The following is a 72,089-nucleotide window of genomic DNA, read 5'->3' as shown; positions in this document are numbered from 1 at the left end:
GCAGATCTGCCCTTTGCGTGCGAGAGTGTGTGTGTGTGTGTGTGTGTGTGTGTATGTGTGTGTGTGATTTATTTTTAAATGTAAAATTATACACTGGCATTTTAATATTTCCTCCAACTATTTCTGTAACTTGAGGTCATTCAAAAAACTGAAAATGGATATAATTCAAAACACCTGTTAATGGATTTTATCACTACACTTTCAATTATAAAGAGAACAGTTTTAAAATTGTCCCTTGTTAATAATTGGTTCTTTGAAGTTTTACTGTAAATACGTTCTTTTCCACTGAATGTGATGATCTTTAAATTTAATTTCTACTTCAAAGCCTGTGGATACTTGCTTTGCAATGTCACACCACTGCTCAAAACCAGAGATTCCAAATTCTTGAAGAATTCTAATAACTCCTTGATATGCTTTATTTCAATGTCCATGTGTACACATGTATTTTGTAATATTCATTGAGAGTTTAATTCCTGAATACTAGCAGTTCCTGTCCCAGCACTCCAGCTGGAGAATTAATATTTGCACAGACACTACAGGGACAGGCTCCAAGACAGAGAGACAAACTGGCCTCCCCCTGCGGGGCCTGGTGCTGCCCCCAAGTGGACCCTCTTCTCTCTCCCACAGCATGGTCACTTCCACTGCTGCTGTCAGCAGCATCACCTCCAATCTGGGCCAAGTTCCACCGAGCCTCCCTCTCAGGACCTCAGGACCCAAAGACTTCCCCGAGGAAAAAGTGTGCCATCCAGAACAACTGCTACTTGCACCACCCTCTGTGCCCACAGCTGCTATTGGGCCAGAACAGTGACCTGCTGCCTGGCTATCAACTCTGTTCATGTACCTGCTCATGGTCCCACCAGACTTCACTTACATAACGTAAGTTCAGGGCTTCCCTGGTGGCACAGTGGTTGAGAATCTGCCTGCCAATGCAGGGGACACGGGTTCGAGCCCTGGTCTGGGAAGATCCCACATGCCGCGGAGCAACTAGGCCCATGAGCCACAACTACTGAGCCTGTGCGTCTGGAGCCTGTGCTCCGCAACAAGAGAGGCTGCGACAGTGAGAGGCCCGCGCACCGCGATGAAGAGTGGCCCCCGCTCGCCGCAACTAGAGAAAGCCCTCACACAGAAACGAAGACCCAACACACCAAAAAATAAATTAAAAAAAAACAAAAAACGTAAGTTCAAAATAAAATTAAGAATATCTAGATGAGGAGAGCAGAAAATTACACCAAATATGGGGCCCTTCTCAGCACAGGGCCTTAAGAGACTGCCACAGTCCCAGGAAGCTGGCCCCGGGCACAAGGAAGAGATAGAGTCAGAGATGATTATGAACACTGTGAATATCAATATAAACCAGTCCTTGCAGAATTAGTTTTGAAGGGTTTGTAGTGAAGTCAGTTTTAATAATCAACTGAGAAGGAAGGTAAAACTCAAAACTAACCAAAGTTTAAGCAATAAGCACTTTAGATGGAGATGCATTTGCCAGGAACAATCAACTATGCAAGACACTCTTTCCTCTTTCCCTCTTATTTTTGCCCTCTCTTCCTTGGGCTCTCTTTTCAACTTGACTCTCTCCTCCACTTCTCTTTCATATCCCAGGAATACAGTAATTCCATTTCAAGACATTTTTAAAACATATCTTCAAATTCTTTGACACTCCTCTGAAAAGAATCATGACTGCAACCAATAAAGAATTGTGACACGCAGAAGCCATGTATTTTCCGCCTGCTTCTCTTGGAACACTCATTCTCCGCCTGTCTCCTGGGACACTACACTCACAACACAGTAAAAAGCTTTAAGAAGCCCAAGAGACATGGAGAGTGGGAGTGTAAGTGCTCCAGGCTGTGCCCCAGCTAAGCCCAGAATTTCGGTCATCTCAGCCCAGGTACTATACCTGTGAGTGAAAAGCCACAGTGATTTCAGCCTCTAGCCGTTAGTGAAGTCACCCTCGGCCTTCAAGTATTCCTAGCTAAGACCCTAGACAACCTAGAACAGAGGCAAGTCAGCCCCACTGTGCCTTGTTCGAATTTGGAACCCACACAATCCATAAACGAAATAAAATATCCGTCTTACACCAGTAAGTTTTAAGCTGGTTTGTAACACAGTAATGGTAACTGGAACAACCTTTGTCTTCCACACAAGTTAGGGTGAAAAGAGACAGGTCTGCCTTTGACTTTGAGCTTGACCATGTCACTTGCTTCAGCCTATGGGATGTAACCATATAGGGCTGAATCAGAGGTATAAAATATGCATATGCAGCTGAGCTTGCCATCTCCGTGAGAAGAGCCACCACTGCCCTCTCAGACTGGGCTCCACATGCAGAGTAGACCTAAGCCTTACCTTCAGTGAGGAGCTATAGCCTGAAGCAGATCCACCGAGTCAAAACCACACTGGAGTACAATGGAGAAGAAATAATTGTTGTCAGCTCTTGAGTTAATCCACTATAAATTGGGATTCTGTGTTATGCAGCAAGGATATGGCAATAGCTAATTGATACTACAGCTTCAAAGTGTTGCCTATGTAGCCTTAAAAATGACCTAAACTTTATAATCTTTAATTATTCTTCTGTTCAGAGATGTTAATATTATCTTTTTGTGGGATTTTTGTGAGAATTCATGAGTCAATATTTCTAAAGCACTTAGGATGCTTTATACATGCTGGCACGAAGGAAGCACTACAAAAATGTTACCTCTTATTGTTTTGTTGTTGTTAATAGACCTCAATTCCTATATTTTTATGTGATTCCATCATTTAGTGCCTGTGTCTCTATTCTCTGAAAAATCATTTAGCACAGGAAGTTCGTGTTCCTCCAATTTGGATATTTTCTAGTTAGAGAATAGATCTCTGATTGGGTCCACAAGGGAATAGCCCTCAACTTAACAAACATGTTATTGACATGTGTTTTAGGCATGTATGTAAACAAAATGACTTTCAAACATGTAGCTCCACCAGGGGTAATGTTTGAAAGGAAGGGACAGTAAGTAGTTTAAGATTAGAAGCTTCTGCACAGGGGTGTACACAATGTGAAAGGTTTTTTGGGCCCATCAATTTCTAGGGTTATTTGTAAGATGCCCTTATTACATGAATCAGTAAAAATCATATAGCTGGAAGAACAGAAAAACATAGGGTACAGCAGCTGTGTTGTAATTATATGTGTCAACTTTGATAGCCTATGGTGCTCAGTTGTTTGGTCAAGCATCAGTCTAGATGTTGCTGTGAAGGTAGTTTTAGATATGATTCACATTTAAATCAGTAGACTTTGAGTAAAGTAGATGTCCCTTCATAATGTGGGTGGGCCTTATCCAAATAGTTGAAAGCCTTAAGAGCAAGCCCAAAGGTTTCTCAAAGCACTAGTTAGGCCTCAAAACTGCAACATTAAAACTCTGCCTGAGTTTCCAGCCTGCAGATTTTAGACTCAAGTCTGTAAAAACAACTCTTCCCTGAATTTCCAGCCTACCAGCCTGCTCTATAGATTCTGGACTCACCAGTCCCCAAAACTGAGTGAGCCAATTCCTTAAAATAAATCTCTCTAGCTAGCTAGCTAGCTAGATAGATAGATAGACAGACAGATGCATAGGTAATTAAACAGACAGATGTCCTAGTGGTTCTTTTTCTCTGGAGAAACCTAATAGAGTAGCATACAGAAAAATCACTCTACGGTAAATAGGCAATGAACACTGTGCGGCAAATGGAAAGAAATCTCAATTTTCAGTGTGATAGTGAGCTCTACCATATTATATAATACAGACTGATGAGATACAGTCGTGTATTCCAAGAGTTTATACTCTAAAGACAGAGTCAAAATGCTAATCACCCAAAGGAAAGAAATCAGATGACAGGAATTATTGTAGCACAGAGAAGCATGGTCCAGGATCTGAGAAATGTGTTTCAAAGAGAAGTCAAATTTGAAATGTACCAAAAGTAGGAATTATTAGACAAAGTAATGGAAGTACGACAACAGACAGGGAAGAGATTAATATAACCAAAGCCTTGGAGATAAGAAACTGCATGTTTAGGACTGGATCTGCTGCTGTAGCAAGAGCTGCTATAGCAGTTAACTATAGAAAAAGGAAGGCGGGTGAAGTCTTTAGTTAAAGAGTTATTGTTAACCAATTACAGAATGAAGAGTTTCTGCAGTTAGGACAACATCTGTTCTATTTGGTTTGATTTCTCTTGCATCTTCGTTTTCTTGGAACCTAGTACAGATTCTGTTATCTGGGAATATTCGATAAATCTTTATTTCATATACAAATAAAGAAAATACAGGAAAGAATAAAACGGAGTTTAGTGGAAAGATACTGGAGTAAATCTTCAAGTGACAGAGACCAAGGAAAACATATGTATTGATTTAACAAGCATTTGTTAAGTACTCCAAATGGTCTGGATACTGGATAAAGCATTCTGTGAGTGGCTGGCAGTTTGGTTGTAAGCAAGAGAGCCAGGATCTCTGTTGCAAACGAGCTTAATTTCTAACAACAATGAGGGCAAGAAATGAAAAGTTTCAGAGAAGCATAAGTAGAGCACATTTTTCTTTAACCTCAACTGGGTAAGGATTTCCCAATTCCTTAGGAAAAAGGGGCTGGCGACACACATCAGTTGCACGATGTATTTCGCTATAGATTTTTTTCTGCTTTTTACACGCATGGTAAATTCTATATAGTTCTTTGGACTATGTGGTTACAGCCAAGCCAGCTTACCTTTTTGGTATAATTAGTGCTGGCTGAGTGACATCATTTTTTCTTATTACTGTGGATAGAATTAGGCCAGGTTAACCTTAGTTGGCAATTTCAATGAAAAATCTAACACCCACAGTAGATAGGCTTGACAAAACATACCCCTTACATAACCAAGTCTGATCAAACCTCTTTCGATATGAGTGTGGCCCATATTTCACACACATCAGCATGTTGATTTGCTTTCTATAGTGTTTTAAATGCCTCATAAGCTGAATATCCTCACCTAGACTCATGTTCCCACTCCCACTCTTGAAACTTTATAACTTGTAGGGTCTGCCTAGATTGAAAGATATGTAAGAACCATATGTGCATTCACATTATATTAGTTATTTAATGCTTTAAATATACATATAAATATATTCCTGGAAAAGCTAAACTTACAAATAGTTTTGTATTATTTTATCCACAAACTTATTTTTATATTACACCTTGTATGCAGAGAATGGAATAAACTATTGCAAAAAATACTAATTCTGGAATGTGGTTCTCCCTGTTTCATTCACTTAATGAACATATTTCCATTTTTATTCTCCTTCTAACATGGTTAAATAAACACCTGTGGACTTATCACCTCATTTTATCCCACAAACAGATGGAGAAATCGAGGTGCAGAGTGGCCAAATCACTTTGTAAGGTCAAAGTGGTTGTGTGCCTCAGGAGAAAGAAGCTAAGATCAGCGAAACAAAGGACGCAAACAAACAAACAAATGAACAAAAATATGCCTCATTCTGACACAGTGATTAGAATCCATGATATAAACTAATCTAACTGATGAAATATATCCTGAGCATTGAAATGTAAGAGTGGACAAATTAGAAAAAGATTATATCAGAACACAATAAGGAAAATTCCAAAAAAAAATTTCAGAAATTTTTCTGCATTAGTATAAAGAGCCTCGTGAAAGGTAACATCAATAATTCAGATACTGACTTACAAATAATCTTTTTTAAAGGTTGATGAATCCACAAGAAGAAAAGAGAGTACCCAGGGCTTATTTAATCATATTTATTGAAAAATAGCACCAAAGTCATATAGAAAATTCAATTTCACTTGTATATACTGGCAAAAAAATGGAAAATAATTATTTTATTCTAAAATATCATAAAATATCTGAAGGTCTTGAGGATAGATTTGACAAAATATGTATGAGCATACATTGACAACTATAAGATAGTTCCAAGAGAAATGAAAGACAGTCTAAATAAATAGGGAGATGTACCACGTACTTGAATTAGAAGACTCACTATTGTTAAGATGTTATTTTCTCTCAAAATTTGCTATAGAATTAAGGTAATTCTAAACAAATCTGCAAATCATTTCACAGAATTTGATAAGCTGATGCTAAAATGAATATGGAAGTGCCAGGGATCTGAAATAGCCGAAGTAATTCTAGGGAAAAAAATAAAATTAAAGGATTCTAACTACCAGATTTCAGATTTACCACAGAACTACATTAATTCAGACAACATGACTTGGAGTAAGGATAGACATGCAGATCAATGAAACAGAAAAGAGAGCACAGAAATAAATTCACACAGATATGGAAAATTGATTTTGACAAGGTAACAGGGTATTTCAATGGAGAAATGGGGCTGGAACACCCAGATATACATTTTTAAAAATTAATCATTATTTTTACTTGCAAAAAAAAAATTAACTCAAAATGGATCACAGACAGAAGAAAATGTCTGTGACCTTTCAGTGGCCAAGATTCCATGGTTAGGATTGAAAAAATTCATAAAGAAAAAATTGTAAATTGGACTTCATCAAAATTAAAGCGTTCCATTTTTAAAGAGATTCTCTGAAGAAAATGAATAGCAAACAGAGACTTCAAAAATTATATATATATAGTGTTATATATATTACATACATAAAATATATAGAATATATTATAAAGCAAACTGCTACAACTCAAAAATAAGACAACTTTAAAATGAGTAAATAATTTGAAAACTTTTTAAAAGCAGATATACAAAAGGCCGATAAACACTTAAAATGTACTTATCATCATTAATTACCATGGAAGTGCAAATTAAAACCAAAGTGACATATTATTACATATCCATACAATGACTAAACTTATAAATAATGTCAGGAACAAGTATTGATAAAGAGCAGCTGGACTTATATATATATAAGTCCAATGATGAGAATATAAAATCTATTGTATAACAACTTTGGATGACATATTGACAGATTATTAAAAAGTTCATGTTTACTTATCTAAGACTAGTCAATTTCACTCCTAGGTATTCACACAAGAGAACTTAAGATACGTGTACAGAAAAAGACTTACAGATAAGTGTTCATAACAGCTTTATTTGTAATAGCCCCAAACTGGAAACACTCTAAATCTCCTTATAGGCTGAAAATAAATTGTGGTGTATCCAGACACCATGGAATACTATGCAGGAATAAACTACAGAATCACATAACAGTATGACTGAATCTCAAATTTTTCCCAAGTGGTATTAGAGACTAAAAAGGCAGCATTCTACAGCATTTTAAAAAGTAAATAGATGTTTGGCAGTCAATCACAATAGTAGTTAATCACAATTACTAATTTTAGGAGAATGTTAATCAGTGGCTTTGGTCATCTCTGTAGTCTCAGCTCATGGAAGAAATCAAGTTTTCCTACAGAGTATCACAAAGTGACCATGTTTAATGAAGCCAGGGAAAGCCTTTTACATTTCCATGCAGTAACATAAATGGACTTATTTAATAATTATTAGTTTATTTCCCATCATTATGAGTCTGCAGGTATTTGACATATTCAAAGGGAAGATTTCAACTTTACAGTTCTATGACTAAGCTTTGCACAAATGAGGATATGGATGCCTTGAGGAAAACCAACAAGTGGAAATTTTTTGTTATTCCTACGGAGAAAAAAAATGGCCAGAGACAAGACTGCTGTCAAATGTACAAAGGATTATCACAAAGGATAGTGAAAAGACTATAAAGTCTGAGCAATGAATCAAGAGAAATAATTTAAACGTCAACAGAAGAAATCACTCAATTAAAAAAGAAAAAAATCACAGTAGAAGAGTTTGTGAAAAAAATAGGAAACATTTCAGAATTTGAATAAATCCTGTTCTCTTATCTTCAAGAGCAAGTAAATATTCAAGAAATTAAAATATTATGAATCACAAACTTCAACAGGTCAACCTAATGAGGTGAATAAATCAGTAAAAGACTTTGTGAAAAATAAGAACGAATCTTGGAATTTAGGTAAATTATTTCTGATATCTTCAAGAAAAAAATAGATCCCTAAGAAACTAGAACAGTTTGTCTTCACTTCAGCTTTGAGAAAAAGATATGACTAAAGTCTTTCCAATATATGCTCAAAGAAAATTCAATGTCCCAGATTACTTCTCTAAATAAACCCCTAGAAGAAAATATGGTCACTAAAGAGATGTTAAATATCACTTCATCATGCAAGTAGCTTTTAACAAATCTCCAAAATAAGATGGATCTGTGGTACAGAACCAGAAAAAAGCTTAATACCAGAGAATTTGATAAATTACTAAATCACATCATCTCTCAAAATTGCAGTCAACCGAGAATGTATATAATCAGTATGGCATGTAGGTTTTATTTTTTTTTATTGAGAGGTTTTCATGAATTAAAAGTCGTTAGTAGGGCGGGGTCAGTCACTGATATTTTTACAAGGGGACTCGGCATCACAGTTTGTCTTCTCTTTCATATCAAGCGGCACATACAGCTGCTAATTACTTTGTCACTAGGTGTAACTAATGCTCATCGTGGCTGTTAGATGCTGATTGCCTTCTGAGCCTCCCCTCAATGTCATGTCAAGCAAAATTACAGTGGCAATGTAGCAAAACTAATTAGGCCACACTGACCTTAGCAGTGGGCAGTTCTCATCGATCTCAGCCCAAGCTTGTTAGAATTTTGAAAAATGAAAACAAAATAGAAAAATATTTCTTCTTGCTACTAGCCTTTTCTAATCACCTATTCATTCCAAATGACATGAAATTAATGAGTCCTCTATCAAAGGGGCAACATTCAGAAAAGAAATGAGAGGGAAATCCTTTGAGATACACTTTTAATTACATGTCTGCCTTAGTCAGTTTGGGCTGCTATAACAAAATATCATAGACTAGTTGGCTTAAACAACAAACATTAATTTCTCCAATTTGGGGAGGTTAGGAAGTACAAGATCAAGGTATAATATTTATATTAATACCTTATGCCAACACATTCAATGGTGAGGACCCTTTTCCTGGTTTTGCAGATGGTCACCTTCTTGCTTTATCCCCACATGGCAGAGAGACAGAATATCTCTCTCGTGTCTCTTATAAGGGCACTAATTCCATTCATGAGGGTTCCACTCTCATGACCTAATTACTTCCCACGCTCCACCTCCAAATACCATAACCCTGGAGATGAGGGCTTCAACTTATGAATTATAGGGGGACATAAATATTCAGTTCATAGTGATGTCAATCCCCCATTTAAATGTGTGTGCTGCATTATTTTTAAAATATTTTATTCATTGACATGAAATCATTTTAGATAAATACTCTTTTCAAAGGAGCAATAGAAATGACACAAGGCCATTAAAATGTCAGAGTCACATTAAAATGACAGTCTCAATTCAAAACAGTGAGAAATTACATGCTTATTTTAAGATTCAAGATTCAATATTGAATATTTTCAAGATTCAATATTTCCTAAGGTTGCCTGTTAAGAGAAGAAGAAATACAAGATTTTGCTTCAGAACAAGCTTACCTGATTCATCTATTGATGACAAGGAATTTCATTTATCACATCATGACTTCTGAGAGAAATTCAGGTGGCAGTTCTCAGTCGCATTTGCGCAATGTTAGCACTGGTACTGCTTTATGTTCTAAAATGTACTTTGCTTTACTGTTATATCATCACTAAAACCAGATTCTGGAGTTCCTGTGTTACTTGTTGACTTTTTTATATAAAATCAAATTTCTAATTGATTTACATTTCACTCAAATATACAGAAATTCTAGCAGAAATATAAGAAATAAAATGCTTAAAATGTCAATATATCTATCATCTATAATATGCATATGGATAGAGAAAATGATTGCTTCAAGTGTAATCAAATAATCTCCCACAGTAGTGAAACCTTTCAGAAAATATTTCAATTTTTTGAGCTATATAATATCAAAATAAAGACAGAACACCACAGATTACACTGTAACACAGAACATTTAGCTTGTGAGGGTAGAAGCTTTCTTTTTGGTTGTTTACTAATGGCGTTGGGTTCTGAGAAAAATTCATAAAGTTTTGTACTGCTGAAATCTAACCCCAAATACTAGAAGAGTAAATTCTTCCTATTGAATGTCTAGTGATGCTTAACCAGAGAACATATTTCTAAACATAATTCATTAGTAGCAGCCATGTATTATATGATTTTAGCAATTTTTAAAAGGAATCAATATGGGAGCAGTTAAAGAGACGTGGAGAAAAAACATATGGACACCAAGGGGGAAGGGGGGTGTGGGATGAATTGGGAGATTGGGATTGACATATATACACTATTGATACTATGTATAAAATAGATAACTAATGAGAACCTACTGTATAGCTCAGGAAACTCTACTCAATGCTCTGTGGTGAACGAAATGGGAAGAAAATTCAAAAAAGAGGGGAGATATGTATACGTATAGCTGATTCACTTTGCTGCACAGCAGAAACTAACACAATATTGTAAAGCAATTATACTCCAATAAAATTAATTTAAAAAAACATGTTGCACGTACATGTGTTCCACAGGTATTCAACATATAAAGGGTAATGATGTTTGATACCTAAATGTTCAATGATAGAGAAAGGAAGAATGATAATGTTGGTATGAAGTGTATGAACCCTTACACAGCCTTCAAAAGAGATAATTATGAAGATTATATGAAAACATAATCAAAAAGTAATGCCAAGTGAAACGCAGAATTCAAATGTATAGCTCTACTAATACAAGTTAATAAACTTACATTTATATGTTTCCTACAACTCTAACAATTGGTCACAAAGTCCTGTTGGTTAAGTTTTTAAAATGTCTCTCCCATCTGACATCTGTCTTCTTTCTTCACTAAACAGTGTCACTTCCTTAGTTCAGAACTCTTTTTCTTTTTCTGGGTTATGAAAATATCCTGGTCCTCCTGCCAACAAATCACTCTCCACACCACACTGCAATGTCATTCTGCAGCAACTCTCATCAAGAGGAGGAGTTCCCTGCCCCGACCATTTAATTGGGTCCTGCATGGTGATTTGTTTTAAGCCAATAGAAAATAGAACTGACATCACTTTTGTTTTATAGTCAACTCCCCAGCATTTCAAACTGCTTTAATGCCTAAGTATTAGCTTTTAGTGAGGAACCTGAGGAGGTCACTCTGCTCTCCAGGCTTGCCCCAGCTTTCTGAGCCTTTAGAAAATAGCTATCTTACTGTCTGCAAAGGCCTGGAATGTCACAGAGGACTTCTTACATCTCTCCTGTCATGTCTCATATTTGGAGGGCCCTGCCTTGCTCTCATAGAAGGGCCCATGTACTCAGCAGAAATATCACCCAAATTTCCCTTTCTCCTCCAGATTTTAGCATAATACTGCATTATACTAGATGTCAACTCATGGGAAAGAGTAAACAGGTGGATGCAGACCTATGCTGTGACTGGGCTCTTCAGACTAAGTTTCTTAAAGGTTCAACTAGTTTCTCATTACCCCAGGCTGTGGTATATTTCTCCTCTTCCTACTACTTCGCCAGGTATAAGAAGTAATCAAAGCTCTCTGTGCTCCAAGAAAGGGCTCATTACTTTCTGGAATTCCATTCATCACCTTTTGTTTTCATCATCTTTTCTCAGATGGGTTAAAGCTAAAACTTTTTCATAGAACAACAATAACAACAACTAAAATTTCCATAGTCATCCAGATGGTTTTGTTCAGGCAAGAGTGATATCTCTTGCAACTTTCCACATTCTCATTAGAAGCTAAAGTCTGTCTTCATGGATTTTTGCTCACCATTGACGATACAGATGTTCAGTGAACAGCTCTATGCTTGGGAATGTACATATGTATATCACCCCCTGACAATTTTGTATCTAGCCTGGTCTCTAAATTTAATGTTTTATACAGGTAAACTTAAAAGGATCCTTTCCATAGATTCAGTTCTATTGGGAATGGAAGTATTAGATTTAAATGTCAATATTAAAGATTGGTCAATATTTTTTCTTCCAATAATTCAATAAACTGACAAATCTGTATTAATATGTTAATATATTCATAGTTAAACTGCATAAGTAGAGACTACAGTATAATCAGAGTCAAGCTGGTCTTAGCAGTATGAGAAGACTTTTCAAAGTTATATTAAGAAAAGTAGTATGTGCTTTTAAAACAATCTGTGAGAGAATAAACAAAAACTCTATGTAATATTGCTGAAATTGAGATTGAGTCTCATAAGAAGCTTGAACAACTCCTAGTAGAGGAAACTCATCCATTAAGAACCATCTTGCAGATCTAGCCCTGAAAAATATTGTACAAAGCCTACCACCTGATTATTCCTACTGTTCTTGTCTTCATTCATTTTGTCGCTGCCACAGCAGCATTTTTCCCTATTTCTCAAACAACCTAAGTGTGCTACTGTCTTAGGACATTTTCATGGACTCTTGCTCTGCCAAAAATCTTTTTCCCTTGGTTATGACTACGCCTTCTCAGCCCTTTCCTTCCTTAAGTCTCTGCTCAAATGACACCTTCTTAGCAGAAGCATTCTCTCATGACCATATTTAAAACTGCAATGACATTCCTGTATTTATTATCCTCTCTACTTGCTTAATTTTTCTCCAGAGGAATTATTACAATCTAATATACTATATTGTTTTCTGATTTATTCTCTTTATTACTTGTTCTCTCCCAGCTTCCCAACTACCACCACACACTTGACCATAAGCTGTAAAAAGGCTGAATTGATTTTTTTGTTTTCTCACAGCTTCCCTCTAGTGCCTATAATAATGTCTGGCTTATAGCTAACTGAGTGAGGAAAGAGGGAAGGAAGGAAAGAAGGAAGGAAGGAAGGAAGGGAGGGAGGGAAAGAGGGAGGGAGGGAGGGAGGGAAAGAGGGAGGGAGGGAGGGAGGGAGGAGGGCGGGAGGGAAAGAAAGGAATAAAGAAAAGAAAAACCTTGAAGTATGGGATCTGGAATCAGATTACAAAGTTTAAAAACTTCAGCTGTCTTGCATACTATAAGTTTTCTTGACCCCTATGAATTATGAATATGAATTCCATAGTCTTTATTTGAGAAGTTTTAACATCTACCTCATAAAAGCTTTATAATATTTAAATAAGGTAAAGTCTATATGAGAGTTCCTGGAAAACGAAGAGCTTGAACTCTTGATAAACATTTTTATTACATACATTTTCAAAACTGAGCCAAGACAATATTGAAGGAGAAGAACAAAACTGAAGGACCAATACTACCTGATTTCAAGACTCACTATAAAACTACAGTCATCAAAACAGTGTGGTATTTTTAAAAGACTAGACAAATAGATCAATGGAATAGAACAGAGGGCCCCGAAATAGATACACGTACATGATCTAGTGACAACTAATCTTTGACAAAGGAGTAAAGACAGTGCAATGGAGCACAGAACATCCTTTCAACAAACGGTGCTGGAACAACTGGACATCCATATGCCAATTAAACAAACAACAACAAAAAAAAAACTACATGAATCTAGGCACAGACCTTACACTTTTTACAAAAATTAACTCAAATGAATCAAAGACCTCATTGTAAAACACAAAACTCTAAAACTCCTGAAAAATAACACAGGAGTAAACCTAGATGACCTTGAGTATGGCAATTACTTTTTAGATACAATCCAAAGGCACAGTCTATAAAAGAAATAATAAGCTGGATTTCATTAAAATTTTTGTAAAAATCTGTTCCATGAAAGGCAATGTTAAGAGAATGAGAAGACAAGCCAGAGACTTAGAGAAAATATTTGTAAAAGACATTTGATAAAGGAATATGACCCAAAATATAAAAAGAACTCTTAAAACTCAACAACAAATAAACAAACAACCTGATTTAAAAATGGGCAAAATATCTGAAGAGATAACTCACAAAAAAAAAAAAAAAAGAAATACAGGTGGAAAACTAGCATATGAAAAAAATTTCAGCGTTATATGTCCTCAGGGAATTGCAAATTGAAACAACAAAATACAATTACACACCTATTAGAATGGCCAAAATCTGGAAAACTAACAACACCAAATGCTGGTGATGATGTGGAGCAACGGAAACTCTCATTCACTATTGGTAGGTATGCAAAATGGTATAGTCAGTTTGGAAGATAGTCTGGCAGTTTCTTACAAAGTGAAATACACCCTGGCCATACAACCCAGCAATCATACTCCTTGGTATTTATCCAAATGAGTTAAAAACCTGTATCCATACAAAAACCTGCAAAAAGGATGTTTATAGCAGCTTTATCCATAATAGCTAAAACTTGGAAGCAACCAAGATACCTTTCAGTAGGTAAATGGATAGATAATCTGATATATCCAGACAATGGAATATTTTTCAGTGCTAAAAAAAATTAGCTATCAAATCATGAAAACGCATGAAAGAAAGGTAAGTGCATATTACTAAGTGAAAGAAACTAATCTGAAAAGGTTATGCACTGTATGATTCTAACTATATGACATTCTGGAAAAGGCAAAACTATGGAGACAGTAAAAAGATTAGTGGTCGCCATGGTTGAGGGGAGGGAAGGAGGAATACGTGGAGCAGAGAGGATTCTTAGGGCAGTGAAACCATTTTGTATGACACTATAATGGTGGTATTATGTCATTATGCATTTGTCAAAACCCATAGAATGTACACCACCAAGAGCAAACCCTAATGTAAACTATGGACTTTGGGTGATTATGATACCTCAATGTAGGTTCATTGATTCTAGTGCAGAATTTTGACAGTGTGAGAGGCTGTGCATATATGGGGCAAGCGGTATATGGGAAACCTCTGTACTTTCTGCTCAGTTTTCCTGTGAACCTAAAACTGATCTGAAAAGTAAAGTGTATTTTTTTTTAAATAAAGAAATATGAAAACATTTTTTAAAAACTGGAGACTTCCACTACTGATAACGATAGGCTAGATAATCTGAATTAACTTCCAAACAGAGGTCAACTAAAAAAGCCAAACAAAAAGCATTAAACATTTTTTCTTTCTGTGTTAAAGCTTTGTAGATTTGATACTATAGTCAACAGTTATGAAGTCAAGAGTGCAGAGCAAAAGGAATTAGTGTGAGAAGCAAAACTTTTAGGTCAATTTTCCTCTAAAGACAATTCTAAAGAGAAAATGAGAAGCTGGGCAGCATTGTTGACAGCCCATTATCGGGGAAGCACATTTTGGTTTGAATATGATAAATTACAAGTACACCTTGTAGGAACAAAAGCCCAATTTTGAATCTTAATCTCTAAAATTGGATTGACATATTGCTAATGCCCCTAGCATCCTACCAAAAACAAACATATTCTCTCTATAGGAATATATTATTATCTTAGTTCACAGATTTTTTTTCCATAAATAATGTCTGTCCCTTAACCCCCCAATTGCCAAGCACATGAATAAATAAGACCACATAAATAAAAACTAGGAACAAAAGCAGAGAGTAGAAACAGACCCACTGAGGCTCCTGATAACGGTGTCGTCAGCTACAACCTTTCATATGACTACACTTAGAATCCTCTAGGAGAAAAAAAACTGAGTACCACCAAAAAAAGAGCCACATAAAAGTTCTACAACAAAAAAATATATACAAAATTTTACATTGAAAATTAATAGGTGGTATATGTTCAGACTGGAATAGCTGAATAAAGACTTAGTGAAGTGAAAGCAATATATAAAGAAAATATACACAGTGAAACATGGAGAGATGATGAAATGTAAATTATCAATTGAGAGAGAGAAACAACAGCCTGCAGCAGAAAGTGGAAATTTGGCAAATTATAGCCCACAACCCAAATCTGACCTGCAGCTTGTTTTTGTGACAGACACCATATGTGGCTCATAGGGTCGAAAATATATTCTCCGGCCATTTACAGAAAACATTTACTGACATGTAGAATAGAAAAATAAAGCCAACCAAACTTATGTTTGGACCCAGAGAGAAACAAGTAAGATAATAGGGAAGAAGCAATTTTGAGGAGATAATGACTGAGAATTTTTTGCAACTGTGACTATAAACACCACCACACATGGAAACAATACTTAATAGAGCAGAAAATGAAGGACCAAGCAAATTTTAAAATCAGCTAGAAAAAAGACTGAGTATCTAAGAGGGAGCAAATTTAAACCTATAGCTGATTTTGGAAACATTGGTTGTTAGAAGGAAATGTAATAACCCAGAAAAAAATACAAGAAAAAAATTGAGATTTTGCCTCCAACAGATTTTCACTGAAGGAGATAGCACGGGAATGTTAGTTACTCAGGCAGAAGAGAAAGGATCCCAGAAGCAAGGTCAGAGAATGAGGAAAGAATGAGAGCAATGGAATTGTTTAAAATGTGGCTAAATCTAAATAAATATGGATTGTAAAAAATAAACAATGTTTCCTGTAGGTCTAAAATATTCATAGAATTGAAATAATTGTAAACAATAGCACCTAGATAGAAAGAGGCTAAATGGTGCAAAAGTGTCTAAGACCTTTGCATTTTTGGGAAAAAGATTAAAATATATTATAGAAAGGCTTGAGAAGTCAGGTTTGCAGGTTCTAGTTTCTAGGATAACTGAAAGGATGAGTAAAATAGTCTATAATGCCCAAGCGAATAAATGGATAAAGTGGAATAATAAAATAATCAAAAAGAAGGTAAGAAAGAAGAGAAACACGGATATAGACTAGAAGGAACAAATGGAAAAGTAAGCAATATTATAGTAGATTTAAACTGAAGCATGTCAGTAATTATATTAAATGATATTAGAGTAAGTGTTCTAACTAAAAGACAATAATTATAAGACTGGATAAAACCCAATTACATGCTGCTTGCAAAGACTAATGAAACAGGCATATAGAACACTTGAAAGAAAAACAATGGAAAAACATTTTTCATGAGTGTTCTAACTAAAACAAAGCTTATACAGCTGTATTACTGTGAGACAATAGAACAAAATGTATTGTGATCTGCCCCTAGTTCCTGGCACAGAGCTCCTGAAATCCGTGTAATTTCCTAAATGATAAGAGCATTAGGAGCATCTTTTTTTTCTAATATTTGCTCCTTGACCTTCGTTCCTCATACAGTGCTCCTGAAACACTTATATTTTCCTGCGGAATAGGAGGATTCTTTGTTCTTAATGAGGCAACTCTGGTTGGGCTCCTGGATGAGGCTAGGCATCTGAAAGACCAAGCCATGATTAAAAGCTTGGAGTCTTCAGCCTGCCCCCCATCTCTTGAGAGGAGAGAAAGGTTCAGGGTGGTGTTAATGATCCATCATCATACCTACCTGATGAAACTTCTGGGTTGGTGCTAGGAGAGGGGTGCGCCTGGAGAGGGCATGGAATTTTTGTGTCCCTTCCCACATACTTCTTTTTTTTTTTTTTTTTTAACACATCTCTTGCATCTGGATGTTCATCCATATCCTTTAATAATAAACTGGTAAACAGTATGTAAACTGTTTTCCTGAGTTCTGTGACCTGCTCTAGCAAATTCATTGAATCCAAGGAGGGGGTAATGGGAACTTCAGAATTATAGCCAATTGGTCAGAAGCACAGGTGACAACCTGGACTTGTGATTGGCATCTGAAGTGGGACTTAGCCCACTTCAGCTTCAAGGTGTGACTGAGCCCTTAACACGTGGGACTTGATGTTAGCCCCAGGTGGGTAGTGTCAGAATTGAGTTAAATCGTAGGACACCCAGCTGGTGTCACAGAACTGCTTGGTGGGGGTGGAGGGAACCCTACATACCCGGTGTCCAAAGTAATGTGAGTGTGGCAATAGCGTGAGAGGAAAGTAGACACACAGGAGGAAAGACTCAGACTTTCTAACACAATTACTATCAAACAAAAATGGACTACAGAGAAAAGCATTACTAGAGGTAAAGATTTATTTTACAGTAACATGAAGTCCATCATTAGGATTGACAACATCAGAAAGACATACATTTTTAAATATGTATATACCTAATAACATAGTTCAAAAATGATGAAGCAAAAACTGACTAAAAGTAAAAAAAAGACAAATCATAAAGTTCTCCTAAAACAAAATTTCTCAGTAAATAATAGAACAAAGAGACCAAAAAAATCAGGAAGGACAAAAACTATTTAAACAGTAAGATTAATAGAATTGACCTAATTAAAATATATGAATCAATGCACTAAACAAATTCAGCATACACATTCTTTTCAAATGCACATGGAACATTTACTGCCTTTCAGCTTCTGTGGGCTTTTAAAAAAATCTCCCCAAATTTCAAAAGCTTGAACACATGTTTTCTGACAAAAGTGGAATTAAGATAGATAAAGAGTAAAAGATAGCAAGCAGAAATCCCTGACTTTTGGAAAGTAAACAATAAATATCTAAATATCTCATACATCAAGGAAGAAATCACTAAGGAAATGAGAAAATATTTGAATTGAACATAATAAAAATATGATATATAAAATGTGTAGAATGTAGCTTAAGACATGTGTAAAGGGAAATTTATAGCCTTAAATTCATATCTTAGAACTGAAGAACTGAACATGTTGAAAAGTTATCTAGAAATCATCCCATGAAACTAAAAGAAACATAGCAAATGTAATCCAAATAAAGTATAAGAAAGCACATAAAAAGTGAGCAATTAAATAAATTAAATTAAACAAATAATAAGGGGCTTGACAAAATCAAAAGGTTTCTAAAACATAATAAAATAGATAAATTCTGTCAAGATTGATCTCAAAAAATGAGAGAGAGAAACAAAGAGAGAGAAATCAAAAAAAGGGAGGGGAGAGAGAGGAGAAATCCAAATGGATAATTTTGTGAATATAAAAAAAGGACTTCACTACAAATTCAGTAGACACAATGTGATCACACCATATCATAAGTGACTTTACACCAGTAAATTTGAAAGTGTAAATAAAATATACAAATTCCTAGGAAAGCACACCAAAACTGATATGAGAAAAAACAAAATTCAAAATAATTTATATTTCCTAAATAATTTAAATCTGTAATCAAGAACACTCCCACAAAGAAAATTTCAGCTTTACGGGTTTAATCTTACAAATAGTATTTAAGGAATAAATAATACCAACACTCCAGAAACCCGACTTTTTGCAGAGTAGAGAAAGAAAACACCTCCCAATCACAGTTAATGATGGAATATTAAATGTTTTCCTTCTGATATTGGTTACTAGATAAAGATGCCTGATAACATCACTCCAATGAAATGCTGTATGGGAGCTTCTAGAAAATAAAATAAAGATAGAGAAATAAGATATATGAGGATTGAAAAACAAAGAAAAAATTCTCATTATATTTAGATTACATAATTGACTACAAACATTTGTTAATTTTAGAATCCATAAGTAATTTAAGTAAAGTCACTAGACACTATATAAAAATCAATTTTATTCCTAAATGTCAAGAATAAGAAAATAAGAATTTTAAATGCAATTTAATTAAAAGGTTCAATACTGTAAATATGTAAATTTTCCAAAACTGTGATATAGCTTCAATTAACTCACAATAACATTTTTAAATTACCAAGTTTTTTGTTTTGTTTTGTTTTTTGTGGGATGGGAGTGCAGAAATTGATTATGTGATTCTAAAATTGATATGGCAGTGCAACCAGCTAAAAATAACTAAGACTCACTAAGAACAAAGTAGGAAGTTTGCTCCACAGAATATCAAACTTATATAAAGCTACAGTAACTAATATAGTATAGTACTGGCCCAGAATTGAACTACAAGACCAAAGGACCAAAAATAGATCCACGTAAACATGGAGACTTGCTTTATTATAAATGGGTAAAGGACAGTCGTTAATAATAGATACATTTAAAATAAATTAAAATTGTTAATAACAATAAAAGGTGGGTATTTGGCCAATTCAATATCAATATAGAGAAAGGATACCAATCCTTAGCTTCAGATTTCACACATAAATCAATACCTTTTTAACTCTAGATCTAATTATGAACACTATTTCAACAAAGATTCTAGAAGTCCATACAGAGACTACTTTTGTGACTCTGGGTAAGGAAAAGATTTCTTAACTTAGATACGGAAGCACTGACCATAAGAGCAAGAGTGATAAACTGATCAGAATCACAGCTGTGACACTGAAATGGCAAGCCACCCAGTGGAATAACATATTTGCAATACATGCAACAAAGTGCTCATATGCAGAATAATATAAAAGAACTCTTATGAATTGATAAGAAGAATACTGAAAATTGAATAGAAAAAAGGTACAATAAAATAAATAGAAGAAACTAACCAAATGCCTCATAAAACTTTGAAAAAGGAGCCAAATTCTAGGAATCAATACATGTGAATTCTCCCACCGATATGGCTAAAATTAAAATGACTTAAAATGCCATGTTTTTCAAAGGTTGTGGAGCAACTGGATTTCACAAACACTGCTGCTGGAGTATAGGTTGGTTAAATAATTTTGTAAAATTCTTTGTTATTATCTACTAAGTGGAATTATATGCTGACATTCTGACCTAGCAGTTCTATTCCTAAGTGTTTATACAACAGAAATTCATACACCAAATGACATGTCTGAGAACATTCATGTATATTTTATTCATAATAGCAACAACTCAAATGTTCATCAGCAGAACAACCAATAAATAAGGACATAATTAAGTTAATTTTATTGAATTATAGCTGCATGCAATAGCATGGATGGTCCTCTCAAACCTTTTGTTGATGAAATAAGTCAAACATAAATAAAAGACTACTTTTTTGGTAACATTCAGATTATAAGTCAGTCGATAGTAAAAAACAAGGTTAAAAGTTGGGATGTGACAAATTTTTATTAAGATATAATGAGAATTCTAAAACCACATGTTCAAAAGCATTACTTAAATAGTGGAAAATGATCTTAGGAAAAAGTGAAATGGACAAGGTGGATTACATACCATAACATAATTCACCAAGATGAACTCCACTTAAATTCAAACACCTGTTAGATCTACTTAAAAACATTCTTAAAATATAAGGAATATTTGTTAGCCATGTGGAGGAAAAATAAATTTCTTAACTTCGAAATCACAGAAGAGATCACAAAAAACAACTGAGAAATTTAAACATATAAACTTCAACTGTTTTCTTATGAAAGTAAAAATTGATAATAATTCAGATATAGCAGTTCAAACATTTATCAGGATAAAATGAGGGTTCCAATACAAGTATATGAAAGGTTATGAAGAATTTTTCCAAAAATAAATACAATTACTAGAGTATAACATGCCAATATTCCTTCTTGCAAAGTATAGAAGAATCGCCAATAAAAGGACCTGGAATAAGCAGCAAAATTTTTATAACAGACAAAATACAAATGATCATAGTGAATGGACATAGTCACCATGAAATTGGCTACTTTATTCAGAGCTGATGGCATTGAATTTTATGCATACCTTTTAGAAATTATGATAAGAAGTTATGACAAATGTCTTATAATTATACATTCCTTTTCTAAATCACTCCAATTCTAGGATTTTACCCTAAGGAAATAATTCAATAGGATTCCAAACAGGTATGCATGAAAACACTGGTTGCATCATTATTGGTAATACTAAAAAAATGTACAAACTTTGAGGACACTTAAAGAAAGCCTGGTGTGTCAAAATGGTAAAATTAATCCATACCTGGGCTTCCCTGGTGGCGCAGTGGTTAAGAATCCACCTGCCAATGGGGGGACACGGATTCAATCCCTGGTCCGTGAAGATCCCACAGGCCGCGGAGCAACTAAGCCCATGCGCCACAACTACTGAGCCTGAGCTCTAGAGCCCGCGAGCCACAACTACTGAGCCCACGTGCCACAACTACTGAAGCCTGCGCGCCTAGAGCCCATGCTCCGCAACAAGAGAAGCCACGACAATGACAAGCCCACGCACTGCAACGAAAAGTAGCTCCCGCTCACCTCAACTAGAGAAAGCCCGTGCACAGCAACGAAGACCCAACACAGCCAAAAATAAATAAATAAATAAATTTATTTAAAAAAAAAAAATTAATCCATACCCAGTAGAAGACTAATTAAGACCACCATTCATAATTATTAAGAGTAAAATTTTAAGTACGAAAAGAAATATATAACAGTATCATACTATCATTGTGATTATGTAAAAAAAGTATTTATGCACGTGAAAGAGAATATACACAAATAAAAACAGTGATAGAATTACGGCTGATGTTTTAAAGTTGTTATTCTTTGAGAATTTGTCTTTACTACTAAAATGCCTATTTATAAGAAGAAAATTAATGAACAAGTTTTTACTATTCTATATTACTGCAAACTTACAAAGGACATAATGATGAATAGGATAGAAGCCATTATAATAGAGAACATCATTGACCTTCTGCTTACGGAAGAATAAAATGACCTCCAAGATAAAGGGGGGGAAAAGAAAAGCAAACTGTTATGCATTAACCAAGTAACTTTGCTAATATCTGCCAAAGAAATGAGATGGGAAACCGGCACAGTCTTCGCTGACCTTCCAGGTACTTATGACACAGTATAACTTTGAGGCCTCAAATAAAAACTGCAGTCTATTGTACCTGACAGCAAGCTTTGCACTTTCATTATGCATATAATATCTAATAGATCTTTCGAAATCATTACCTGTCAAGAGGGGAAAAGAAAGGCAGAGGAAAAACCTTGAAGAAGAGAGTTTGTCAAGGGTCAAAGTAAATGGCCATATACTTTAATAAGTAATAAGCTCCACATTATCTCTGGGTGGCCTATACACTCAGTGGACTGTGGTATCATAGATTGAATTGCAGAATAACTTCTTAGTGGCCCAGAATACCCTTCTGGGATATCTTTCTATTCATCAGTTTATATATAGATCAAAAAAAAAAAAGTCGATGCCACTGTTACCCTAAGTAATACATAATTGAGAAGACAGATTTTTGAGCAACCAAAATCTTAAGATGTATTACATATTTATGATTTGTATTATCTTTATATTATCTACATTACTGTTTCCTCATATTAGTAGTAACACTGAGAACTAATCTTGTGTTTATCATCTTTTTAGCACTCAATATCTAAGCAATGCATGCATTCCAATAATAAGACGACAGAATAGGTATAATAAAATGCAAATTTTATTTGCTAACAATGAAGGAAAAATATTTTTCAGGTAAATGGCTCTTACCACTGCATGCCAGCAAAACAAGGGAAACCGCCTTTTCACAAACAATCCTGGATCTAAGAACATGGAATTTAATCATTCCTTGTTCTCCCAAACATCCCACAGATCACAACCCAGTGGCCGAGTGATTGACATAGAAACAGAAATGAGCAGGAGTCAAATTACTCAGATTCTAGTTTGTGCTCTATTGTAGAACACTTGTCATCTCCTATACTTGAATCTCAATTTTCTCATTATATAAAAAGGAGTAAACCTTAATACATAAGATGGTCTCCAAAGTTACCAACAACATTAGGGCCCTAATTCTAATTGGAAGCTAGACAAAATTTTCCCCTCCTTTTCAATCATGCATGTAAGAAGGAAGCAAAATCGCTGCCTTGGTAGCTACTACAATACTTTTAAACAGTATGGTAGGTTGTTGAAGTCATACAGTCAACAAAGTTTTAATGATGTGTACTACAAAAAATAACCCAGACTCCCTCCTCCCCACACTACAGAGTCTAATGTGAAAATTGCCCTTGCTGCCAGCTTGCAATGGGCCTAAGGAAAAAAGTAGGGAATTCACTACCAAAATGTGTCTTTAATCTTAAAGGAGGATAAAGTGACTTTCAGGGTTTCCTGGGGCTTACGCAGTCTAGCAGAACACTGTAAATGTCAGAGCACAGTTTTTGGTGTATAGGTGGTTGCTTACCCTCCTTTTGCTGGACCTTTTATGGCTAAAGGTCATAAAAGGTCAAATAGATATTCAACTGCCAATTCTAAAACAAAATACCTTTAGGACTACCCTTAAATAGGGATACTTGTTAAATACAGTTTAAAGCTGATAATTTGACTTTCAGTGAAAGAGCTATTTGACTGGATTTGGTGAAATATTTCCTTAACTTTCTTTCTGTCATGGAAGTCCTGGCTTTCTACCATCTTTGCCAGGAATTCTCCAAAACATTACCATTTTTATTACTAATTCCCTTACTAATTCAATATTAATTCAGCTCATTTCACTTTATTAATTCAATATTAATTCAACTAATGTTTACTTTCCTACAAATTCAATATCTATACGGCACTTAAACTAGGACTTAGAGAGAAATTCTATCCACCAGGAATATATAGGCTGGTAATTCCCTTTGCAATATTTGTGTAACTGCAACATAAAATGGCAAGATAAATAGGTGAAAATATGTTTTCATCATTTTGCATTATTTAATTGTGGAAATACTACAGGAATCACTTATCAGGATTTTCAACTGCCATCTTACCAATATCCCTTACATTCAAATGGTCTCTGATTTTTTTCCAGGTTTTTTCACTTTGTTTTAGATTGTACACCAGACTAGCACTGTCTGTATCATTAGACATTGACTCATATGTAATGTTATGTCCTGAGCTGACTCCCTGTCTATTCATCGAAGCAAGCGTTAAATAACAGCAAGCAATGCTATCAGGAAATTAGCAGGAATGACAAACACAATACACTAAAAACTGGCTATGCTATAGTTCCCTGGGAAATGGACTTTATCTTAATGGCTGTCTAAACTTGAAAAAAAAATATTTTGTCTATATGTTATAGAAAGGTAAAGATATGTGCGTATATGTATATGCATATGCTTGCATGTGTGTGAAAAAACACATATATATGTTGTATAAATGTATATTTTTGTGTGTATATATATACACACATGTGATTTTGCAACAAAGGAGACTGATATATTTTTAGAAATTTATGCATGGAAAATTAACTGAGGATTAGCTTGTTTTAAAACTTAACTGTAGATTTCACAAGAGGTAATGTGGAAAGCATGGATTGGACCCTTTTCTCATTGACTCGCTCTTTCAAGTACACCATGTCACTTACCATGTACTTCCAATTTCATATAGGTCAAATAAAAAATTTTATGGACATGCTTTTCTATGAAACCATTCAGTGATAATTCACACCTAAGAGCTACTTCATTCAATCTTTATCCGTAAAAGAAATAAGCATATAATCTATTCTTTCAAGATAGTATCTCTCACGAACATAAATATTCAAAACTTTCAGTGCAGTTTTCAAGAAATACTATTTATATGATCAGTATATCGCAAAATATTTATGGTGTGACATTCAACTCTTGTTGGCTCTACCTTGGGAACATTTTATTTTGTTTTAGTAAGCACGGTTTCTGCTCACAGCCTACCATTCAGAGATCAAGATGCACCTCCAGTTGTGGTAACATGTGGGAAGCACAAAGTCATGACCAACTACCAAGTGGGATATTTGGGTATCGGCAAGAATTCTTTATTTTCCTGGCCACAAGCTGACAAACTCCATCTTTCTTCATACATTACCGAAACAGAGCAGAAAATATAAGACAGTCCTGAAAACTCAGACAGTAGACTGCCCACAGGAAGTCTCAGACTCTAAGGAATTGATATTGCATTAATTGAGTCTTAATTTTTACCCTTAAGTGGTCTCATTTTATTGTTATTGTTGCTGCTGTTATTTTTGTTGTTGTTTGGTAGCAAGGTTGAGGGGAGATAGATTTGGGGAGGTTTAGTAGGCCAAGGTGTTAATCCCAAAATAGTTCATTGCTAATCTGTTGGGGAAACTGCTAATATGATATTCGCCAAATGATTTATCTTTATGAGCCTTTATTCACTCACATGTAAAACTATTGTTAAAAATATCTTACTTGAAAAAAAAAAATATCTTACTTGAATGAATATTAAGGACTTGAAATATATAAAAGGTGCTTATCACAGTGTTAAGTGCATAGTAGGTTCTCAATTAATGGGAGCTACTCATATTACTATCTTATTAATAACTTTAAGATGCTTATTTAACATCAAATAACTAGAACAGGGGTTGGCAAAATTTTCTTAAAGAGCAAGTAAATATTTTAGGTTTTGTAGGTTAAGATAAAAATTCAATGATATTATGAAGATATTTACCTAATCATTTAAAATATAACCATTTTAAAAAAGTAAAATCTATTTTTAGCTCATTGGCTAGTAAAAATACAAAAACAAAGCAAAACAAAAAATAAAAGGTGAAGCAAGTCAGGGCCACCAGCCACTGTTGCCCACCCCTGAACTAGAAGATTAAAATTGGGAAAAAGAAGTAAAACAATTCAGCCCATTTCCAGCTATTATGGTTAAAAAAAAAAAAAAAAAAAGTAGTTAGTCTTAGCTAAAATGAGGAATGACCTGGGAATTGCATCTATCAGTCCTGTTATTATGCCTTAGAATAAAATTATGTCCTACGGAGCGAGCCTCAATTGTCTCATACTACCATCATCCAACAAATCCTAAGACAGGAAGTGCACAAAACCTCCGTGGGAAAAATTCATGACAGGGAAATTAGTGAAAAAACGTATGGAGAAAAATATGCCAGAAAAGTTTTCTTTGCTGTTCAAAACCAAAATATGTCCTGGTAAATGACAGAAACACTGAGACTGAAGTATTCATTTCTAGATACACCGAAGCTAATAATAACTTGGTTATCCATTTATTAAAGTAGCATTTATTGTGCACTTACTATGTGCCAGACACTACTCTAGGTCCAGAGGATATATCAATGAAACAAACAAACAAACATCCCCGCCATTTTAAAACATACATTTTGATGGAGGATATAGGCAATAAACAATATGGTGCATTAAAGGATAATGAGTGCTATTAAGAGTTTGGTATTAAGTACTCTGAAAAATAAGCAAGCAGGAAAGGAAGATACTGAGCAATTCTCTCTCTGTGTGTATGTGTATGTGTGTGTGTTATATGGGACATGGCAATTGCAATTTTATGTAAGGTAGCTAGGAAAGGTCTCATTGATAATAAGCTGAAAGAGGTAAAAAACCTTGCTCTGCAGTCATCTGGGGAAAGCGTATTCTAGGCGGAGGTAAATGAAAAGTCTCTAAGGCTGGAAGATGCCTGGTGTCAGGGAGAAACTGCACAGAGGCCACATGACTGAGGCTGACCACAGGAAAGGGAGGAAAGGGAAGATTGCCCTATAAGATGGTGCCTTGAAAGCCACTGTAAAAAGGAAATGCTTTTATCCTCTGAGAGAACTGGGAAGCCATTGGAGGGGTTATAACAGAAGAGTGACATGATCTGTCATTTTGGCAAAATTCCTCAATAGTGATTTGTTTCTGGGATCCTTATTGGTATTTAGTTTGACAATGAGTGTAGGTAAATTATATCACCATAGTGAGAGATATTCTTCAGCCTGGTAAGTATCATGCATTTTATTTTTTTTGATTTATTTAGTTTGTAGACTAATTTTTCTTTTAAAATATGAGTTTTCAATAACCAAATTATCAATTTACTCATTTATTATGAAAACCAACAAAGATATATTCAATGTATATTAGGTGTTAGATTCTCTGTGGGTCACCTGCAATATAAGAATGGTTCAGGTGTATTAAAAGAGTCTATCCTCTACTGGGGGAATTGTAATGAAACAATAGGAAAACACGGGGGAAAAGTTACAATGAAGAGTAATCCAATACACCATCAAGCTATAAAACCTTCTGTATCTTATTAGTATCACTGATTCTACTACGAACAATGCTAATCATGATGGTGATAAATGATCAACCAGTGAGCAAATGGGCGGCTTCTTGGGACAATAATTGCCACTAACTCTATGTGTGATCCAAAGGACCTCATTTTCCATTTACATAAAATTAGAAGGTATATTATTCTTCTGCCTGTATCTTCCCATGTTTTTGAGCATTTGTAACTGTTATTGTTGGTTCAATTTCACAAAAGTGTCTACTTTTCTAGAGATTTGACAGTCTTTATCTTGAAACTGAAAAGAATTCAAGTTTTGTGGTTTTTTTCTTTTTTTTTGAGATTTCCAAGAATCATATGCTATCAACTAGAAGCAATCAAGGTGCTACAAAATTAGAATTGGTAATCAATAGCATAAAATCATGTAGGAGTGTGGTATGGATTTCCAATGAAGTGTGTGAGAAAGGACACAGGATTAGACATAAGAAAAAACTTAATTCAAATGCTAGCTTTGTGACTTGCAGTTGTTATGGACATGTCACTTTTGTATCAAGTTAAATTTATTTATTGTCTTATTTATTTCCTTTCTATCTAGGATGAAATTTTATCTCAAGGAAATTAACTGACCTGACCATAAAGGAAGTCAGAACTACTGGGACTTCAGCACAATTGAAGCTGGATGAGGAAGTACTTGAAATATTGGGTGACTGCTAACAATTGAGCTCAGAACAAATACCATGGGCATTGGTTGATAAAAATCAAAAGAGTGGTATAAATGGTGAAGACTGCCTAAGGGCTCAGAGGATATAGAAATCACAACTAGAAGGAGTGATCAGTAAAACTTCATAGAGGAGGTTGAACATGCTTATGAAAAGATGTTTGAAGGAGAGGTAAGGCTTAAAGAAATGGTAACAGAAAAGGCATTCCAATGGAATGGAATGACTAGTGATCCTAGTTGGTGAAACATGGGGCATGAACATAGCAGGGGAAGATGCCTGACCTTAGCTACAATAGAGAGCTCAGAGACAGGAAGAGGTAATAAACTATGTGAGGAAAGGGAGTTTGTGGCCAAATTATAGGGAATTCAAAACTCAGATTTTTATGATTTTAAAATTTTGCTTCCAAGCAATGAAGTACTCACCTTGCATTACTAGTTCGTTTTCTTGTATTTATTATTTCTTTTAGGCAATCATGCCACACTTGATTAGATCATATCCCATACTGAGTTTTTAGGACAACCAATATAATGGACAAAGAGATCAAATTTTAATGAATATGGCCATGAGAATTTATAATAATGTTATTAAAACTTTCTATAATAAAATATCGAAGCATTTTTTTCTATGTTTAAGCTTTTCAAGTTAAGAACTTTTAGCTTAAAGCTAGAATTATGGCTACAGTCTGCTTTACACTATAATTTTTATAATTAGCAGTGTGACCTTAAAATTATTGCTTAAGCTCTCAGTTAAAGTTTATTTTGTACACTTATAAATTGGACAGTTTGGATTAGATATCCTCTGAGGTCACTTCCAAATGGAATACTTTAAATTCTAAAATTTTAGCTTAAGGAAAACTTTTCATGTGCAGGTTAATATTAATACAATATAGCCATGTCTAGACAACACATTGAGAAGGTAAATCAATTTACTGTGAAGTTTCTAATAACAAAACCAATTACCCTTATCATTTAAACAATTTCCAGTCTGAACTGTTGAGAAAGGACAGACTACAGGAATAATGTGGAAAGGATTTGCTTTTTATATCAGGTACCAGAGTTTCATCCTCAGTCTTAACACTCTTGTGACCTTGAATATGTTACTTAAACTTGATGAGCCTCATTTCTTTTCTCCACATAATGTAGCTAATAATAAATACATACATTCTCTATGCCTATTTGCTTTTGAAGCATCGTCCTCAATCTTTACTGGCTTTGCCATTTCCCTTTTTTTTTTCTTTTTGTCAGAAGCTGAAGAAAAGGCTGGCGGATCATATTTTCCTTTGTATTATAGTTAACTTCACCTATTTAGATTGGTTTTGATATTTTTGAGAAAGAATTTATCTCATCAGTGAATCACATATCATAGAAACAGTATGTTTGATCTGGAAAGCCAGTCTATTTCTTTCATTTTACATGTGAGTAAATAGTCAGAAAAATTAAATGACTTGCTCAAGATTAAATAGTTGTAATATTTCCTCAGTGATTCCACCCCAGGAGAGTATATAAAGTACTCTATACAGCCATTGCATTTTAACTCAGTTTCTACAATTTTACTCAAATCAGTCTTACTGATTGATTGCAAGTTAACTATAAGGAAAACATACACACACACACACACAAAATATTTGAAGATTTGGACTCTCTCCCAAATGATGGACTCTTGAAGCTCAAAGGTCATACTGTATCATACAAAATATTCATCATTTGGTAGAAAGTTTGTAAAAGTAAAAAATTAAGCCTAAAATGATCTCTAGTTACCTTTTTATCTTAGTGTTTATTATACCAAGTCCGTGTCATGAGTTGAGCACAGATTAAGATCAGAAAACCTGAGCAGATGTAACAAAATGGAAATAAGTAAAAGAAAAAAATCGCAAAACAATATCACTTCTATGACACTAATAATGTTCTGTATTTGCTTTCTTCTTTGTTTATATAGTCAAGATAATTTCCTGAAAATAGGATCTTTGATTTCTGAAAGCCCATCTGCTCTTGATGTTTATATATCCTCTAATGAACTGACCATTATAATTTTCATCACACACTCTGGATTTATTGCAAAATGCAAGTTCCAGCTTAGTTCTCACTTGACATAAACTTGCTTGACCACCTTTAAACATAGTTAGCACCTAATAGAAGGTAACATCATTCTCTGCACACTCCCTAGACTCAGTGAGTAACAAAATAAAGTCTTTTAGCCAACTTCATACTGAAAAGGGAAAAGGTGAAATCAATGGAACAATAAAAACTGCAATCTCTTTTTGTCACATTTTATGACCTCATCACCAACAAACTCCACAAGGTCATCACTCTTTGTATTAGTCTGTTAATGGTCTGGGCACAATCACTGCTACCTTTTGAACTGGCTTTTTTTTTTTTTTTTTTTTTAACAATATTGCTTTTTGCTTGTTTGTTTTATTGGATGTTACTATAGGTCCCCCCTTTTGGTTAAAATGAACCTCAGAAAAGAATGCTATCATAGACTGCAATAAACCCATGCAAGTAAGATACATGTGGTCCTCCAACACCATCATTCCAGAGAGCTTCTGTTGCCCAGCCACATTAATTCTTTATGTTTTATAGTCAATTCAGATATCACAACAAAAGCAAGCAAAATTAGTGTACTCAATATACGGCTAGTCACAATTCCTACTGTGACTTTTTGAGATGTAGCTGAATTAAAAAAAATACTTTCCTAGGCATGAAAAATACATGACCTAAAATATAGGCAACATAGCATGGAAATTCTTTCAATAAGTAACAGTTCTGAATGAAAACAAAAGATTAATCCATTGTGGTTCACACTGATTTGGTTGATTATAATCTGGTACTTTTTTGATGTATCATAGCCAAGAAGATTATATTTTGATTCAGGATCAAAAAAGTTACTTGTGATGGTTTTTAATATTTATTTACCGTAGAACTGAGTTTGATAGTGACTTTAGAAATCTGTTCTAAGGAAATACTAGAAAGTTAGGCAGGGACTCTCAGCTATACAGAACCTATGAATTTTGTTAGGTAGCCAGTCAGACATGAGTGGGTCCCGCCCCATCCTAGACAGGCGTGGGGTGGGGTGGTGTTCCTCATGCTCTCTCCTCCCCAACCTGGACCCTGGTAATCAGAACACACCCAGAGACGCTCCCTTTTGGTGGTCAAGGACCACTAAGTTTCCAGTCCTATCGCAACCAAACAAGATAAAACCCGCCAGCACAGTTTGGTGCAGGCACACCAAGACCTACAACGTGACTCAAAGTAACCTGGGGTTCATTATGCCGTGTCTGTAATAAATTACCATTACGGCTTTTGCCCCCCTCCCCGCCATGGGTTTCGCTTGGGTGCTTGTGCTTCAGCACCTGCACACGAGGAGAAAAGTGATACAACCTAAAGCCGTCATTCAGCTTATCAGTCAAATGACGCAGGACACAGGGAGGGACTGTCAACCACTTGGAAAAACCAACTCTACCTTCATTGCAGGGCTGCTTCTGGCTTCCAGACAGCCCGCTCCCCTTCCCCCCACCCAAGCCCACACACACCCTTTTGCTTTGCTTAATAAAACTCTTGCTACTTAAAACTGCTCTGTGTTTCTCATTTGAATTCTTTCCTTTGGGGCACAAGGACTGAGGAAATCGCTGTTTTGCCAGTGACAATTTCACTCATAACTGTCCTCTTTAGATTTAGCATCAAGATATTTTCTGTCTTCCCAATATCCTCCCTGGGACTTGGCTGTTCTTCCCCGAGTCTCTCTCTTACTTCTAATCGGAATACTCCTTCCATCATACTGTTAAGAATATGTACTTCCTCCATCTTTTCACAGAAAGTTTTTCTTAGCTCGTGGCATAACTGAGTCCTGGCTCTCATTCACAGTTTCTTTTAGGCAATCTTTAAATTCTTCCATCCTCCCTTTATCTCAGGGCCCAGATGTCATGTGAATATTCACTTGTCTCCTCATTGCCAATTTCAGGTCATTATTTTGGCACCAATGTGCCCTTATGCCTCATTTTAAATTTCATAGCAACCACCTTAACTTGTATTTCTGTTCGTAACTTCTTATATCGATACCTTAGCCAAGTTTCTCAATTCACGGAGTATACTGGTAAGTGGGAATATTACCAGGTTGGCGTGCGTTGTCTCAAATGACTTCAACCGAGGAGGTCAACAGAAGACCCGGACCTATCTCGGTCCTTGTGATAGCAAGCAAAGAAGTGCTGACTACCACTTTGGGCTTAAGTGCAAAGCAAAGTTTATTTAAAGCATAGTTACACTCTCAGAGGGACAGCGGGCTGTTTCTGCGAAATGAAACCAGCCCTCCTGTACAGTCTTAAGGGTGTTTATAAGGCGTGTTCTGTGAGGACACGGGGTGCAATCATGGGTGAGGGACAGGGGATCATTATTTGATTGACAGTCCTGAGCTATGTAACAAGTTCATTACTGCGCATGCCCTTACCCTTCGCTAAGAAGGGCCCACTCGGGGTGGGTGGGGGGCAAACCACATGTAGATTTTAGTATAATAATGGTATAATGAGTTCGGGTTTACTATAGGTTATACACCCGTCTGGTCTGGGCATGCGCAGCCCCGGGGACGTTCCCTCGTGTTACTGTGTTCCCTCTTTATCAGGATAAATTGCCCACCACACGACCATAGTTTCACCCGTCCTGGGTGAGGTCAGGGGAGGGGTCCCCAGATGGTTGGGGTGTGACTTGATTATTCCCCTCTTGTCTTTTTCGCCATTGTCACCTCCTTGCTGCTAGTGTCTGACTACCTACCTAATAGGAATAGTTACACTTTCCACTTTTAGCCTTCATTCTGAAATTAAGACATGTTTCTGAACAACTCAAACAATGCCCTAGTTAGAAAGCTTCCCCTCCTATTGTATGAAAATAAGCTTCACCTCCTCTCTTCCTCAGCTATCAGCTTTCAAGTCCAAAATGGACTTGAAGTGGACCAGAAATCGACAAAATGGACTTTTCAAGTACAAAATCTTAAAGCTCTAATCTTTATGCAGAGCTTCTCATTCTTCCCTCTGCCTTACTTCCTTAATCCTAGCACACACGCTTCCTACCCCTTCAATGTGATCTTTATCACCCCCTTTCCCCCAGTTTCAGAAAAGAAAGAAATGTGTTTTTATCCTTCTCAGATCTGGACCCGGATATCAGCTCTACCTTAATTACTTTATGTGACCCCAGGCAAGATATTTAGGTTCTTAAATTTTCAGTCTTCTCATTTGTAAAATGGGGTTATTAAACCTCCATCAAATTAAATAAAATAATACACATGAATGCTTAGCAAATTTCCCAGCATTTCAAGTATTCTAAAATGTGGTGAATATTTTGTTATTTATTTTATTTGTTTAAAGAAGCAATCAGACATGCTTGCAAAAATTTATGTCCCAGGATTGTAGTGAGGTGAATGAAGGCAAATACCATAATGTCACACAGTTCAAGGGGAATTTTCTTGAATTCTCAAGTTAGCATTCCAGATCTTTATTAAATTCAGATTCAAGCTTCTGAGAAGAAGGCACAATTTGGTCCTCTAGGAAATTAAGTTCATTCAGGAAGAGGGAGCCCTCTCTCCTGCTCACTCCATTAAAAGGCAACTTGATATTCTGGGGCCAGTCATCCTACAATACTTCTTTTTGCTCTGCAAGAGGATATTTGGTGAATACTGTTTAATAAGGGTAAAATCAGAATCAATCTCCCATTGGGTAATAGTTTAAATAAGTTAAGTTATATCCATTTGGTGGAAAACTATAAAACCATTAAAAATGTTTCTTACTGAGTATTTAAATTTTGACAAGGAAAATAATTCGGAATTGTATCTTTTAAAATAGCTTATAAAATATGATAGATATGGGAATATGGTATACATTTAAATTTTGCAGAAATCATAATGAATTTGCTTCTAAAGAAGGAACAAAACATTAAAAATATAGGATTAAACTCGACAGGAAAAAAAAACAGTGAGAATAATAAAAATTAATATTATACAAAATATGCATACCAATTAAGGAGATACAGCGTCTTTTTAAAGAGAATCTAAGTACCTATGACTAGTATCTCAAATTCAAGGAATTCTAAAGTGAAGTTTATGCATGGTAGAAAAACTAAAACTTAGGTGGAAAAAGTACAAATATAAAAGTAAGTAGTCTATTTAACATCATTGTCAGTCCTATTGAATTATAAGGCTTCGTGGAATTTTTTCATTTGCACGTACATTATTCTATTTCTGTTTTTAAGTCAATCTCAAGAGCCAACTCTGCTGAGAAAACCACACACACCAAAACCAAGCATCAGCAGGAGTAGCAGCATCAACAACAATGAAAGCAGGAAAGAAAAAACCATAAACATTAATTCAGTTCACTAGAAGCCCCATTATCATCACTGTAATCTTCAAAGTTGGATCACTCTGTGGTAGCTTCAGATTTAATGTTAGAATCTTCTGCGTCTAAATTGAAGAAATCAGCTGCTATCATCTTCTGAGCAGGGAAATTTATTCTGTGTAATTTAATGTAAAAGAGGCTTTTATACTTGTGACCATTATGCCCTTCCACATTAGAGCAATAGCAAGACAGCGAAAAGCCAAAGGAAGCTTTACAAGCCAGACTGCTTTCTTGATGCTACAAAGAAATAGAGAAACTTGCAACCCAGGACACTGCATGCTGATGATATTTCCAAAGCACTTTTCCCTAGTTTGTACATTGCTCCAAAATTGGATTTTTATACAATGAATTCAGACTAATGTTTATGGTGATAAGGGTCGACTATAATGGTGGATTAAAGAATCTCTTAAAGAGACTTGTTTGTACTTTGAGTTTGACCTTGGGTGATCTGGACTCAAATAATCTACTATTCACAAAGAAGTCTCAGAGTACTTATAACCTTCACAACAAAGCCTAATAGGTAAGAACCAGTATCCCTTTATGCCTTACCTGCCATTCATCATGTTGAGTGGGACCTAAGGAATCTACAGATGTTGGGTTTCATCAAAATTAAGATAAAATCAACATCTATAACATGGCCTCTAAAATCATGTAGGATCTGGGCTCTGCCTAGTTCAAGAGTAACTTCTTATGCTTTTCACCCTCTTCCCTTTTAATGGAAACATGCCCACAGGAGCTCCACCACAGTTCTTCAAACTCGTCAGACTTTTCTTCTGACTTAGGATCTTTCTTCTTCATCTTATCTGTGATTTACATTCTGACACAAGGAAGTCTCTGCTACCCTCCATTCCTCATTTACTAGTTATTATAGCATCTTGTACTTTTCCTTTGTAGCACTTTTCACAGTTATATTTATTTAATTATCCGATTAATGCTTAATACCGTTGATCTGTGTCCCAACCCACTGACATGCAGGTTTCATGAAATTAGAGGCTATATGCCTCTACAGTTCTTTACACTTTTCCCAGTGACTAGACAATAGCTCCACAATGGCACTCAGTATACATTGGTTGATAAATTTGGGGATGCCACTGCCAAGTCCTTTGCGTATGCCAACTAAGGAATTTGTGCATTAATCTGACAGGGTTATAGAAGCCAATATATGTGACCTCTGATGGACTATCAGTCCCCCATCATATTTCTGGAGAGACTAACATCTCTCTTTTATTTTGTCTTTTTTTGTCTGAGGAAGGAAAGAGAAATGTTCTCCTGATTGAGTAAGCCCAGAAGATTTCTATCTTCAGACTTCAGGTTGTCCTCATCTACCTGGGAGAAAAGGTGAATGACTATCAGTCTGCCTGGTGTTGTCCTGCCATTTCCCCATGTGTTATCTCCATTCAGGCACTTTTATGGAATGGGTTCTTCCTAATAATCTCTCCTTCTTGAATAAACTGAGGGTTCACACTCCTCCAAGGCAATGTAAACTGCAAGCCTATACACTTTCTAGCAGTACTCACATTTAGGCATACAGAAGACTTGCCAAAATTCTTCCTTTCATGTTCACTGTGGGGCCCAGGGTCATTCATACAAATGGACACTGATGAATAGCTCTGAGCTTAGGTTCCTAAAGATATATAACCAACTATTTCTACTAATATTCTTGGCATCTATCAGAGTGGGAGGGAGTAGTGGCCTTACCAATATCTTTTCTTTTTAGTCTTGGAACAAAAACTTTTTTCTCACTCAAATTAAAAAGACATAAACAACAAAACGAATTAAGAAAATGGTATTCTAGGCATCGTAAGCATACTACAATGAAGCTAATAAAGAAATTATAAAAGTTGTTATGACTTGCTGTGTTCTGTGGTGACTCAATAGCAGAGTAATGACATAAAAAATGATCCATTAATCTCAGCTATTTAGCTAATATACTTGCCACACTATGCAATATATATCCTTCAATTAAAAAGGGCATATATTTTATAATTTAAAGGACAAAATAGCTGAGTTCAAGGCCAATAATGTCAGAAGGGCTCCAGAATTTTAAATTTCAAAAGTGCAATTTGGTTATTTCATGTACCATAAATCAATGTCCTGTGTAATCAAAAAAGGAAAAATGAAAGTCTGTTTAAATTAATAACAGTTGAGCAGCCCATGTATATTAATCTAATCTAACAGATTTTATTACTCTGCAGAAATTTTCTCAAGGCTTAATATCTCTTATATAAAAGAGAAAGGATGATTGGGAATGATTAAAAAATATAATTGAAGAAAATATTCATTTCAACTATAAATGAAAACTGGTAATGAATGACCATGAGTTCTGTCATTGCTCAGTAATCATATTTAACAGAGAAATACAGTTCAGATTAAAATATGTTGAAATGGAGCTGGAGAGAAATTTAAAAAAAAAACACCTAGGTATTTTAATTTCCAATTAGGTGCCTTGAAGCAGTGAGCGACTTCACTAAGACTAAATTGTCCTTGCTACTTAAAGCCTTACAGCCAGATGATATGGTCTAACAACCCTAACACTTTTACAATTGAACTACGCAGGTTTTTGTATATTTTAAAGTATTTGAATAAAGCTTTAAGGTACAGTGATATAACCGGTCATTATAAAAAGACATATATCTATAAAGAAAAATACCAAAATATGGTTCTGTGTATATAAATGAAGATATATATGTGGTGTACATTTAAAATCTATAAATATAATACAATAAAGCAGAATAAAATACAATTAAAATAGGCAATAAAAATTAGGCAAAGGGAAAATGTTCACAATAAAGGAACATAAATTTGACCTATGATTAAACCACATAATATGTACATCAGTTGTTAGAAGAGGACATCAAAATGGATTTAATTTCTTAGCCAATAAGAAAAGGAAAATCACATCACGTGATCCAAAAATGTGTCAAAAATTATATCAGATATTTAGAAGAAGTAATAATATATATGATACTTAGTACAGAAAAGTTCCTCCTATGGGTTATCACAGGGCATTGTCAAACAATGAACAATACCTGCAGTGAATATGACACACTTGAATTAATTAAATATTTATTAATTATTCTGTGCTAGGCAACCTACAGGGTGGTAGGTATTTTAAAAAGCGACCAAAACAAAAAATTCTTCACTCACTAGATTTTTATTCCAATTAGGAATGTCATAAAACAAATTTCAGCTCAGTTTAGAAAAGTACTGTGTTGGGGAAGCACCTGTTTACTACTGGAGCACACCGTTAGCCTGATGAATTTCAGAGTCTTTTGCTTATAAAGGTATAAATGTACCTGGTTTAGGTCAAAGGCATCATACCAGAACACATTTCAATAGAAGCAAGCCTTTCCTGGTACAAAAAGAATGTGGTGTCTGTGCATACTTTTCTAATGCTCTATTTTAACCAATGCATGTCAATCATGAAATTGATGGTTGGCATAACCTTCAGCCAATCATCTATGTTTTAGTCAGGATAGGCCAGGTTACGATGTAGTAACAAATAGTCGCCACAATTTAATAGCTTAGAACAATAATGATTCATTTACCCACACTACATATCAGGCATGCTCGGTGTGATATACTCTACCACCTGGATGATTACCACGGCAGAAAGAAGGGAACACAGCAATTCATATATTGGCTCTTAAATGCTGCTGTCTTGACAGAATGCATGTCATACAATTCTCTGACCAAAGCAAGTAACGTGACTATAACTAACTTCAAGGGAATGGACAAAATCAGTCCTATCCTGAAGAAGAAAACCAAAAATGTTGGCAAACAATACTAATGATAACCATACCCCATAAGTGACGTCTACCAGGTCTAGAAGATGTTGAGAACATCTGTGAGTGAGATTCTATTTCCCAAGAAGACTTGTAAACAACTAGGGACTAGGACTAAAATCTTCCTGTAAAAACTTAAGGAGAAACGAAGTCACGGGAGAAGAAAATGTGTCCATGAGGTCTGATATTTTCTTCATAAATTTGAGGATAACAATAATAGAATAATAAAGGCCTCAAAGTTCCGAGCCATATTGTATGGCTGCAATACTTTTAGCCTGTTTTGTTTTGTTTTTTACATAGGTGATAATAAAAGTCCACCTTATCTATAAAAAGTGTTGAATAGATAAGTCTCAATAAAGCATAGCGATGAAACTCCCGGAATGGTTGTGAAAATAAACTAGTTACAAAATCTATGCCAAGATAACTAAATGAGGACCTCATTGGATGGGTTTATTAGATATAGTTCATTTAAAAGTTGTGGGATGTATACCCCAAGTGATTGATTTTAATTTGAGAATACATTTAAAATCCTTCTTTCTGGCAATAGTTAGAGAGCATGAACAGAAACACCTCAATAATCAACACAAATGAGATTCATCTAATAAGTCAATAAATAACACATCTGGCACTCTATTCACAAATCCAAGCATGTATGTACACACAAGCATTAAACACACACAGACACACACACACACACACACCCCACCCTTAATTCAAGAGAATGCACTTGACACACACGAAGATGTTGGTTAAAACAGATTTAACATTTGTAAGTAGAATGACAGCTTGATCAAAAATAGAGATTTCAGAGAATAATCTCAATATTCCAGATTTACCTTCCACAAAAGAGCATAAAGGCATATTTTCGTTGAGCACCTGCTAGATAACCAAATACTAGTTAACTGCACTTTATATGGGGTATGATTCTCACTTTTGATTAACCTGATAATTACTCAAGATGATGAAGAACATCTTCATCCAAGCTGAAGATGAGATGAAAATGAGATGTAGATAAGGTCCAAGCTAAGATTACATTCATAGTCTAATTTTAAAGCCTCTATTTATTCCACTATACCTAGGTTAAAACTTGGCATATTCCCTCATTCTGGGAACAAGTATTAGTAAATTCATTAATTAAGGTCATGTTGACACTTCTATTTTCAACTAAAACATCTGTTAATTTATACAGAGGTCTCCTTGGTTTAAACCAACTTGTCACTACTGCCTCTCAATGAGGGATAATGTGTCTGGGTTTTACAAGTACTCTAAGTGTGAACAGGTAAGATTAACAGTTCTTGCCAATGGGCACGCTCTGTCCATATTTTTACATAATAATAGTTATCAAGAAGGCACAGGGTCTTAAGATAATAAATGATCATTCCTCACAACAGATCTACAAACAGGATCAGGATTAACAAATTTGCTGGCAGCTATTGGTTTTAATTAGCCCATGTTCAACTGCAGCAGAATCATAACTGTCCAAAAGATTTGGATTGTGCTAATACAGATACCAAACAGCCACATCTGTCAATTTAATAAAGCAATTGGTTAGATCCTAATTTTAAAGCCAGCAGTTCAAGTAACTTTGCCAAAAAAAAAAAAAAAAAAGTCCCAAAACAAACAAAAAAAACAACCATTAAATCTTTCGTCTTCTTTTCTCTTTACCTCTCTGTGGTTTATATCTTTAATAAAATCTCTTACCCTACCTACCTGCCTTTTTAATTGCTTTCAATACTATCTCATTTATCTTGTCCCTTTACTTTTATGCATGTCTTTCTCTTGTGTGTTTACTTACAGACTTGCCTGGATTTCCTTATTATCTTTCTTATCCTGGACAATTGCAATCAATTCTCAGCATGCTTTCTCATCTTGGCTGTCACCTCCTCCATGAAGCCCTCTCTTGACCTCACACTGGCTTCTAGCTTCCGATAATATTCCTAAATACCATTTGAGAAAACTTCTCTTGCTAAGCTGGAATAGTATAACTGATCATTATTTTCCTAACTGGACTCTGAACCTCTTGAGAAATTAATGGAACTTGCAAGGAAAGTATGTTTAATAGCCCACTCTTAATGAAGTATTAGCAGTCTGGCTATCAGATTAAAAGTCTTTATATCCTTCAGCAATTGTCTCCTTTTTAAGTGAGAGATATAATATCTGCACCAAAAAAAAAAAAAAGAAAAGAAAACTTTCCTCTGCCTCTTGTGTGCTGTTTTATACAGCCAGTTTGTGCTGACTCCACTCATCCACACTCAACTCTCTTCATTCCTCAAACTTCCCTCCCTAGTCTGAAGAATTAAACACCCAGAAATTTAGCAAGAATTTCAGGAAAGTTTCCTGGAGTAGTACATTGTCCCCTTGGAGATGGTGTCCCCAAAATCACTAAGGGGCTAGAGACTGTGCGTTCTGAGGACTGGCATTTTTAAACAAAAGATCAGATATAAGTCCCTAAAAGATCAACAAATTCTGGGTAGGAGGTGAGTATAATTTAGACCAGCAGAACCTCACCAGATGAAAACCTTTCAACGATGAACCACGGGCTATGAGAGGCATGTTAAAAGAATCTTTTACTCACTTCTAAAGTTGAGAAAAAGTTATGATTGGAAACCTTGTTTGGGTTAAGGTGAGACATTCCAGAAGTTAATGGAGGAAGGACAGGGAAAGAATTCATTTATGTTTGGGCAGTAATTAGGCCCAGGTACTTGGAAAGGGTGATTGGAAGCAGACGATGAGGCATATCTCGACACTTCAGAGGTACTGAGATCAGGGTGTCTAAGTGTTCCTCAGACTCTATACTTAGCCCCTCCAATATACAGCCAGCACTATCTAAAATGGGATCCCAACATACTCTCTTGGATTGTTTGTCCTTATCCTTATTGTGGTCCTCATGCTGATGAGCTCCAGTCCTCTAAGTATTTTATCTCATTACTAATGTTGTTCTTATCAATGTTGCCAAAGCCTTGATGCTTAGCCCTGCCATTCCAGTTATAACCTTTCTTGATCACAGTTTGGATTTTCCAGTCTACTCTACTGCCTAAACAATAGAACGCAGAGGAATTCTCCTGGAAACTGAGGGACCCTGGTAATGAAGGCCATAGTTATGTTTCTTCGTTGTTGTCCTTGCTGTTTCTTTCTTTTGGTTGTTTTCCTCCTTTAACAGATTGAAATGTTATTGAAATGCAAATGTTAAGTAAATTGAAGTCCATACTTATTAAAACCTATTGACTCCCTACCAGTTTTAGAATCTATAGAAGGCATTAAAACAGAGATGAGGTAAGTTAATTTGTGACAGATCAGGGGTAATAATGTGTACGTTTCTGACACCAAATCTTTTTCTTTCACTATGCTACTCTCTTTCCCTATCCTTATCATACAAGATCATTAGAACTTGAATTTCAATGACACCTTCATCTAAAATATAATTGTCCACCCATATTTTTGTTCTAGTCAATTGTTACAATCCTCAAATTAGTCTTTGTTACATTTATTACTTAACATAATCAAGTCTTCTTTGGATTAGCCACGTGTCTACCAATTGCTTCATGCATTCCCCTATTTTCCTCTAGGTTTTTCTTCTTCCTTTAAATGTGAGTCTGTGAAAGGTAATTTTTTTGAATGTAGATATATAAGTTGACAATTATTTTCCATCATCACTTTGCAGCTTTTATTCTGAATTCTTCCAGCCTCCATTGTTGCCACTGAAAAGTCATTTACCTTCGTGGGTCATAACTCATTTCATTCTGTTTTTCTATTTTCCCTAGACCTTCTCTGTTCAGTTGCACTACTTGTGTCTAGATGTGTATCTATTGTTATAAATCTAACACACATCTCATTTTGCTTCTTCAATGTGAATGTACATGCATTTCTTTTATTATGATACATTATTAGCCACAAACTCTTCAAATATTGCTTCTCCTCAAATCTAAATATTCTCTAGTGAAAATTCTGTTCAACCTATGTTGGAACTTCTCATTTAATTGTCATATATACAGTAAGTCCCCTACATACGAACCTTCAAGTTGCGAGCTTTCAAAGATGTGAACGTGCATTCGCATGTCCAGTCACGTAAGTTAGTTCATGTGTCTGGTGTACACTGTCACGTGTGTGCACCCTCTACAAGTGGCTATGCTTTTGTGTACTTAGTTTGTGTAGTTTACTAATGAAAACCTGATGGAACTGAAGGCCCAGAGAAAGGATGAAAGATAAGAGGAAGAAGAAGTAACTGAAGAACCGAAGAGATTCATGACGCAGGAAATGGCAAGGGGATTTTCTTTATTTAAGGAGGCACTGTTAGTTTTTGAGGCACCGGACCCAAACGTAGAACGGTACATGAAGGTTGTAGCAACTGTTGAGAATGAAATCCAGTGCTACCGTGTCAACTATGATGAGAATAAAAGAGGTATTACCCAGACATCACTGGATAATGTTTTCAATAGGGTAGATAGAATTGAATCCAGCAAGGAACCATAACCTATGCCATCAATGTCAGGCATGAGTGAAACTGCAGCTTGCCCTCCGAACCTAATCTCAAGACACTGATGGGGCTACCAAAGCCTGAACTAAGTAGTGCACGATACAGATGGTAAAAATGCTGGGTTATCTTGCTCTTGTCCGGGGCACAAGGAGAGGTCCCTTTCAATCACGGTCTTCTCTTTCAGAGGCTTCTTCTTGTAGAGGACAGATGAGCTCATAATAAAAGAAAGGACATTCACTTTATCTTTTAAAAAAGAGTCCTGAAGGCAACGAGGCTTGTTATCAAACTTGCATCAGAATGTACCCATTTCCATCATTTTCTATCACCTTGCTACTAACGTCTCTCCTGGCTTCATTTACAGATCTAACTCTCCTATATTCTTTGCTTGATTTCTTCTGTAAACTATATCCTAAAACGTCATATTGGATTCTGGCTTCACTCCCTCTTAAATTGCAGACTGCTTTTCAAGTTTAATGGTTGTCACCTCAGCTACCAGAGTCCAGCCTAGTTTTATTTTTAGTTTATAACACCTGGTCTACGTATTATTCTTTTCTTCCTGCTCACTAACTTTTCTTTAGTCACTCTTCTTTATGTCCAACTAAGATTTTCATCTGTCCTTGAAATATTGTTCAACAGTTTCAAACATATTTGACCTTGAATAAACATATCTTTGGGAAATAATCTAAGGGTTTTATTACAAGCTATGAAGAACCTAAAACAGAAACAAAACAAACAAAAAACCCCATATAAAACAAAAACAAAACATAAAACAAAACAAACAAAAAACATCTGTGCTGTGACACAAGGTAAACGTGGAAGAAGAGAAGAAACCAAATGTGATGGTTCATATGGTTACTTTTATGTGTCAGTCAACTTTACTGGGCTAAACGATGCCCAGATAGCTGATGAAACATGATTTCTGAGTGTCTGTGATGATGTTTCTGGAAGAGATTAGCGTTTGAATGGTAGACTGAGTAAAAAAGATCTCCCTCACCAACAAGAGTGGTCTTCATCCAATCCCTTAAGGGCCTGGATAAAACAAAAAGGTAGAGGAAGGGAGAATTTACTCTTTTCTTGACCCGGGACTTCCATATTCTCCTTCCTTTGTACATCAGTGTTTTTGGTTCTTAAGCCTTTGGATTCAGACCTGAACATACACCATCACCCTTTCTGGCCCTGATTTCTAGGTCTTTGGACTAGAACTCAGACACAATCAGCTCCCCTGGTTCCCAGGCCTTAGGACTGAATCACACCATGGGCTTTCCTGGTTTTCCAGCTCACAGATAGCAGATCATAGGACTTCACAGATTCCATAGTGGCATTAACCAATTCTTATAATAAATAAATAATATAGGGCTTCCCTGGTGGTGCAGTGGTTGAGAATCCACCTGCCAATGCAGGGTACACGGGTTCGAGCCCTGGTCTGGGAAGATCCCACATGCCGTGGAGCAACTGGGCCTGTGAGCCACAACTACTGAGCCTGCGCGTCTGGAGCCTGTGCTCCACAACAAGAGAGGCTGCGATAGTGAGAGGCCCGCGCACCGCGATGAAGAGTGGCCCCCGCTTGCCGCAACTATAGAAAGCCCTCGCACAGAAACAAAGACCCAACACAGCCAAAAATAAATTAATTAATTAATTAAAATAAATAAATAAATAAATAAATAAATTATATATATATATGGAGATCTATTTAACTATATCTATAATATATCTATATATCTCCTATTTGTGCTGTTTCTCTGGAGAACTCTGACCAATACACCAAACTTTACAGAATGATTGGGTTGGACAAGGTAGTATATCTAGACCTTTGCTTACACTGTCTTAGTTAATGTTCAGCAAAAGATTAACGAGTTAAGTATTATTTTTCTATTTTAAAGATAAGACAGCAGATCCAAAAAGGTTAAATATTCTTGCCCAGGATTGTATAATTAGTAAATGATGGATCTGAATGTGAACTCAGGTTTTCTGTGACTTCATGGTTCTGCTTTTTGCATTGGACCATGCAATATTTATTTCATAAGAACACCTAGACTTATCATAGTTTCCTGGACAATACATTTTGGACACAATCATTGAAGGATCATTTGGGCAAAAATGTAGTTATAGCAAGGAGAGGGGGGTGGAATAAGAAATAGGTTCCGAATGGTATTAGACCATCTAACATGAAAATCATGGAAAGTCAAATGCCAACTTTTACCGCATAATATAACAACTCTTCTAAAAATATTTGACTTGAGTTTCTAAAGTCATAGAGTTCCATATTATAATCATAGCCTATTATTTTAAAAAAAAACAAAGCTTATTAAAACTACATAGTCTATGATCAGAGAGATTTCAATAAAATAGGAATTTGGTGAATTAAAAAAATGTAACTATGTCAGAGAAAGTTCCCTTCTGCCTCTTTTAAGTAGACTACAGATATTATGGGTGTGTATTCTCACTAATTTCACTTTATCTGAAATATATATTTGAGTAGAGCAAACCATTAAAATCAAAGTCAGCAATGTGACGTTCTTTCAAAAGAAGAGTTCCCACTACAGGAAACTGAAGACTAGTGATAGTTATTTTCTCTATATGTATTTTTTTTTTCACACTTACAAGCCAAGACTTACTTAACTAATGTATTTGTCCCTGAGGAAAAAACAGACGTGAACTTATATCTACAACTGGGAAATAGCTATTAAATAGTAATTATGACCCCTGTTTTATTGTCAAATACAATCATTTATTTTAAATAAGTTCTTCTTAGTTATTATAGTCAGTTATTATTCCTCTCAGCAAGAAGTCTTATGCTTATATTTCTAAAATATGAATGTCAGATATTAGCTAATGTTACATTTTATGAAGAAAGGATCCAAAGCAGGCAATATTTTCATAAATTGAGTTTATCAATGAGGCAGACATTTTATTTAAGTTTACAAGTGATTATTATTTGCTATGAATTTGCAAAGTTTTATTCTAATGAATAACTGTACAAAATCTATTAGCAAATGATTGGCCCTTGAAAGACTGATATTGAGTTCACAATGGCTCAGGAGGCTTTGTGTACACCACCCCCAGATCTGAGAAGAAAATGTTTTTTAAAAATTAATAAAGAAATTAAAAGGCAAAGACATATTAAGACATATCTATATTATAATAAATTACCCTTTCCTGAGTTACCTTGGTGTATATTCATTACTTCAATCAGAATCTAATTAAACATAAATAGAGTTTGTAAGAAATGGAGACTGGACGAAAGCATCTACCATTTCTGATACTCTCATATATATGTCATTTTGAATGACCTAAAAAGAATTTGTCATTATAATATATCATGATTTTTAATCAAAATCTTTGAAAAAGACATCTCCTTAGATAGTGCATATGTCCCAATCTACCAGTTGAAAAAGAAATACATTTTGCAAGTGGGAATGTAACGTTTATGAACATCTTCTTGATGTTTTTAATGCACGTGACTGCAGTAGATATCCCAGGGTAAAAAAAAAAAAGGAACCCTATCTAATTTGAATAAGAACCTTTCTGCAGTGGAGGCAGAAATGTATTGTGTAATTCTGTTTAGGGCAGATAATTCAATTCATATCTGACTTTCACAGACTATGGACTTCTCAGAGGGAAATTCACCCAATGCAATGTCATTTTTGGGCATTAGGAAGGTATGCTTTAATTCAAGAAGGTATAAAATGAATTACAGTGTTTTCAGAAGGAAAAAAACAGAACTTGGTTTAACAACAGCCTTTGAATAAATAAAAATGCATTCATAACAAAATCCCTTTGATAATAACCCTATTTTGAAAACAGCAATGTAAACTCTTATTTTCATCAAAATCACACCGATCAATTCTACACTGGGTATACTCTTGTTCCACCGACAATTCAAATAGAAAACTACATTTGTTGCTGAGATTAGCATGTATAAATGATGATTTTCAGAGAGGAATTTTTCAGGTGGGTATACATAAAGACAATAGTATATGATAAAAGGGACTGTACAATTTTCCCTATTGCTACAGTGGATGCATTGATAAGTTTCATAATTTTCTTTTATAAAATCATAAAAAAGGAAACCACGGTAAAGACAATTGTTTGAAGAGGTGTGTCAGAGAAATACAAGGTAGTCTAAGAATCCAGTTCTTTAGTGATCTGAATTAATACAGAGAATTAGTTTTGAATATCAGGAAAAAGAGGGATGGATAGACTCCACATCCTTTAAGCAGACTTCCTTGATTGATACTATCTCAACTAAGCTTTCAATAAATATTGAGTAACTGTGCATTCAAGATTTTTGTCTCTGAATTATGACTATATTCTGCTTTTTTTAAATTTTATTTTTATTTTATTTTATTTTTTTAACATCTTTATTGGAGTATAATTGCTTTACATTGTTGTGTTAGTTTCTGCTGTATAACAAAATGAATCAGCTATACATATACATATATCCCCATATCCCCTCCTTCTTGCGTCTCCCTCCCACCTTCCCTATCGCACTCCTCTAGGTGGACACAAAGCACCGAGCTGATCTCCCTGTGTTATGCGGCTGCTTCTCACTAGCTATCTATTTTACATTTGGTAGTATATATATGTCAATGCTACTCTCTCACTTCGTCCCAGCTTACCCTAAAAAAGCCATACATCTTAATAAGCAAATGCACTGTAGGTAAAGTTGGTATCTTTTTTTGAAAGCAGAAGAGCCTAATGAGGAGTTTTAACCAATCACAATGCCATTCCACCTCTCTCTGAGTTGTGCCTGGAGGGAACAGGATTCTCTTCTGATGATTGTTTTGGATCTGCTTCGAGCACAGATAAATGCATAATCAACACACTAAAATTCTGTGCTATATAGAATGGCTGACCGAGTTAAAGTTTGGGGAAAAAAATGAGGCAAATATAATTATACACATACTTTGACTAGATTAAAATTTTAATAAAGTACTCACAGCATTGCACAGCTCTAAGGTATGTTGCTTCCAGCTGTACTGTAAGATATATATTATTTATTACGAGAAAAACCATGTTATTAGGTGAGGTATCATGTTTTTAAAAACTCATTACTTTAAATATCATTCAATAACAGAGGGAGGTGGTAAGTCTACCAAAAATCACAACACCAACTTTGGAATGGTTTAGCTTTAGTTCTTCTTTGAGGCTTTAATTACTTTGTATAATCTGTTGACTATTCAGATTATAAAAATATGTAATATGCATATAAATAATATGTTTTCCAAACTAAAAGGGAAGAAGGAACACATCTTCTTTTTAAAATGTAGTATCATGTCATTCAGAAAAACAGATTTAAAAGAAGATTCCTGCAGCAGTCATTACCCATGACCTACCCACATTTCTTCTGCATTCACCTCTACCCTACAAAGGCCACTTACTATGAATGTCTAAAACTCTCTGCTTGAAGGCCACCAGCTCATAGGAGGCCTAATAGCGAGGCAAGCCAGAAATGCCAGGAAAGCAATGTATCTGGAAGTATTCCTTGATAATGATATTCTTGAACAAGATATATGCACAGGAGAAAGTGAAGAAAAAAGCAAAGTAGCAATTAGTTATTAGCCAGTGTACTGTATTGAATAGTGTTCCCTCCAAATCCATGTCTACCTGGAACCTCAGAATATGACCTTCTTTGGGAAGAAGTTTCTTTGCAGATGTAATTAGTTAAGATGAGGTCATGCTGGATTAGGATGGGCCCTAAATCCAATGACTGGTGGCTTTGTAAAAAGACACACACCTGAAGACACGCAGGAAAAAAAGCCGTGAAACAAGGGAGGCAAAGATTGGAGTAATGAAGCTACAGCCAAGGAACACCAAGGATTCCAAGGAGCCACCGGAAGTGAGGAAGTTAGAAAGAGGCAAGGTAGCATTCTTGCTTACAGCCTTTAAAGGAAGCGTGAGCCTGCCAATACCTTGATTTTGGACTTGTAGCCTCCAGAACTGAGAAAATAAATTTCTTTTCTTTTAAGCCACTCAGTCTGTGATACTTTTCTTTATGGCAGCCCTAGGATACAAAAATACCAGGTAAACCCAGAGAAGTATGAATGAAGTCTGCAGCCTCAGATTGTAATCTAAAGAGCCTTCTTGTTTTGTCACCCTCATAAACACACCTACCCACATTCCCTTCCCTGCCCGAATCTGAATCTTAATACCTTCCACAGCCCAGAAATCTACTTGGAAGGAAGAGCTAAAGAAAAAAAGCAGACTCTAGGAAAAAAGTGGCCTGGACTGGCCTAAGAAGCAGATTCTGGGTCTGTTTATTTGAGTATAAGAAAAGAGAAGAAAAGCCACATCCACTTTCAGACTTCAAATGCACATTGAAACTATTTACAAGTAAATTATACCAACCAGAGTTTTGAAATTTAACTGGTTTAATTATTAATTTCTCCAAAGAGATGGGGAAGAAAGAAAGGACAAATATTTCCTTGGACAGTCCCTTTCCATCAAAAGATGATTGTTCCCCATTTTGTTTTCTTTGATGGAGACTTTGAGCTTACTATTCAAACCTTTGGTTCACCAGAGCATAACTGAGACCAGAAGACAAGAGTACAGCCATTTTGGAAAAGGCCCAGGGAACGGCCTTGGGCAAAGCAGGCCTTGAAAGCTAAAGAACAAAGGCCCTGGGGACCTGAGTCCCAAGGATAAAAACCAGGCTCACAGGAATAAAAAAATTAACTTTACCTCTGTTATACTAACAAGTGTACCTAGCTGCCATAGGACAAGAAGCTCAACTATAAATTTTAACCTTATCTGTTCCTCTGTTCCAGTGCTTTTTTTTTTTTTTCCAGTTTTTATTGGAGTATAGTTGATTTACAATGTTGTGTTGGTTTCAGGTGTACAGCAAAGTGAATCTGTTATACATATACATATATCTTTTCCCATATAGGCCATTACGGAGTTCTGAGTAGTACTGTACTATACAGTAGGTCCTTATTAGTTATCTATTTCATATACAGTAGTGTGTAGGTGTCAATCCCAATCTTCCAATTTATCCCTCCCCCGCCCCTTATCCCCTGGTAACCATAAGTTTATTTTCTACATCTGTAACTCTATTTCTGTTTTATAGATAAGTTAATTTGTACCCTTTTTATAGATTGCACATATAAGCAATATCATATGATATTTGTCTTTCTCTGACTTGCTTCACTCAGTATGACAATCTCTAGGTCCATCCATGTTGCTGCAGATGGCATTATTTTGTTCTTTCTTATGGCTGAGTAATATTCCACTGTATATATGTACCACATCTTCTTTATCCATTCCTCTGTTGATGGACATTTAGGTTGCTTCCATGTCCTGGCTATTGTAAATAGTGCTGCAATGAACACTGGGGTGCATGTAAATTGGTACAGCCACAGTACGAAGGTTCCTTAAAAAACTGAAAATAGAGCCGCAATATGATCCAGCAATCCCACTCCTGGGCATGTATCTGGAGAAAACAAGTGCTTTCTTGCAGAAAATTCTCACACACTCCTTTCCCCTCGCAGAAGCATTTCCTATTCCTGATAGCCCCTATGGAGCCTCCTGCTGCTGATCAAAGAAGTTTGACTATTTCTGGAAATTATCAGTGATCATGAGACACACCCTCCCTTTTGTTACAAAAGCAACTTGCCCCTTCCACTCAAGAAGCTGGCACTTTTTTCCCACCTTCTCCCTCTGAAATCGAGCAGGACCCTGGGGGGCTCCTGGGCACAAAAGCCTCTCTGTGTCCCCCGTTTCTTGTTTGTAGGAAATAGCCTTCATTCAGCCTCCATGACCTTCCCTGAGTTCCAAAGGGCAGGTTCAAACAGTTGCTAATCAGGGAAGGGTGCGGATGCAGAGGCAAGGGAAAAGCAGTCAAGAAACAATAGTGCAGCCTTGGGGCAGAGTCCTGGTTCCTCCTCAAGGGATACATTTAACAATATCTTTGAGCTGTTTTGCAGATACCGAAACCACCACCAGGTGAAAGAAGTGAACAGTACGCTGCCCACAAGCAGGTAGACCCGAGACCGGGTGGATCCAAAGGTTGATGGTGCTGATTCCCAATTACATCACCACCAACCTATCAGAAGAATGTCCACAAGCTGATCACGCCCTCCTCTTTGAACCATTATGAAAAAACTCCTCACTATCCCCTCCAGGTCAGGACATACAGTTTTGAGGGCATTAGGCCGCTGTGGCCCCCTTTGCCTGGCAAAGCTATAAAGCTATTCTTTTCTACCTCACCCAAAACTCTGTCTCTGAAATTCAATTCAGTACCAGTGCACAGAGGCCAAATTTCTGCATCACCTTGTACACAAGCTGTCTCTCTTAATAAAAAGCTTTGCCTAAGAGTCTTATGGAAGCGATATTCATTTCTATGATATTGTTGCCCAAGAATCTAGAAAGGGCCTGGTAACATAACCAGATTGAATACCCCAAGGGGAGAAACTAGGAATATTAGGACCATCCCAACCTTGCTTTCATTTGACCATGTTCACTATTTTCCATAGTGCCTACCTTTCCCCAAAGGATAGCCTTTTGAGGAGAACATCTATAATGTTGTTCCTAAATTCTTTAAAAGTTGGTTATGACAATGCATTATTTAACTGAATTTCAAAACGCATTGTCAAAAAATCACCCCTATTTAGCTCCCATAACAAATTATGCCCAACTACTGTTAATGTGATCCAAACTCATCATAGACTTTTAATTGATTTTGTGAAAGGCAAAATGTCCCAGACAATTTAGGAAACAATTTTATTCAGGCTCCTGAAATAGGAAGAATGCTTATTAAAGAGGACGGTATGAAAAACTGGGAGAAAACCTGGGATTTTATAGAAGCAAGTAAACAAAGGAGTCATGAAGAAAGGAGGACAGTTAGTCTCAAGTAAAAAACACAGCCCAGAGAACAAAACCACCCATATCCAAATCTCCAAACTAAAAAAATAATAACTATGATATTCTGTTATTATCAAATTGACCTCTTATCCCAAAACAGAAATACGAAGCCCTCAGATACAATTTCCATTCACATTTTGTAAGCAGATAGAGTAGTGGGTGCCCAAAGAAAGAGAACCAGGCACGGCTTTCTCGACAGAAGAGAAGCCATTTTTTGGCCTAAGCCATTTTGAGATCTAAGCCTGGCCACAATGCTTGCCATAAAACAGGTCTCAGTAATAGTCTTAAGGAAACAAAAGAACAAACTGTTATCAAGCAAGAGAAGTAACAATAGCAAAGATAACAAATCAGTTGTAAGAACTCCTAGTTCCGTTTCAATGGTAAGGACTAGCCTGAAACACTTTCTTGAGCTGTTGTGCAGAATTTAAACCCCCCCTGCCCTCCACCCTGGGCACTCAGCCACAAGATCAACTGGAACTTAAGAGATGATGATGTTGACCTTTTCCGACCCTTGTCACTTCAATCAATTAAAGCTTAGACTCTGCCCAACCCCTTCATGAATATGCACATACCCTTAGCTTCAAACTTCCCGTTTTGCTCTTGGGGAGACACTGCTTTGGAAGAGATCCCTGGTGTCTTCCATACTTGCAGCAAGGAATAAATCCTTCCCTCTTCCAAACTTTGGCTTGGTTATGTCTTTTGGCTCGACACCCACCAAGAGGCAAACCCAGTTTTTGGGTAGCACTTCCTCTCAAGATACCAGGAAAACATAAAGCCAATAAAAATCTTCTCAAAATGAGAAATTAAAAACCAAATATTCCCCTCTCTAAAACTGAATCCCTTCTTTTCTGGTGTAATTTTGAAAGCAACTGACAATGCTGAACTTTATCTAAGCCCTGAGTTCCCAGAAAGTACCAAAGGTTAAGAAATCTACCCCTACCTCCGCATACATTTTTGTGTTCCAAGAAACAGCTAACTATAATAGACCACTCTGCCCTTGTATATCCCCAAATGAACCCCCCACCCTTCTAATGGAGATCCTCTGTCCACCTTTCCTAATGACTCTCTCATTTACCTGCCTCTATAAAACCTCAGGTTTTCTCTCTCTTCTTTGACACATTCCTCATAAATGAACACAACCTTATGGCAAGAGCCTGAATAAAAGCATCTTCTTAATTATTGGGGGCATTTTGTCTTTCATAGACTCAATCAAGAGCCTACTTTGAGCTTGGATCCCCTTGAGAGCAGGTATAGCCTGAGTCATCTCCACTAGATGTGCTATTGCAGGTTCAACACTGAAAGCTGGATCCTCTACCTGGTGATGATTAAGTCCTTTCATGGGTTCCTCATTCTTCCTTCTAACTTTCCAGTGGTCACTAGGATTTATAAAAATATCACACAATCAGTTGCATAGATACAAAATCCAAGAAACATAGGCAAGTCTTCTGGCACCAAAAGAGTTTCTATCCTAAGTACCAACTTTCTAACAAACACACAAAACATGTTTTGTAACATAAAACAAAAGTATGTTTTCTGAATTTAATACATTTAATTCAATCTCTACCCACATGTTTCCAAAGTAACTCTGGAGATCTAGGATCCCAGTGTAGAAATGGACTAGAAAAATTAATGAAGTCAATATATTTTGATAGAGACAGAAAAAAAAAATTGATAAAGGTCAACTAGGATTCAAGTCTGCACAACCTTGCTTAGTCATTCCTTCAGTGACTCCTGGAATCTCTCCTCATTGCTATAATTAATGATCAGTAGTAGTTTTCCCAAAAAACTCTTATGTTAGCCAAGTCTTTTCCAAGGCAAGAAAAGTTATAATTACCTTTGTATTTTTTTTGATTTGAGAAACTACTTTCAAATTTCATATATATAGAATAACTATAACCTCAGTAAAGTGTTATTATTTATCTATTAATTTATTTGGCTACCTGACCATACTCATCAAATTTACCATTAGAAATATGAGACTCACATTTCTTTTGACATTTTAGAGTTAGAGCTGGATTTAAGATAACCAAAATCTGCAGGTATAGGAAGAGAGGGAAAATTTTAAAGAACTTCTCAAACAATAAGAAGCAGACAAATACTGAAATCAAGTCAATTCATCTTATTCTCTTTGCTCTTTGACCTTGATATATAAATAATGTATGTATGTAAAAAATCTCTGAGGGAAGTTAGGGCCTGGTTAAAACAAGGGAAATGATACCTTCTGTATGATTTTAAGAAAGATGACAAGTATAAATATGCTAACAGAAATACAGTCTATGAAACTGACTCCAAAGCACAGATGTAAGTAAGAATTTTTCCCAGGTTTATTCCACATTACTAGTAAATACCAAATTTAAGTCCATAGATTTATAGAAGAGTCTTATAAATAAATATAACTACTTCCAAAATGTTCCCTAGAGAAGACATCACACCATTTTATGTTAATTGTGCACCAACCCCTGGCATTCAAGTCTATGCCAATAATTAGATTGACTATGGAACACTTAAAGTTTAAAGCAGATTGTGATGATGCTTTCACGAGTATTTACTTATCTTTAAACTGATCAAGTTGTATACATTAAATATGTGCATCCTTTTGTACGTCAATCATACCTCAATAAAGTGGTTTTTAAAAACTGCAACATGAAAATATTTGTCCAAATATAAAGTTGCTGAAAGAAATAATTTCTCTATTCAGCAGTTATTTAATGGGTACCTTCTGTGTGCTAGAACAGATCCTCTTCTGTGTGGTAGAATGTTCAGTGAGTCACAAGTACAATTTTTATGGAAGAGTATCAAACCAGCTGAAAAAAATTCTGCCACATGTGTTAGGTGGCTCAAAATTAATGTCTCTAATGGATAACAAGATTGTTTGCTTGTGCGGGTATGAATTCACATTTTAAATTCACAACCGTAAATTTTTATTCATGCATTTAGCATATATACATGACTGTTTGCAGAGATATATATGAACATAAATGTATGTATGTGCATGTGTAATGAACAAGTTCAGAGACGGTCATGGCTACTACTAAATTGAGAAATCTGCCAAAATACCATATAAATTTCAATCCAAGACAAATTAAAGGCCCATTTCTCTTTTTAAAGATATGTACATTTGAAGTTAAGAATCAAATAACAATGGGTAAAATAAGTAATTGCACCTTTATTCATTTCTTCTGATTTATTTAGAATTGAACATCAGTCATTTAGTTGCCCAAAGTTAGAAATTAACTACTTTAGCTTCCAGTCAACAAATTTATCTTCTGCACTTATTATATCCCAAGCATTTGATTACTGAACATTATAGCTGACATATTAATTAGGGGAACATGCAGAGAAATACAACATCTTCCATGTTCCAAAATTATATCTTGTTCTAGTCATCACAGAGCTGTGAAATAAGTCATTCAGGTTGCAAGTATTCTACCCAAATATTAATATTCTTGTTTCTTTGCGAAAATTACTTGATTTGTTTTTTTTTTCAAGAAAAAATACATAACAAAGTGAAAAACCTTCCCTAATAGGTGGAAAAAAGCTGTAGTTATTTGAGTGACAATTTAATTTTTCAAAAATGACCTCTGGGATTCTATATCATTGCTTCCCAATTTTTTTCTTTTTTTTCTCATCCTTAACACATACAAATTAGAGAATGAGTAAAAATATAAATGGACAAAAGAAATCCTTTGAAACACTATAAGCAAAAATATTAGAATCTTTACTTGTTTCTTGATTTTTGTTCAAGTCAACATGGAAGCAGGGAAGGGAAAATGAAGTATAGGCCAGAATGAAAAGTCTAGCAAGTCAAATGATATTACTTCACAACAGATATAAAAGAAGATTAAGGGTCAGGGTTCATGGAGCAAATAGTGTTCAGGTGGAAAGGAGAGCCCTGAATCTAGACGACCAGTCAGGTCTGGAAGTTGCATGTCACTACTAGAAACACAACAGTGAAAAAAATATGAGAATGCATTTTTTTCAATTATGGAAAGAACTCTTTATGTTTTTGTGTCTTTTATGGCACCTGCTGGTGATGGGGAGGTATTCCAGTGCTACAGTGTAACAGAAAGACATAAGAGGTGAAGGTGGAAATCCTACTGACATCATCAACATCATACTGTCACTACCATCATTTATAAATTTATACCAGGGACACTGTGCTAAGTTCTTCAATTCTTTCAACTATTCACTTATGATATTATTCAATTAGTATATACTATTATCTTCTTTTGATAGTTAAGGAAATAGGTTCAATAACTTGTCATAGCTCATATAACTAATAAATAGCAGAACCAGGATGAATTTAAGTCTGAATTCAAAAGCTCAGTTCTTCAACTTTGCTATACTATCCTCACTTACTTGTCATTTTTAGAAGTATGGTCCAGAAACATCTGCAGGCATATATATATATATATAACCTATTCCTCCATCAGGTCAAATTATCAAGGTGCTACCTCCATAACCATGGCCCGTAAAAAGCAGAGGTCCAACCTAAGGATTCACACCTGTAAAGGTCCACTAATGTGCACTGGGCTTTGGAAGAAATTCTCTATATTTTGCAAAGCCTCAAAGTACACTTTTATCCAAATTAAAGTTGCATAGACAAAAATACCGAATTTTATATTCAGTGGCAGTTTGATCAACACATATAACAATACTGTTGCACTCATGGTGATCAAAAATAATAATGGGACTTGCTAAGACTTTCTTGTGTCTTTATTTTCATATTTCTTTGATTAATAAAAGTTGGAAGCAATCTTGCCTTCATCTTTTCATTGTTTTAGATGTGAAACATCTATCTTCCACCATAACCAAGCTTACAGAAGAAAAATCCAGAAAATTTGATCTCTAGAGAAATAATAGATATCTCATTTTTAACTCATTCATTCATTCTTTCCACAAAAATGTATTGAGTTCCATCCATACGTTATGCACTGGTCTAGTCTCTGCCAACAAAGCAGTGGAGACAAAATCTGTGCTTTCATGGAGCTTGTGATAAACAAATACAAAACACTGTATATAATGTAAAGTAGGCTTAAGTGCTATGAGGAAAAAATAAGCAGGACAAGTGCTAGAGAGGAACACAGATTGTGATTTGGATAGGATGGTCAGTGAAGGATTCTGTGAAGAGCGGTATTTGAACAGAGGGGTATTTGAACAGAGCTGTATTTGAAAGAAAGTGGCAAGCAGAGGGATTGGCGACTACAAAGTAACCAAGGCAAGAATAGTTTTGGCTTTCCAGAGTAAAAGAAACAGGCCACTGAAAATGGTGACTAATAAAAGAGAAGAAGGGAGAGAGATAGCAGAGACATTCATGTTGGGCCTTGTGTGATGACAGATACCCAAGGAAAGATCTTAAGCAGAGGAATGACATGATCAGTTTTACACGTTAAAGAATTGCTACATCTTCTGTGTTGAGCACCAAGGGTGGAAGCAGGAAGGCCACTGCAAAGCTACTGCAGTAGTTCAGTTAAAGAGATGATGGTGGTTGGATATCCTGCACAAATGATAACTGTCATAGTGTGAGAAGTGTGCAAATTTATCAAGCATTTTAAAGCTATAACCTATAGGACTTGCTGAGGGATAGGATATGATGTAGGAGAGGAAGAAGAGTGAAGGATAATGCCAAGGTTTTTGATTGGAGCAACTGGAGAAGAGGAGCAGCTATTGAAAAGTTTGGAGACCACAAACTAACAATGTTGCTCTTTTGATATGCCTCAAGAGTAAAGAACTCTTTAGAGGGGTGATGTTGTTGGGTAATGTTATCAAGCCGTGAAGCAAGGAAGGGTAGAAATATATGTAATAAAAATAATAGTAATATAAATAATATTTGTTGACTACTTAAATGAGTTAGTTCCTATGCTAACTTATTTATATACATTATATCACAATTAATTAAAATTAATAATGATCTACATGTACACAGGCCTTCATTATTGATTCATAGGTTGCACATATATTATTACACTATTTGACTTTCATCACAATTTGTAAAGTAGCCACTTATTATTATTATCCCTATTTTCCAAATGACTCAACGAGACTCAAGACTCAAGGAGAGTGATTCACTTCATGAAGATAACAAATAACAGATCCTCTAATTTCTAGACTAGCCCATTTTCATTATACCATAATGCTCCATGTATATGGGCAGTTGAATCTCCTGGTACTCAGGACATTCCTTAGTTTATACCATGGAGTAGATCCCCTACGCTCCTGTAAGTTTTCACTGCTGTAATGACCACAAAGGACTCCTCACCATAGGCTAGTTAGGAACTAATTTTTTCTACATTTCAAATATTCCTCAGAGTATCTCACACTATACCGGTAACCTGAATGATGTTGAAGAAATATTTGTTTCAAAGGAAAGACAGGAGGAGGAAGGAAAGAGGAAAAATAGAATACTGCAGAATATTATAATAATGCATAATAAACAATCACATAAAGAAATAAGAGGATAATGTACTGAACAAGTACATTTGTACCCTTCACATTTTTACGTCTATACATGAATCAATAAAAAAACTGAATTCACATTTTTGGCAGATATCCTACATCCTTAGTTATGCTGAATGCGGTGCCCCCAGTTGTTTTAGTAACAACTAGAGTTTTAATTAGTTTTCATCTTTTGTTCTGGAAAAGGATACTCTTTTGAGGGAAAGCTATGGTATGTGGAACTGTTGCTACTTTTGCAGGCAATGTAAGAATGAATGCCTGGTGATGATGGTGACAGTGGAGTGCCAAACAGGAGTAAATAAAACTCTTCCTAGCGGCATAAAAGAAATACGATCCAGTGTAAAAATGTGCAAAATATATCCAGAAAAACATTAAAGAGCAATCAGTGTGCTTCACGGAAAACAAAAGAAAAAATAAATTCTGGTTAACTGAGCAGCAAGACTATTTTTGTCAAGCTATTGGAGTGTTCAGTAAATCAAAAATATGCTGGTAAACCAGGCTCATAATTCAGACGGGAACTAAGTCTAAGAAGCCATGAATATAGTCATGGGGAGAGTTTAGTTATGGGAAAGAGGTTATGGGTGCTGCCACCATCAGACATCATTGTCTAATGGGTCTGCAGGAGCTTCAACTCCAACACTCCCTCCGCGCTTCCCAGTGGGCACTAGACTCTGGATGCTAAGACCAGGATAAATTCTAAAGGTCCCAAGAGTAGCAGCCAATTGACCAAGCATTTATTACCTGCCTTCTTCAGACCAAGAAACATAGCCTTAACATTTCCTTCAGCTTGACTAAACTTTCGACTGGTTTCTTCCTGACATCTCTTTGCTTAAAGAATTTACTATAAAAATTACAACTGCAAATTCTTTCTCTGCCTCTTTGAGATGTAAATCTTCTCTCAGCCTCCTGCCAGTTTTACAACTCAGAAATGTCTTTTTCAAGGACTTGAGAGCCATCCCTTTGAAATATAATCATCACAGAAGATAGCACCCCTATCTCCTAGTCTTTGTGGAAAGGTAGAAGTCTAATTTTGATAAGTGCCAATTAGCAAACACAAATGGTCTAATTATGTTTGCTAATTGGCCCACTCCCCCATAACATTCTCTAGTAAGTTTCCACTAGCTCACCCCAGCATTCAAAAATGTCCCCACCTTTTGTTTCAGGGGACTTGAGTTTAATCTCTCTCCCCCATTTCTAGACTCTTGAATAAAATCTTCCTGGTCTGTTGAACTTTTCTGATGCAATTTTTCTGTGACGTGCCCCAGCTTCTATGAATCTGAGAGAACAAATATCTGGTCTTTGACAATTTTCATGGGTAGAGGCAGAATCACCTCTCACCAAGACTCAAACTGCCAAAAATCCCTCAAACATAAGCAGGAACTGTTCATGCTGGTTGGCCAAAAACAGACTAATATTCACTACATCTCTAGAATATAATGTCTACAGAAGGATTGTTCTTTCTTGCATACACTGAATACTAACATATTCATATAAAATGATCTTTAAGGCTGTTTCCCTGTTGCAATAAATTTCTTGAATATCCTTAGACTGGGTTCTATGACAGTAAGCAGCTTCCGAGAAACTATTGTGGCTAGCCTGAGTTCATTTGTTTGGTTGGAAGTGGTAAGTGGCTCTCAGCATGATGGTAATTAACATTTGATGAGTGCTTATCAGACACCTAGAACTTTTTTGAATGAACTGTTAAAGCTTAGAACTTTTTAAAATGTTATTTCCTTAAGCATAAACATCAAACAGTGAAGGGAAAAAAACCCCATCAATTACTACCACCTCACAGGTTGTAAGCGACGACTCCATGTCTGTACTTGTAACCAGCACTGTATAGAAACAACTCAAAACTGTAAACCTTGAACACACACCAAAGCAGTGTATAGATTTGAGCTTGGGTCTGCCTAACTCCAAAATCCTTACTTTTGCTGCAATAATATTTGTAGTAAGGTGGAGGGACCTAAAGTCTGTGATACAGAGTGAAGTAAGTCAGAAAGAGAAAAGCAAATACCATACGCTAACACATATATATGGAATCTAAAAAAAAAAAAAAAAAGAAATGGTTCTGAAGAACCTAGGGGCAGGACAGGAATAAAGGAATAAAGACGCAGGCAGACATAGAGAATGGAGAATGGACCTGAGGACACGGGGAGGGGGAAGGGGAAGCTGGGACGAAGTGAGAGAGTGGCATGGACATATATACACTACCAAATGTAAAATAGATAGCTAGTGGGAAGCAGCTGCATAGCACAGGGAGATCAGCTGGGTGCTCTGTGACCACCTAGAGGGGTGGGATAGGGAGGGTGGGAGGGAGAGCAAGAGGGAGGAGATATGGGGATATATGTATATGTATAGCTGACTCACTTGGTTATAAAGCAGAAACTAACACATCATTGTAAAGCAATTATACTCCAATAAAGATGTTTAAAAAATAAAATAAATAAATAAATAAAAATAAAAACTCTATTGAAAACGTTAACAATTAACAACATATACAGTGCTTTCCTTTCCTAGAGAGAGGTCTACTGGTCATCTTTTTTACTTCAAAGGAAAGAGCACATATAATACTCCTGGCTTTTATTAGTCCTAATTCAGTTTAATATATAACTCACGTAAAAAAGGCTTTGAATGACAAACACACTGCAAGCAATCTTTTCTGTAAGAAATATAGCTTTCCCTTGACCCCACTGGTCTACCTCACTTCTCTCTCTTCTTTACAGATAAAGCCTTAAATAGAGTTGTCTGTACTCCATGTCTCCTCCCCTCTGGACCATCCTCTCTTGAACCCACTCCAATCAGGATTTGTTATTACCACTCCAACCAAAATTGCTCTTTAGAATGTAAATTCTTAGTCATTTATTTGACCTTTCGGTGATACTTGTTAAACTTTCCTTTTTCTTGATTTTGGGACAACTGTTCTCTTGGTTCTCGTCTTACCTCCCTGGCTCCCCCTTCTTGGGTTCTTTTTGTGGTTACTCCCCACCATCCTGAATTCTGAGTTAATTGAAAGTCTCAGGGTTTAGTCTTCTGATATACTCTAACATCTGTTTACATTACTTTAACTCCACAGGAGAGTTCATCCAACCCAAGGTCTTCAAATGTTGTCTAAATTCTGGTAACCCACACATGTTTACTTGTATCCCAAACCTCTCCTCTGAACTCTAAATGTATATATCAAATTGGCTATCCAACATCTCTATTACAGGAGGCAGTTGCAGTTAGATATAATTAAAAATAGACACTATTTTTAAAAAGACAAAAATGTGTATCCTGTTGTCTACTCTCAATTAGAATTGCTCTTTGTCCTGTCTCACTGTGCTAAACAGTTATAACCACTGTACTGAGAAGAGGTTGTAAGTCAAAGCAGGATGCCTTTACATTAATCCACTTGCTACGAGCCTACAAGTGACTAATTCATGGGGGTTTTTTTCATGGTTTTGTTAAGGACATCTGAGAAGTATTCTATAGTGTTAAAATAATGACCTGTGAAACACACCAGCAGGATGTAACTGTGGTAAAAATTTTTCAGTATAGAAATGAACTTACCAGTTTAAGGAGCGGATGTTGAAACAGTTTAAACAATGTGTGACTAGATCTGAAGTAAATTTGATTTATCTACTTCACGTATTTTTCTTTCAGATTGCACAGACAGGAAGCATTTGAAATAATTTCTAATACAATGGTTGTCTTCCATTTCTGGTCCCTCAAGAAATATCAATAGTCAATTCATACACTGACTTAATTAGGGTTTTTATCTTTACTGAAAACTACATATAAAGAGGCTTAACTTTCAACATGTTGTATAATAATTCTAGTGTACCTATTTCCACTCCTGTTATATATTTTTAAATGTGGCTCATATTTCAAAATCTAGCCCAGCCTTTTAAAAACAGGATAATTATCTAGAAAACTATTAGAAAATAGAAATAGTCAAAAAAAGTATTTTCTGTCATTAATTATTCAGTTTTGGCATTCATTAATAGAATTTAATAGACATCAAAACAGAACGGAAACAAATTATACAACCTTGACTTTTTAAGTTAAGAAATCTTGTCCAGCGGGTCAGATAACACTCAAAGTTCTCAAAATCTGCCAGGGACCTTTTCCCCAAATCCTTCCTTTCCTTGAGTTGGAATTCCAGACTCTGACCTTTGGACTAAGCATTACCCTACAACATGGAACCCATCTGTTTTTAGTCAGGAGGAATCCAAGGCCTTCAATTCAATGCGCAGGAGATTTGGAAACTACATCATTTTCTGATAATACCACAGGAAACAGGTGTTTCAGATCTGAAGGCACAATATTTTCTTCCACGATGCTGTGACTAAGGCTCTATCTTTTCACTTCATTTCCAGTAAATGGATTTCTACTTTGTTCCCTTATGCTTGAGTGTAGTCTTAATAAACTGTTTGCAAGCTTTGGCTTTCTATTACTGAAGCTCCCCAAAGCCCTTTCCACCAAGAAACTGAGCCCTAAGCCCCCTTTCAGGCAAAATCTAACTCATCTGCAGAGATTTCCCAGATCCTAACTGCCTTTTTACATACCTAAACTGAGTCCTAATCAATTTATCTAATTAAAAGTAGTGACTATTTTGACAATAACTGTACCAGGGTTTTGTGTGATTGAGCCAAACTGATCCTGTGCTCCAAGAATCTTTATGAAAGTGATTCAATATTGGATCAGAGTTCTTTAAAGAGGTTAACTGTGCTCACCTTGCACAATAATAAGTGATTAGCAGAAAGCACTATAGAATAATGAATAGACTGTGAACACAGCATGCAGGTCCAAACAGTTGTCTTGTCAGGTATTTCATCGCCCTTATGAGAGGTGCTGTTTGAAGAGATTTTTTTCCCCATACTTATTTATTGAAGAGTGCCAGGCCATGGTATAGCTGAATATTTAAAAATACATTCATAGAGATACCCAACTACAGTTTTCAGGTGGTAACTCTCTTAGAATCCATAACATTTCATAACATTTTTGCTACACACACACACACACACACACACACACACACACAGAGTCATTTAAAAGCATTTATGTTAGGTCCACAGTAGAGAGAGCTAAATGAACTCCTATGAAGGCCATTTATCTTAATATCCTGTCTTCAGAATCCACGGTGGAAATTCACTGTAAAAACCAAATTTGGGATAAGAATGTGGCAATAATGGTCACACTCTCCCAAAAAGAAATGTGAATTACTTTTCTTTTGAACATTTTTATCATTAAAACTTTTACCTACAAGTGAAAGAGATTGGAGGTCCTTTATTAGAGACTCTTTGCTATCAAGACTGCTTTTTTGGCATGGTTACATTATCTAAGAGATTCCAACTAGCTGTAATTAGTACTCACTGAACCAAAGGTGTTTTGATAACTATATGTAGAAATCTAATTTCCTGCCCACAAAATCTCTCTCTCTTTCATTTTTATTTCATTTTGAAAGTTCTCCGTGACCTACCAAGTTCCTCTATCCACTGTCATCTTTTGCTTCTCCCTTTCCCCCATTTTCCAACCCATAATCAGGTTTTCTCTATCATACATTCAATGGATTGCATAGAAAATTCATCTCTGACACAAGAGTGAAATCGTCTCCAAAGAATTCTAGAAATTTATCAACATCTGACTTCCCAGGTGCCAGGGAGGTAATCCTTGTTTCCAGAAATACCAGGCCACCTCCAATAGAATTCATGAGAAGCAATCTGAGAGTAAAATAAGAAGCTTTAATTAATAGTTCGTTGTTACAGAACTGAACACACATAAGAGTACATCAATAAGCTGAAGATGAACTGGATTATAGAGTATGGAGAAACAGGAAAGTGAAGGCATTACTTGAAAAAAAAGGAAATGGGAAGCCAGTAAGATATACTAGAGTTGAGATCAAACTCAAAGAAGAGATGGGAAGAGCCACAAGTGAGAAGCTGGATTCCAATCATCTCTCCTCTTTACGTGCCATCTTGTAATGTTTCTATTGTATATGTAGTAAAGCATAAGTAAAAATTCAAAGCTTAGAATGTGCTGACATTAATATGCACTACTAAATGTAAAATAGATAGCTAGTGGGAAGCAGATGCATAGCACAGGGAGATCAGCTCAGTGCTGTGTGACCACCTAGAGCGGTGGGATAGGGAGGGTGGGAGGGAGGCGCGAGAGGGAGGAGATATGGGGATATATGTATATGTATAGCTGATTCACTTTGTTATACAGCAGAAACTAACACAACATTGTAAAGCAATTATACTCCAATAAAGATGTTAAAATAAAAAGTCATAACTTTCCAACCAAGTCATTTATCTCATTAATCCAGATGAATGATACCAAGATTCCTTCCAAATCATTTCAGGGAATGTATCCAAAGGTCCACCTTAAACATTCCTCCAAACTTTCATAGTACCATGTTTAAATAGTTAAAATAAATATTAAGAGATTAAACCATGTATTAGCCGAGTTTGTTAGGCAGCAGTAGAAGAAAAAAATAATTACTAAACCTCCACAGAAATTATCCTCTAAGGGTAATAACTGACTAATTTCTGAACAGTGAATTTGACCTCAGTATCTCTTTTTTCTGATCACACTTGTCGTTGATCTTCAAATGTGAACATGAGATGTCCCTCTTCCTGACTCAAACTAAGAGGGTTTAGTCTTCTTAACCTCCATTCAGGTCTGACACTGGACTAATAATTGGACTCACAGTTCTTTTATTTTACTTATTAATCTTGACTTTTCCTAAAACTGTGATCAATCTTTTTTTTTTTTTTTCTTAAAGGCTTGGACTCAGACCTAGGTTCAAATGCTGACTTTTTTTTTTTTTTTTTTTTTTTTAGATTTATTGATTGATTGATTGATTGCTATGTTGGGTCTTCGTTTCTGTGCGAGGGCTTTCTCTAGTTGCGGCAAGCGGGGGCCACTCTTCATCGTGGTGCGCGGGCCTCTCACTGTCATGGCCTCTCTTGTTGCGGAGCACGGGCTCCAGACGCGCAGGCTCAGTAGTTGTGGCTCATGGGCCTAGCTGCTCCGCGGCATGTGGGATCTTCCCAGACCAGGGCTCGAACCCGTGTCCCCTGCATTGGCAGGCAGACTCTCAACCACTGCGCCACCAGGGAAGCCCTGTGATCAATCTTATGATAGTTCTTCAGTATAAAATTATATGTATGCCCAGTCAAAACAATGAGCATAAATATTTTTGGTGACTTCAGACAAAAGGAATAGTTGTAAATATTTTAATAGCATAAAGCTTCACTTCTGGACAATGTGTCAGAGCTAATAGAAAAAGTCGAGGACATGGATGCATTTTAATAGACACAGATATAGATCAGAAAAGAACTACATCACTTTTTTATGTTTTCTACTATAGCCAATTACTTTATCATCCATGTGAGATGAAGCATAAAACACTGCAAGCCAAATTTTGTTTTTCACATGGGAGATTTCCGTTGAACAAATATTTGATAAGACAGTTTAGGCAAAAAGCTGCATTTTTTTCAAAAGTGTCATTCAAAAAGAGAGCTATGATGTTGAGACTTGGCTATTTAAATTATATCTTAGTGTTTATCACAGGGTGTTTTTGTTAGAAAGTGGTATTTACTGATTTTGAGATAATATTTCATTTTCCCCATAATATTGTATACACTTTTAGAAAGTATGAGGACCACTAGCAAACTCTTCCAACTTATCCAGAATATTTTGGACCAGTGAAAGCAATGGGCATGTGTTTGTTTAGGAGTCATTCCCATTATAAAATCTGTTGCTAAATATTTCTGTACTGCTTCTTCATTTGATCAAATTATTGTACCATTTCCTTTTAGCCACCTGGAAGAATTTCCCATTATAGGATTTTTCTATGAGTATCCATTGAAAGTGCCCCATCTGCCTGGCTTTATATTTGCTATTCTACAGGAGTGTCAAAAGCAATCTGAGGTCCAGAGAATGATGAAGTCCACTGTGTGTAGTTATGAGTTCTTCTTCGTTTTCCATCCTGCCAAGTCTCTGTTTAGTTGTTTTGCATTCTCTTATTGTTCTCCTGGTATTTCTGGCTTTATTTCAGCTTATTCCTCTGTGGATGTTTTTAAAAGAGTTAGACATTCAATTAAACGTTTTTTATTTCCTTCCACATGGAGTTCATCTCATTCTTCTAGCTGTTCGCTCATATTTCGTTTTATCTTAATGATATATATTCCCAGAACTAGAACTAGATCAGCAACTTAAAATGATCTCTTTTTTCAGTAGAAGATTTTTAATGTTTATTATTACTTTGTATTTTTACTTATTTCTAAGAGTAAAGTACTATTTTAAACAGCCTTTGTATACTATGTAAAAACTGAGTTGGTAGTTTGTGAGTCTTGTGCATTAGGTAACCTCACCTCTATGGAGATAAAGTCATGAAAACACTAGCAAAGATTTTTGCTCATTTCATTCCATTCCTACATGCTATTGAAAATCATCAACTCTCCAATACATTTTCCAGAATGTTCTGATCCTCTCAGTGAATTACCTCGGGTCAATTTGTGAAGAGGTCCTTCTGCCATCTCCACATATCATCTACCACAAACAGTCCAGAACACTGCTGGACCTATCCACTGATATTCTATAAGCTAATGCTAGTTTAGATTCAGCTGAAGTTTTCAAGTTGAGGTCACATGGAAATAATAAACAAATGAAATAATCTGTGTATTGTTCCAAAAAGAGTGGGGCAAATTCAGAACCCTTTCCAGCATTATGTTTAACACTGCCTCTATTAGACTGGTGGGAAAATATCTTCCACAAAGGGGCAATAAATTTCTTAAGGTCCTGTCTCTAAAAGATAAATATTTTATAAAATCACTTCCACTGATCTGACTAGGCAGATGAACTCCTTAGTGCAAACATCAAGCTGTGATGCAAGAGGTAGTTTGCTCCTTCATGTAATAGAGTGAAATATACATTCTACCCCCACTGACTACTGAGCCAAAGCACAGGCCAGTCAAAATCACCAAGCCATTCAAAACAAGGTCATAAAAGCAGATTCATCCTAAATTGGGCATAAAATTATTAAATTTTAGGAATATTAGATACTGCTAAAGTATCCTTTGGGAATGAGAGGTAGACACCAAAGACCAAAACATATATGTTGGTGGTTATTTTGTTTTTAGAATCTTCATTTTCAGGTCAATTTACTTCCTCACATTATGTAAGCCTAGATTTCCTAAGGGAGGAGACAACCATTAGAGAACCAAATAATAGTCCTTAATAAGCACTTGTCATTTGTGTTGCTGAATATAATGTGTATAAATAAATGTTCATCCTTTCAAGGAAAATCTATGATCTTTTTAAAAAGTTCAGACTTCCATTTTTAAGTGTAAACATTTCTTTGTTTACTATGGAGAGTAAAATGAGGGGATCTTATCCTAATTGTGTAGTGGCCTTCACTTCCCTCAAGTAGTCTGATATTGTCCTGAGACCGCAGAAATATTGGTCCTCTCTCTCCTTCAAACATTCCTAAGTAAAACAAATAAAAACAATTTCAAATTTGTCCTGTAGGCTGGGCCTAGAGTTGAAACTAAATGGCCTATACACATTGCTGCCATGGTTTTATGAAGTTTAGGCTGTACAGGAACAGTGGTTATCTAGCCATCAATTTATAGACTCTTGAATTAGAAGGGAGAGACTACCTTCCTTTGATATATGATAAACCTGAGGTCCTAAAACAACAAGGTAGGACTTTGTTAGCACAACGTGGAGAAGTGAGTTTAAGTTCTGTCTCCACTAAATTCTGTTAGATGTTGGTAGGCTATATTATATCTATTAGCTTCAGTTTTCCTTCACTTATAAAATGATGAAAAATGAAGAAAAACTGCGAGGCTAACAAATACTAAATAGCCTATCCCTTTGTGTCATTTTAATATAATTTGTCTTAAATAAGCAACTGACTACACTATAAATGTAAAAACCCTACTGTTTATTTCTGTGTTTCAAGCACGGACATTATGAAAATTGAGTGATGAATTAGTTTCTCTCTAGATTCTCCTAACTAAATATCCAACTACATACTCAGCATCTCCATGCAGATACCCTGAAAGAACTTCAACCACAATATGAACCAAAAAGAACATATAGATTTCACTTCGGGGGGCAGGTGGGGGGACAATACAGCTCCCATCCATGTGATCCAAATTTCAATAGAAGATATTAATAGCTCTCAACTTCTCCAAACTGGAACTATAACAAAGTGCTGTTGGGTTGACCTCTTGGTATCTCTAAAACCGATACAATTTTTCTCTTCATGGCCATTATCCTAGTCTACATCAACTGCATTTCTTAGTTAAAATATTATCTTAACCACTAAGAGGTCTTCCTGTCCCCAGTTCTGTCCATTTTAATTATTTTTATAAAATATAGCCTTTGTGAGTTTTTAAAAATACAAATATGACTATATCACTGGCCTGCTTGAAATGGTAAAATAGGTCCACATTTCCCTTAGATAATATCCAAACTCCTCAATAGTGACATTATTATGGACTTGATGTTTGTGTCTCCCTCAACTTCATATGTTGAAGTCCTAACCCCCAATGTGATAGAATTAAGAGGTAGGTCCTTTGGGAGGTAATTAGGTTTAGGTGAAGTCAGAAGGGAAGAGCCCCCAAGATAAGATAGTGCCCTTAAAAGAAGAGGAAGAAACACCAAAGCTTCCCCTCTCTCTACCTTGTGGGGACACAGAGAGAAGGTGGCCGTCTTCCAGCCAGGAAGAGGGCTCTTACCAGTAACCAAATCTGCTGGCCCTTGATATTGGACTTCCTAGTTTTCCAAGCTGTTAGAAATAAATGTCTGTTGTTTAAGCCACCTAGGATATGGTATATTGTTATAGCAGCCTGAGATCACCAAGACAACAAATGATACCAAGAAGTAGAGATGCTGCTGTATCCAATACCTAAAAATGTGGATGTGGCTTTAGCACGGGTAATGGGTAGAGGCTGAAAGAGTGCCTTCTGAACATCCCCCCACCCTGAGCCATGAATTGAGGTGAGTAAAGGATCACTCCAACATCAAGTGGGAAGGGTATGTAAGAGATCAGGCTCAACTGAGTCCTGAAGACACAAGCAAACTGCAGGAATCGATGAATCAGATTTCATAGTACCTATCCCTGCTGCACTGCCTCTTCTCCCTCAACTTCCACCTATTGCCTCATGGGGAGTTTTTTTATGTCCAGTTGACTTAGGGGAGAAACATCTGGGACTCAGGTTTATAGATGAAACTGCATGATATGCTGGAATTCTGCACAACTGCAGCACAACAGCCTCAGTCTTGGGTGACCCAAGAGGACAACAGAAAAAGGAACTGCTCCCAAAGGACAGAACTTTAAGCAGGGTACACCGTTGTTCATTTTTAACCTGAAAACAAAGACGACAAAAGGCACAGATTGGCAGTGATTTATAGCTGGTGGCTAAGGCTAGGCTGGATGCTCAGGAATTGTGAATGAACATGATTGAAAAACTGGTGACAAGGAGGTCTTACATGGACTGCACAGATTACTAACACAGCCTTCTAAATTGTCTATTTCAAGTTTTGCCCTGTTCTAATCCATTCTCTAAAACATAGCCTGAAGGAGCTTTTAAAATGTCTGATTATTTCACTGCCCTGCTTGAAATCCTAAAAAGACTTCCTATTTCTCTTAGATAAACTCCAAACTCTTTAACATGACTTACATATTCTAACCACTTACTATCTGACTCCAGTATATCTTTCTAGTCTTATATCTCATTGTTTTCCATGGGAAAAAAAAGACTATATTTTATTCTCCACTTATGCATGATTATCCTTCTTCCTGGAATTTCCTTTACACACACCAGCTTTAAAACAGTTATATACCAGTTTAGATATCATTTCCTCTGGGAAGATTTTTTGACCCATCTTTCCATCTTCATATAGATATCCCTTTTATATATATTTATAGTAGACCATATTTCTATATAAGTCTTCCAGGGGCAGCTCAACCCTAAACCCAGAACCAATCAAGGTTTATTCACGCTTCAGATTGTAGGCTCAATTCTCCTTCTTTATTAGAAGTATGGAGATATTTGTTTTTATAGTCACTTCTCCCTGTTTCTTCCTGCCTGGAATTAACTTCTTTCCGAGACAATTCAGAACAGTAATGATCATTTCTTTCAGTGGAGACTACTGCAAAGTAAGCCTCATCATTTGGTTTTAACAAGGTAATCACTAAACAGTACAACATTAGAACATTTCACACAATTGGGTAAATCATGAGTATCCACGGTCACCTACTGCACAGGTACACTCCCTTCATAAGTGCATGTGTGCTGTGAATATATATTATAGATATCATAGAATTTCTAAGCTGAAAGGGATCTCAAAAGACACTCAGATCTATTCTTAAGTCTCAAAAAGATGCCTTCTAAGTGGTTGTGCATTTATGCTTTCGTATCTCTAATCACTGAAAGTTCAATACCTCACTATGACAATTCATTCCAATATTAGATATTTCTGAAATAGAAATATCAATTATATATCAAGTCAAAATTTCTCTCACAATAGTTTTAAATTAGTTCTATTCATTAAAGGCTGTATTGCCCAAGTTTCATTCTTCTTATGATAGTCCATTCATTCAGTATACATACATACACACACACACACGTGCAGACACACACACACATACTGAGGTTTCCAAAACACCATCGCTTTCACTCTTTCAAATATGTGTCTTCATATTGCATATAAAAAAAATCTAGTTGCTCTGGAAAAAGAAGAAGAAGGAGAGGTGAGGGCAGCGGGGGCTGAAACAAGAGAGTTAGATACTTTTTGAATGAGAGGGTTAAAATACCTATGTGTGAAGAAAACAGTCTGGGATATTATTTGTTTTAATCACCACAATTAAAAAACATTATGGCCTATAAAATTGAGGATTCAGAAATTTTCCTTGAGAAAGTAGTTAAATAAATAGCTACACAGAAACCAGGTACAAGAAATGGTTTGCCTCTCTTAAGAAGAGGAAAAACAAGTTATTTTCAGATAAGCAAATCTCTACGTAAGTAATTTTTGGCCATTGTTTTCAGTTTTCTTCTATCATTTCCCTCACAAGCGATTGCTGTTAAATCTCCTTGACATGCGACACTAGTAAATTTTAGAAAAGTAAAATCCAACAGCTTTTGGATTTTTCACCTTTCATTTTTGGAATTTGTCTGGGTGACTAAGGGAAGCAGATGCTTCTTTGCATCATGGATAGACTGAAGCAGATCCAAAGCTCAGTGCAAATGGCCCTGCATATTCATCATCTTCCCCATTTATAAATGGCAAAGGCAACAGTGATCGTGTTTATTAGCACTAGGCATCTGCTACAAAGGATCATGGTGAGGTTATGAGAATGTTCTAGGTGTCCTTGAGTCTAGAAAAATAGAAGATGGTGAAAACAGACATAAAATGCCTTGTGAACAAAAAAATTCAGTGAATGTTAATACCAGCGTCCGTATTCATCTTAATCTCCTTTCATACATATTTATCAGAGGAGATATAAATTAATTCATTTTCCATGAGGTAACAGATTGACTGTTAACATATTTCGGCAATATTATTATGAAACAAATGTTCCCCTGTTTATAGGATCAGCCAACAAAACCTTGACACGATTCAGAAGGATTGCTATGTTACTGACTGCAAGGTCAAACAGTGATGTCTAAAGAGCAAGCCATGGAATTAATCATTATCAAAACACATTTCATGGCATTAGACTCAGACGGTAGGATTGTAGATATAAATTCCATATACTATAACAGGCAAAGGAAGAAAGAATTGGTACCATTATTGCTTATTCTAGAAGATCTGATACATCATCAAGAAATTTCTCCAAGATTATTTAAA

This window comes from Eubalaena glacialis, chromosome 9 (assembly GCF_028564815.1).
Source record: "Eubalaena glacialis isolate mEubGla1 chromosome 9, mEubGla1.1.hap2.+ XY, whole genome shotgun sequence".
NCBI classification, from domain to species: Eukaryota; Metazoa; Chordata; class Mammalia; order Artiodactyla; family Balaenidae; genus Eubalaena; species Eubalaena glacialis.
Note: the sequence above shows the minus strand (reverse complement) of the source record.